The sequence below is a fragment of the Nesoenas mayeri genome, assembly GCF_963082525.1.
Source record: "Nesoenas mayeri genome assembly, chromosome: 16".
Lineage (NCBI taxonomy): Eukaryota > Metazoa > Chordata > Aves > Columbiformes > Columbidae > Nesoenas > Nesoenas mayeri.
In genome coordinates, this window is record NC_137562.1 from 11,321,583 (window position 1) to 11,382,530 (window position 60,948).

The following is a 60,948-nucleotide window of genomic DNA, read 5'->3' on the forward strand; positions in this document are numbered from 1 at the left end:
CTTGTCCCCTTGGCAGCAAACCACTCAGACTCCACTGCTTGGCTACAGCAGCTCCTGCAAGGTGAGCCCACACTCAGCCCTGTCCCTCCCTCCCACCCAGGGACAGGTGAGGGGCTTCCCTGGCTGCCAGGTGCCCTCCCCCGGCTACTTCACACGGGGTGCAGGGAGTTACAACTACCAGCTTCCCAGCAGGGCTGCTGCACTCTGGAAACCTGGACTGGGATTCTGCGACAGAGGCAGCAGTGGCACCGCTCGTCCCGGGCCCTGCGGGGCTCAGGGGGCTCTGCCCGGGTTGCGGGTGCTCCCGGGAGGGCAGCATTCCCACCCCCGGCAGCTGTCCGCAGGGGAACGGCGCCGCAGCGAGCCCACGGGCTCCTCACCACCTCCCAGTGTCCACAGCAGGCCCCGGGGCGAGGGAGCAGGGCCGGGGGCCAGGAGAGCCCCGGGGACCACCGGGGCCACAGCCCCACCGCCCCAGCCCGGCTGCGAGAGCTGCCGCTCGCTCCGCGCCTGTGGCTGGCAGAGCTGCAATTTACAATCAACCTGCTGTTTGAGCTAATTGTGCTCTAATTGCTGAGCTGTGCTCCCTCCTGTTTCACCAGAAAGCAGCAGTTCTTACACTGCTATCGGCAAGCCGGTCGGCCCCATAGCATGTGCTTCTAGCCCGGCCGTTCCCCAGCCAGGGGCAGTTTTCCTCTCACCCCTCTGCCAGCAAACCCCATCTCCTGTGCCAGGAGACCCCACCGCAAGTGGCTGCGGGGGCGCGGAGTGACCAGGCACTGCCCACCACAGGCCGCTCGGATGGGCAGGCACAGGGCACTGCTCCAAAGACACCTCTCCCTCCTCGGAAGGCATCTCGCCAGTGTTTCATTTTGATTAGTTATTAGAGCAGGTTATCAGCTGTAATTAAAGGACAGTGTCAGTGGAGGGGCTGGGCTGGTTCCCAGCAGCTCCCTGTCACTCACCTGTGCTGACGCTGCAGAAATGGTACATCCTCCTGCTATTTAAAAATCCCATCTTCCATAACTGGGAGACATCAGGGACCTGCAGGACACACGCGGGACATCCGGCACCACGGGGACAAGCGGGGGGAGCAGCGAGGACAGCGCCGGGCGGGGGGGGGCTCTCGCCGCTGCGGGGTGGCGCGAGCGCAATCAGCACTAATCAGGTAGCTCGCTAATTGCTGGGCCTCCCGCAGGGCGCTGATGGCTGAGGGCGCCGCCGCAGCGGGGGTGTGGGGCGGCCCCGGCCCCCCCCGCTCCTCCGGGCCGGCTCTCGGTCTGTTGTCTAAAAGCGGATATAAGGAATGCGAGTTAAAAACTCACAAAGCGCCGCGATTCTTGCAAGCGAAAGTGACTCTAAAAGGCAATTTTTCTGAGAAAAGACAATTTTTCTGAGAAAACTCGCGCCTCTTCCACGTCTCCAAGAGCCGCGTTTCCCACCAGGTCTCGCTATGCGGTTCCCACGCTGAGCGTGCAGGGGGTCACGGCCTCGCTGCCCCGTCCCACAGGTGCCCGCTGCTGATGCGCTGGCCGGGGGTCCCGCACTCCCTGAGCCACCTGCCTAGCACTCGGGGCTCGGCAGGACACCCGCAGCTTGTTCCCCACACACATCTCCACCTGACAGACTGGGCCCTATGTAAATTCCCACCATAATCACACTGAGAGCTATCAAACCATCTAATTTAATTTCTTTGTGAAAATAAATAGCTAAAGTGGCCCTAGGTACATGCATAAATACTTCAGCTTTATGTTTGGCCTGTTATTACTTCTCCCAGCTTGTGTAGTTGTAATGCACACTTAATAAGTACATATTTATTGCATGTCTTGTCCTGGTGGAATAGTGAGGAGTTTTTGCTGAATAAGCGGGAAAACAGCTTAGTCTGTAATAAAAAAGGGAGGGAGTAAAAAGAAAATATGCTGGGTAATTAATGATTGGGCTTTGAATAGCCATAATTTTTTATTAAGCAAGTATGCAAATATGGCATGTGGCTGTGTTAGTGTTTAACGGCATTTTTTAAACATTGCTGGCTGATCTCTGCTAAGACTCTTTTTCTGCATGCCTATGTGCACAAAGACATGATGGTGAGAAAACGTGAGCATTTCTGCGTGTCTGTACAGGTACTTGGGAGCATGTACACAGGCAACGTGCACACAGCCCACGTGCGTTGCTCACGTGCAGCCCTGGCCAGCAAGTGCACTTGTGGCTTCGTGCTGCTCCCCAGCTCTGCACAATACACTGCCTTATCTCCTTCCTCGCCTGCTGTCATCCATTGTCTCTGTCTTTCTGCTGCTTGCTGTGCTTTGCCTATACATTTGTTGCATGCTTCATTAATCCTGATAAATATGTGGATCAGTGCTACACAGGGATGGGGAGACTGGGCTGAGAGAAGAAGTTCCAGGCACACTGATCTTCCAGCGCCTGCTGGTAGCACCAGCACCCATCGGGCTGCCCGTCCACCCGCCGTGCCCGACGGGGCTGCCAGGTCCTTGCTGCAGCCCCTGGGACAAGTCTTGCTGCATACCTGGCACCTGTGGCTGTGGAGAGGTGACAGCAGGTAGCCCTGGGGTGCAGGACAGGGATGATGGGCCCCTGGGGCTGTTCCCAGGGCTCCATCCTTCCTGTGATGCCCACAGCAGCCCTGCAGGGCAGTGATGTCCCATGCAGAGCTGCTCCATTCCAGAGCACCAGCACCACAGCCATGGAAGCTGGGACAGGCACACAGGTGACGAAAAGTTACTGAGCCGTGCCCAAACCAGCCAGGGCTGTCACTGCTCTAGTTCCCAGAGCGCTGCGCCTGTGCAGACGCCGTGGCTCGGGGGGCAGCAGCAGAGGCTGACACAGGCTGCATGAGCGTCTGGACGCACATTCCACGTGAGGGGGTCCCAAGGGCGTGGCTGTCCTGGGACCAGGGCCAGGAGGGGACACGACAGCACCGCGGTGCCTCAGCCACAGGGGCTGCCCGCAAACAGCACAAGGAGGTTTAACTCCTCGTCTGAGTCTTGCTGCTCCATGGCCAGAGAAGAGGGCTCAGCAGAGCAGTTTTGACACTCTGAGCTGCAGGTTGGTCCCTGGGGAATAGACCCTGAGTCCCCCTCCCCAGTGGAGCAGCAAGGCAGGGAAAGGCACCAGCTAGAGGGGACAGCCAGGCTGCAAGAGTGACAGAGCCATGGCAAAGCACACAGCGATGCTGGCAAACACCAAGCTGCTCTCCCCATTAGCCCTCATTAGCACGTGGCTGAAAGACAACAGGAGTTTAAATTAAGAAGACATCACAATGGTCCCAGCTGTGTTACTGCTGTGCTCAGAAAGAGCCCGACAGCTGCTATTTAATATACCTTCATGATCTGCCAGGGCATACGCACGCTGCACAGCGCAGTGCCTGTGGCTCAGCACACACATGCTCTGCACGGCTGCGCGCCTCTGTGTGCAAACAGCACCTGCCCCTGCGTGTGCCCATGGCTGTGTGGGTGTCACTGGTGTGCCGAGGACAGGGGGGCAGGACAGCCACACTCAGCCCCACTTCCCAGCGTTGCCAGCCTGCCCAGGACATGGTGGCTCGGTCAGCCGCAGGGAAGAAGCGTGTTCTCCATCACCAGAGCACCTTGCCACGGCTCTGTGCGTGCCTTTGTGCTGGGCGATGGGCCGTGCCCACGCACGCCTGCGTGTGGCCATGGCTGCAGTGACACCCGTGCTCACCTGAGCCCCAGGGAGCAGTGAGGCAGCTGGAGGAGCCTGGTGCAGGCTGGTGGAGCCCGGGGTAACAGGCCGGGGGGGACAGCCTCACGCCGGGATTACTGCTGCCAGCACTGTGAAGTGGCAATATTAACACACAGTAATTATACTGCATGTTCCCAATGAGAGGCTTGCTAATGAGTCCCACTGACACGGGGGAGCTGGTGGCTGTCATGAGAAGGGAGAAAAGAAGCAACTTGTTCAGGGGCATGGAGGGAGCACACCAGACCCCTGAGAGCAAACTGCAGAGCCCAGGGGGTGCCACGGAGAAAACAGTGTGAGGACAAAGCACCAGGCACTCCTGCATTTCAAAGGTGCTAAATGGGAGAGGAAAGGTCATCTTCCCAGGCCTTCTCACTGGAGGAGCAGAAAGCTGCAGCACAGAGCCTAGCACAGACCTGCTGCCTCAATTATTTATAGGTACCATGGGTAGAACATGTTTTAATGACATTTGTGCTGGAGCTCAGCAGTGCAGATCTGCACTGAGGCAAAAGGAATATGTCAGAGGCTTTACGGATGGTAAAAGCAGCACGTCAATCACAGCCGCACACTCACCACAGCCCCTGCCCCACGCGCCCCTGCCCCGCGGAGACCGCGACAGATTGATGGGCAAACCCACAGACACGCTGTCATAAGTCACCAGGCTTTTTTATGGGTAAATCACAAGTAATACGCTTTCCCACCAGAATTAGAATGACATCCTGGAAAACTCTGCTCTGGTTTTACAGCAGATGACAGAAAAGCAACGGACTCCTTGGAAGGGGGTGCCCATCCTCCCGTCAGACCTGCGGCACCTCTGGTGTCTGCTGGAGAGGAACCGGGACACTCCCAGCTCGCCGTGCAGCTGGCAGCAAGCTTTCTTCTGGGAATTACAGCTAATTGGTCCTAGTGTCTCTTTGCATTTCTGCTTGCAGAATGTCATTTTCTTCAGAAAATGCTCTTTTGCAATTACTGTGAATCACACATGAAAAGCAAGAGACCACATATTGATTGGAGCCCAGGAAAAGCACCAGAGCCATTTAGAGTAGATTAACTTTTTCTGGAAAATGGTTTCACAGTTATTTAAAGAGATTAATCAGTTCATTTCAGGTCGTTTACCATTGTTTCTACGGCCTAGCCTCCCCCCAGCGCACGGCCTGGCATAGTCCCCTCTCTATTGCGGGAAGAGCTGAGCCCTCCCGGGAGGAGGACGGTGCTGTGTCCCGTGTGAGCGCGGGTGCTGCTCTCTGGTCTCACCAGCACCATGGTGGCTCCGCCACCGCGAGCAGGAGGGTCTGGAGCGCAGCTCTCGGCCACCAGCAGCCGCCTCAACCCAGGGCCTGTCCCCAGGTCCCTCCTGTTCCCGCCATCGTGCTCCCTCCTGCCGCGGCCATCGGCTCCCGCGGGCAGAGCGCGCTCCCGCCCTCAACGATTTCAAAGCATTTTTTTCTTTGGGAAGAACGTACAGAAGTCAAATGGCTCCTGTGGTGGAATACTTTCCAAATGTCAACACAATCTGTGCTACATTACGGCTAAATGTGATAATCTTAACGCCTGGCTTCTTAATGTCAGTGGCACTGAAGTCTGATGGATTGACAGCCAGCCAGAATGACACGCAGTCATAGCTGATAAGGGCTCTCTCCAGGGAAATCACAGCTTTTTAAAGATGTTGGCAGCTACTAGCAAGTACCTTTTTATTTAAAAGGATTACAAGCATTGATTGCACTTCCTGTTTTCTTTTTATCACATTTCTCCACCAAGTGAAGCTTGTGCTGCGAGCTGAGCCTTTCAGACAATTATTCTGGAATAATGAAGGCGTGTCATGTTGGCTATAATGAGTATTTTCAATGCCTAATTTGCCGGCAATGTGAAGGGATTTCAAGAGCTGCCGGGTTCCTGGCTAAAGGTGAGCGACTCTGACCGCGGAGGCAGCTGCCGCGGGCTGGCTCAGCTGGGGCCGCCTCCGGGCGCATCGCTCCTGCGAGCGGCGCGTGCTTCCCGCAGCGGAACAGGGATTAAAACTTCTCCAGTTACCGTGGTTAAAACAGTAGCTAAGGGGACGCATCCCGGTTGGAAATGGCTGGTGCATGCTCCCCCAGCGAACAGCTGGACTAATTCATGCTCACCTGAGCAGCGATGGAGATGGATGAAAAATGTATGTGCATAAAACTGCAGTGTAGCTGGACGGGGCAGTTAACAACCCCTGAGCCACAGACACGCTGTCGCTGGCAACAGGTAAGGGATGTCTAAGAACAACCTGGCATTCCAACCGTAGTGATGGGCAAGTCACCAGCAGAGGGGACGGGCAGCGTGTCCCACAGCACAACCCAGAAGGGCCGAACACTGAGGCACTCGGCTCCCGCTCCCAGTTTTATTCTTCTTCGCTGCCGAATGTCATGGCATTAAATGTCAGGTGCTGACACCCCGTGCCTGGGTCCCGGCAATGGTGATGGCCAGGGCAGCCTGGAACGAGGCCCTTTGTAGCGCTGGGGCTGTGCAATCATTGTGCAGCGTCCTCTGGTTCTGCTTTGCTGTGTTGGTACAATGGCTGCAAAACCCAATTGTTTCAGACTCTGCCCACCTGTGTCAGATCCAGCTTTGCAAAGCCCAAGGTCTTTCCCTAAGAATTTGAAGGATCTGCACTGATGCGGAAAAGGATGACGAGGCCCGGAGAAGGCGCAGGCTGGGACGTGCAAGGGTCTGACAGCCCGTCCCCGCGGCACCGGCGTCCTGAGAGGGAACTGTCCAGGCAGCAGGAACAGCTGCTCTGCACTGCGCTGCCCGGTGTCCTCAGCGACACCGGCGGAGACTTCAGCCCCACTGCCTGCCCAGGATCAGACTCCAAGGCCCAGTAAAATTCAGTCATTTTCTTTCTCTTGAACTTCTCTGGCTGTGGCAACACAAAGCTGCGATGGCTGCCAGGAAACTCAGCTCCCAGGGAGGAATACCTGCCACACCTGCCCCTGCAGAGTGCCAGCCCTGGTCACCCCGGGATGCTGGAAACACTCCTGAATGGGCTGGGAGGCAGCAGAGCCACAGCAAGGAGAGCACGAACTGGAGCATCACGGCACAGCACGAAACCCCTAACAAGACACAGCTGATGTCTTTGCACTGAGCACAAAGAGCAGAGATGCAGAATTGAGACTATGCTGAGCAGTGAGTCTGATACCAACCCTAAAGGAAGCTCAAGGGCTTGGTAAATGAAAGGACGCGGGGAGCTGTGATGTTAGCTGTGGCACAGGTGGTTAAAGGAGCCCGCTTGCTGGTGACAGAGCAGCTTCCTCAGAAAATACGAGGGGAAAAGCGATCACCTTCCTGAGCAGCACATTACTAACGTGAGTGGGAGGCGGAGGCTTACAAGGCCTTGCTTGCCCTCAGTTACCAGAGATGTATTTTTCTCCTGGGGGTGCAGATATCACTGCCCTTTTTTCATTTCCCCTTAATGATCCCAGCGGAACACATTCATCTTTTTAAATAGCTCTCTGGAGGAGGTTTGGACACCTTGCCTTCTGGAGCTCGCTGTGGTTCAGAGCGAAGGCGTTAGAGGTGACCGCAGCCCTGTGCCGGGAGCGGAGCTGCGGGATGCAGCTGCTGTCGCAACAGAGCAGCAGCCTCGCAGGACTCGTTTGGAGGCTGCGGTGAGGGTTGTGCCTCGGAGGGGCAGTGAGGAGGTGACTCGTGTGCAGGTGCCAGGAGCCCTGTGCAAGGACATGGAGCACCACAGGAGCCAGGGCAAGGGGAGAGGAGTCGCTCTGGCAAAAACACGGGTCATAGCAGCACCACTGGAGCTGCGGCGCCCGCTCCTGCCAAGCGGCTGCCCGCAGCACGTCCTTCCAGCAAGGCCACACCTGTAGCCAGAGGACACGCACGGGACAGCAGGCAGGGGAGAGCACTACCAGGTTCTGACTGCCACCACCAGCTCCCAAGCGTGCAGCAGCTGCGCACCTGCTGCCCCCGGACAGACGTGGCAGAGTTAATGAGCTGGGGGCCTCGTCCCATGGAGCAGCATGCTCCACATCCCATAGCTGCCTCTGGTGTGAGAAAACTGACCTGGAAGCAGCAGCTTCAGTCCACAATCGCCAGCAGAGCAGCCCCTGGGTGTGCCCAGCTGGGCAGCTCAGCCCCGGTCACCAGGCTGCAGAGAAGTGGCTTCCTCTGCTGCCAAAGCGAGGAGGAGCCCAACCTGCCCTCACCCTGCCCTGCCGGGAGCCCGGGGCTGCTGTGCAACTGCTGAAGAGATAGAAGTTGCTATAGAAAACTTTCCTCCAAGGGGCTGTGTTGAGGGGGCAGGCAGCTCTTAGAACATCTTCACAGATGCTTCTGCAATCAGAGCTCTCAATAATCCTCATCTTTTGTAGTTAAGGGTTTGGTTCTGGCTCGCAATTTGTTGCTTTGAGATCTCTCCATATCTGCACAATGTCAAGAAGCAAATCCTTCTGCATGGCCCAAACTTGTCACACTCAGTGCCAGGCACTTGTTACCTCCTTCGTCAGGAGCACACTCACCGCAGGTGCCCCTCTGTGCACGGGGAGTTCCCAGGACAATCCAGCCCACCTGATCCTGAGTGCCAGGGCAGCCGGGCTGCTTGTCTGGGTGCCTGGTGTGGGGCAGCAGGATTCAAAGAGAGCATCTCTCTGTGCTGGATGCAGCTGGAACACGAGAACTCCTGTTGTTTAAGTGCAGGGTTGAACACCTGGGGTGCAAACATGCAGCAGCCACCAGCAGCTCTGCAAACAGCTCCTGTGTCCCAAAGGGCCGGAGCGCAGAGCTGTGAGCGCACTGCTGAGCACTTGCTGTGTGTGGGCTACTGGTGACGCTCGCAAAAAGGTCTTCTCGAGGCTGGCAGCTATAGAGGCACTCGCTGCGACTGTGAAAAGAGAAGCGGTGTGTACGTTGAGGTCTGACAGCACACCTCGCGCGTCCAAAAACCCGCCCGCCTTCCGTGACACCATCCCACTAACTGCTGTCGTCAAAGGTCACCAGATGATTCTTCCATAACTTTTAGTGAATAATCAAGGGAGCAGAATGGGAGTGGAGGGAGAGGGATGGTGAGGGATCCAGAAACACTTAAAGATCTCAGGGATCAATAAGCCTGTTTTGGAGCAAGGACTGCAAGATACTATTTAAATGACTGTTGCCTTATGGAGAGGTTTAAGTTCTACCTGTGCTATCTGCTGATCTATGCTGATGCCACCACGGAGTTTGGCCCACGGCACCTCTCTCTGTGCCCATGTCCCCTCTTTCTGTGCCAGCAGCCACAGCGTGTCACACCAATGGGTGCCAGAGCGTTCACACTGCACGACGCTTCCCGGCCCAGGTGCCCGTTCGCTACTAACACGTTGCTCATTCCCCAGTCCCTTGCTGTCAAGAAAACCACCAGCAATTGATTTACTTTTGGTCAGGCTAGAGTGCCATTTATTTGCATCATTTCAGTATTAAAACTGAGTATGAGGGGGAATTTTTTGCTGCAGCCAATAACTGACACCGCTGTAACACACCATTACCAACACGAGAATGAGTCACGGTAACAAAACCCGCTGACAGCGCCCAACTGCACTGGAGCTGGGACGATGTTCATGAGCTGGATCTATGCTGGTGAGCATTCAGCTGCGAGGCTGCTTGGGACCTCAAAAGAACAACACTAAAGATTCAGTTTTTAAAGAACATTAAGGAAGTCTGTTGGCTGAGATGGGAAGATCATGAGGATGCATCCTCAGACTTTCTTTAGTTTCTTGGTGTGCAGTTTGGCTGCCCGGTCCCTCTGGGCAGGCACCAGTAGGACCACATGGACAGAGCAGCACGAGGAGACGAAACAAGACAGAAGAAGCAATAAGACTCAGGCTAGACGACAAGGAAATAATTTATTTCCAGGTCCTAGAAAGACCTTGAAAAAATAACAAGGGTGAGGAAATCAACCTCCTAATTTCATTTGGGTAGAGAAAGAAAAGCAAAGTGACTCCATCAGACATGGTGGCAGCCGCCAGCTCCTGCCCACGCAGGCGGCCGGCTCGGCACCGCGCTCCTCCCCTATCTACATGTGGGACAGAAATCAAAACGCAAGCGTGCGTGCATGCGTGCTGGGGAGGACTGGCTGGTCAGGGATGGGGAATAACCCGGTGGGAGGGTTGCTAAACACGGACCCTGTCTGACCCCATCTCCTATGGACAGAGCCTGGCTATTGCACAACACTTTTGCTAGAGGAAGGGCCAGCTCCAGAGGGGCTCGGGCACAGCTCTTCAGTCCGGAGGGAAAACACGAACACATTCCTGAGGAAAGAGAGGGATTTCTCCATTCTCCTGCTCCGGGGCGTGGGGCAGTACCTGCCTAAGGTGGCACGGCCAGAGCCGGCACTCAATGGCCAACGCGAAGCAGCTCGTCGGCTCCGCTCCCCCAGCATCATCACAGTGAACCAGCGGCACGCCGGTGCGGGTGCTGGCAGCGGGCGCCTGCCACCTCCCGGGGGACCGGGGAGACCCTGAGAAGCGAGCAGCGCCCGGTCCAGCGCGAGAGCCAAGCGGTGGCTCCTGTGTGGGAGGACGCGGTGGCAGCGGTCGGGACCCACGGCAAAGCCGCGTCCTGCCCCTCTCCGCTGTCAGGCCTCGCGCTGCAGCCGAAGGACCAACACCAGCAGCTGGGAAGCAAAACACAGCAAAAAAAGAACACGCGTGTACGTTTACAGTTAAAACATTCTCCAAGAAGAGAAAACACTGTGGCTCAACTAAAAGGACAAACCCACTGACAAACCCAGGATGTGTCAGGCCTTGGGAGACCTTACCAGTTACCTATCCATGATATGACCGATTTCCTTTCCAACGTGAACAGATAAGGAGCTGCCATTGCAGCACAGCCCGAGAGGCTGCTCAGTGTCCACAGGCTGGAAAGGCGCAGGGCACGGGGCGTTTCCTGGAGGCACCAGCTGCAGCCTGAGGAGCAACGGCACATCCTGCCGGCCTCCCAGAGGTTCCATGCAAAGGTGGCCCCGCTGCGAGAGCTCGTGCAGGTTCCTTGCAGGGCACTGCGCCAGGGTGGGGACACCCGCGTACCCCAGGGTGTCACAGACCCACTGCCCAGCCTGCAGCAACTGGCTTAGCCACACAGCAGCACCAGCAGGATTTGGCCTTATGCACACCCTGGGGATGGCTTTTCTATTGCCAACAGTGATGTTTTGCTGTCAGTGGGTGTAAGCAGGAATTCTGCCTCCAGAGCAGGGGGCTGGAGTCCTCTCGCACCCTGCAGCATGGTCCTTTAGCTGGGACGCGGCTGTCCCCACCCGCAGGCCAGGCCGTGCTGATGTTCCTCTGCCCTGCGCGGCCCACAGCGTCTGGTAGGAATGCAGCGCTCGGTCAGGAGCCCAGCAGAGCCAGCCCAGCCCGGGTGCTGCTCGGTGCCCCGAGAGCTCCCCAGCACCGGGGCTGCCCCACGGCTCAGCCTCATGCAGCAGGTGGGATGTCCCCGTCCGCTGCCGGGGCCATGGAGCACATGGGGACCTCGCAGACAACATCTGCCGTGCAGGGAGGGAGAGAGCCCCTGCAAACCACAAGCATCTTTGATAACCACACGAAAGGACTAAGAACCAAGGGGAAGCAATTGCAGCTTAGGGGCCAAGAGTGTTTTGAGTGATCTCTAGTGCAGCAGTGGCTCCATGCAGGACGCAACCGCGGAGCCCGTGTCCCCAGCCCAGCGTGATCCTTGGATGCTGCGCCAGCTGCCGGGCGCTGCCGAGGAGCCCGCAGAGAGAGACGGACTCCAAAGCGAGCTACTTAAGGGGGAAAAAGCTGAACAGAAGTTAAAAGCTCCTTTCCCTCTGCAAGAAAAGCTCTTAAAGAAATCAAAGCACTTTGAATGCTCTGACTCAAGTGACAAAAACAATTTAGACAACAAAAGGCTCCGGTTTGCTCTTCCTCTCTTGTACTGGGCTCACTGCAAAGATCTATTTAAATGATAATATGTGGGGTAGAAACCCCCTCCAAACTCTCTTGAATTAGATTTTATCTTTCTTAAATTAATGTGTAGTGCTTTAATGGAGACTGGTATTAAAGAGATGATGACGGCCAGCTGTAGCGTCTCCTTTGGGCACCCCAGCCCCATAGAACAGGAGGCAGCACCAAGGTGCACATTGCCCGGTGCTCTCCGGCTCCTCGGCACAGCCGCTCTCCAGCAGCACACCATGTCCCCACGTGTCACCTCGTGTCATGGAGCTCTGGTCCAGGAGATGCCAGGAACCTGATGGGGGTTGGTGGGACAGCTAGGACTCCTCGCCGTCCTCCTCACCCCTGCGCCCGGCATAGAGCGCTGCCAGCTGCCGGAACCGTGGCCCCCAGCCCCCCAGGTAGGAGAAGTCCTGTTCCGAGCCACTGGACCAGGTGTTGATGGAGCTCAGGGAGGGCACGGGGGAGTCCAAGCCCTCAAAGGCATAGGTCTGGAACGAGTCATAGGGTGGCACCGAGAGGTCCTCGTCCGCCTGCTCCACCTTCCGGCAGATATAGTCTCTGAAGACGGAGAAGTCCAGGTCCGGGCTCTGCACCCACTGTGGGAGGGCATGGAGCTCAGAGGCTGGGTTCCTGCACAGGGGCCCCTCTCCCGGTCCCCCACCTCCGTCACCACCTTTGATCTCACTGAAGTCATAGAGGCTGCGTAGGGCTGACATGTCATAGGCCTCTGTGTCCTGCTCGCCGCCCCCTTCGTCATTGTATTTGATGACATTGTCCCTCATGTCCTCGTCATCCTCCGATGTCAGGTGGCTTTTGTGGTGCCGCTTCAGAGTGAGGATCAGAAGGACCAGCACTGGGAAAGGAAGAGACGGTCAGATGGACGCAGGGGCTGTGCGAGCGGTGCTGCTGCAGGCAAGGATGGCCCACGCTGGGCACAGGGTGCTGGGCACAGCACCCTCTGGCACGGCCGGCCCTGTGGCGAGACCGCCGGCGTGTCAGCTGGCTTCTGGCTGCCAGGCCCGTCAAGCAGCAGCTGTGCCACGTCACTGGCTTGGAGAGAGGTTTGCCTGGGCTTCGGTGCAGACCCAGAGCTGCCTTTCCCATGCAGCACAACCGCAGAGACAAGAGGGACAGATGGATGAATGCACGGCTGGACAGACAAACGGATGGACTCTGCAGAAGATGAGTAGGAAAAGGGGGTGTATGAATCACAGCAGCAGCCAAATGTTGGGAGGGTGAATGTGGAGCAGATGGCACAGAGCCTGAGCAACGAGCCGCAGCTGTGTCCTGGATCATCATCCATTCATCCCATCACCTTTAAAGCACCGATGTGCACTTTATTCGTTTGGGCAATTAGGCAGAAATTTGTTTGCGCTGCGTTGGAAAATGAAACCAGTGTAAAGTGCACCCTGTGGGAAAGGGTTTCCTAAACGGAGACACAGCGTGAGATGGGGAGATGTGCCAAGGAGAGGAGACTTCACTGCCACAGATGTCCAGGCAGCCCTCAGGAGCCAGCTGCAAGCCAGCATGGACACTGGGGAGCCTTCAAGCAGCAGCATCCATCAACTGCCCTATGCTAAAGCTAACAGCAGCACAATACCCCTCTCAGAGCCCCAACCCATGTGCACACAAGCCCAAGCTTCCCCTGCACCTTCGCGCTGTGCCAGGACAGCCCAGTACAAGCTTGTGCAGGGTGTCTGCAGCAGCCAGCAGCATTCCCAGGGCGTGGGTGCCAACCGGCCAATGCTCTGGTTTGCATGAGCGCCAGCTCTGTGTCCTGCCCCCGCACCCACACACGCTGCAATGCGGACCCAGCCAGGCTCCCTTGGTCACCACGCTGGACACACACACCCCACCTACTGTGCCAGCCAGCCCTGCACTGGCTGCCGGCTGAGCCCCGCGCACCGGAGCTGTGGCAAACGCCGGACCTTCCTCAATGGTCCCTATTCCAGGGCTGGGCTTCCCAGCCCCACGCCACAGCTACCAGCCAGGACTCGAGTGCCAGAGGAGCCTGTGCCATGCCCATAGCAACCACCTGCGCCTGTTTGTGTGGTGCTGGATGGAGACGGGACATGACGGGAGGAGGCCGGGGGACAGGCGGGGGGGACTCACCGACCAGGATGAGGATGCACACCAGCAGCGCGATGAGGGCGCCGGGGCTCAGCGTGGCTGACACGACGTAGGCTGTGCTGTTGCAGGACTGGATGGCCCCGTTGCTGTCGCAGCTGCAAATGCGGATGGTCAGAGTCCCTGTGCTGCTGAGGGCTGGGGGGCCACTGTCCACCACCAAAATGGGGAGCAGGTACACATCCTGCTCCTGGCGATTGAAGCCCATTCTCTGTGTGTGCACTGCAGCCGTGTTGTCTGCAGGGAACAAGGAAACCCACAAGAGAATCACTCCTGTAGCACGGCCAGCAGGACCTGCCCAAGGAGGGGACAGGCTGTCCCTCCTCTCCATCACAGGAGAGCAGGGACTCAGTTCGTGCTGTCCCCCTCCCGCAGCCCCTCAGCTCAGCTCCAGCACCTGCTCCTTCGCCGGGCACCTTGCGCCAGCCTGGTGTGATCCCCTGCCAGCACGGCTGGGGCACGGCAAACCTGACACAGCAGTAACGGCACGGGGCGTCTGAGCTGTGCTGATAAACAGCACAGGTGGGGCGGGAGAGAGGGAAAAAACCTTCTGGAAGACCCTCTGGGAGTGGCACAGAACAGGAATCAGAATAAAAATGAGTTGCTGACATGGAGAGCTGAGCGAACAGGGGCTGCAGGTGGCACTGAGCCTACAAGAGCAGTTACTGCATTCAATCCCGAGAGCTGTGGGTGCAGAGTCCTGCCTCAGCCAGAGGATTCTTCGTCACTTCTGCGGGAGCGGGCAGAGCTCTCCCAGCCCTCCTCCTCCCCAGCTGCTCCAACCCGGCTGTGCCAGGGGCTCAGCCGGCACAGCACAGCCCATTAGCACAGACACTCCCTGGGACCCTCCAGGGCCCCGGTGCCAGAGATGAGCGGGAGCGGCAGCTGCGCCCAGTCGACGCGGGGCAGGGAGGGCAGGGACAGAGACACAATCACTCACAGTTCCTGCTCCTGCGTGCGCCTCGCTGCCAGCCAGCGGCAGAGCAGGAAGGGGTTGAATAGCAGCTGAACAATTGTGGCCAGATGTCAGAAGTCGCTGCCGACTGTCTGCAGTCTTTATCTAATAAAACCTAGATTGGACCACTCACAGCAAGGTGCTTCTGTCTGCAGACTCTCTTCTCATTGCACCTGATTTATGCTGGACTGGCCCTTTTCTGTATCAATCAGTTCTTCGATCGGAAAAAACATCTATTCTAATTCTGGCTCTTGGGCTGGCTGCCACCACGGAAACTGCAGCATGGATCAGGTGCTGCACGGAGCACGCAGGGCCCGGCGGAGACGGGAGGCAGCCAGGAGCAGCCAGTGGTCCGGCGGGCAGCGCGGCAGAGCCACGGGCTGCACCACAGCCAGGCAGAGTGAAGCACAGAGCCCATCACCCTGGCTCTCAGAGCTGGGGCAATGCGGTTTGGGCAGAGTCTGCCGGGATCCCAGAGCCAAGCTCTCAGCTGGCTCTGCCAGCACCGTCGGCAGAGGCACAGATGAGCTGCCCCGGGACGGCAGCGGCCAACCCAGCAGGGGCCAAGCCAGGGCAAGGCTGGTCCCTGGCTCAGGGCAGGCTAAGATGAGCTGGGAACGCGTGCCCCTGTGCTGAGTCACAGAGGCAAAGCCCAACAGTGTGTGCTAGAGCCGAGCACGGCTGGGGCAGCACAAGCCAGGACGATGGAGCTGCCCATGCCCTGTGGAGAGGCAGCAGGGATGGGCTCATGCCCACAAGAGCTCAGTTGTCACAGGGCTAATTACCAGATTGCTGCTCCTGTTGTCAGGGTTCTGGACTTGGCCCACCAGAGTTTTCTGTGTTGCCGGAACACGGCTGTGCTGCTGGGGAGAGCAGAGCCTTTGGCGTGCTGGCTGAGGGGAACCGAGATTCCACCAAAAGGAGACAGGGAGAAAGCAATCTCTTCCAGTTCACATGAGAGCACAGCTCTACGTTGACAAGCTCAATGCAGGAAAGGGACAGACACCGGAGAGGAGACCACACCAGCCAACTTGTGGAGGCTGCAGTGAATGCCACAAGGGTGATATTCAAAACCAGATCTTATTCATGCACACAGAACTGTGCTGCAGGTCACTAGAAGAGAGACTTCCTTTGGATGCAGCATTTTTTATCCATTAAGAGAATTTTCCAGGTAACCTCATTCGGCCCTGCTCACGGCAGCATCCTACCAAGGATGAGCCAGGAAAAAAGTTATTGTTATGCTAATCATTTACACAAAGGTAACAAGATCTTATTTGGTGCTGTCCCTCAGTGTGCTGCAGCACAGCAGGGAGATATAATATTCATATGCATTAATGGGACCATCTCAGCAAGAGGCCAGGACTAGCTAGCTCAGCTAAACATAAGCCTTGGGCATTTGGATTCAGCAGGGATGAAGCCACAGGACAAACTGGACAGACCAGCTCGCTGTGAGTGAGCAAGGCTCTGGCCCTCAGTGCAGGAACGTCACTGGCACCATCACGCCGGTCACGGAACCAGCTGGGGCTCATAGCCTGGTCCTGGCTGGGGGATCCCCGTGCACACAGCCCAGCACCTCCATGTGCTGCTCAGCCCCTCTCCAGTCCAGGCCAGTGAAACGCTGTGCTCTGTGGCTGCCCCAGCAAACAGCCCCTTGTGCTGGGTAAACACAGCCGTAGCACCAGCTCCTGCAGCAGAAGGACGCGACACCCCTTCTGTTTACAGCCAGCTCCAGCGAGGACCTGCCTCAAGGCACAATGTATTTTTAGAAACAGTCTCTACAAACCAAGGGGAAATACATGTGCAAGTTGCAGAGAAGCAGCCCCTGACCTCAGCTCGGCTGAGACTGCTCAGCGTGTTGCACTGCTGAGCCCCTGTCACCTCTGAGTACGGGAAGGAGAAATATTTCCATTGCTGAACCCACAAAGTTAAAATAAAGCAGCCAGTACATCAATATATCAGCAGCGTAACAGACAGCTGCCCTGAGAAACCTCAGCTCAGGAAGACGCTGAGGTCTTGCTGTGTAACCCGAAACTCCGCTAGTGAGAGACAAGAGTCACAACTACAAAACACTGTTTCAAGCACCATGACACTATATTTTCTCTCTTAAACAGGGTGACATAAGCACTTCCTACAGGAGGGTGCAGGGACCTGTCAATAGTGCTGTAAGAGGAAAGTTTAGGAACACAATAAACTCTGGTGGTAGCATACTGTCAGTAGGAATAATAAAATAATTAAGTCTCTCAGACTCCCTCTCCAAAGAGGCTCTTGGCAGCTTTAAATACAGAACTCATAAATCGTTCTCATAACTCAATCTCGAGCAGTGCTAGGAGAGCAGAAGGGAGCAGGCTACCTCTGGTCTGGACTGTGATATCATTTCGATACCCTCGCACAGCTCTGCCCCCCAGTTCCCCAGCAGCGGTTCTGCAGCCCCGATGCCCGGGGAGGTGCACGTGCCCAAAAGGAGCAGAACCCCCTGCAGCCCCAGGCGGGTGCAGCTGGTAGGAGAAGAATCCAACTTTTCCCTCTTGCCTCTCCCTTCTGCCCAGCTCTCTGGGTGCCAGGCCGCAGCACCACCGCTGCTTGTTTGCCTTTTGCTCAGCCCCCGTGGAGATGTGATGCTCTTTCTCAGCCCCTGTCAGATCAGCATTTGCGCTGCTCATGCTGAGAACGGCATCCCTGCAGTGCTGGAGGAGGCTTCCTCTATCCTGAGGCAATCCTCGAATCCTAACATTCTGTTTTTGATTGTTACAATTTTCAGATCTTCTATCACCCATTACATGCTCTTAATGAGACCTGCAGAGAGTTCAGACATCTGCTTGCCTTGCCCTTGAGCTCTGGAGTCAGGAGCTCCATGTGTTGCTCCATATTATCTAGCTCCCCTTCCAGGTTGCTGGGCTTGCATGCTTTCTACCATCCTTTCCAAGATAATTAACTTTTCTTGGAGAACATGATTTCAGGCTTTAATTGCCTTTGATCCTTCTTTAATCAATTTTCTCAGGCCAGAAAGACCAAGCAAAAGGCAAGTTCGGAGGCAGAGGATGGTGAATGCCTTTGGAATATCACCAACTGGACCTGGGTGAGGTCAGCTTTTCCAATTCTATCTGTTCCCTTAGGCTCTTCATTTGCCGGGCATCTTCCTTCTGGATTAGGGCCACTGTTACCATACATGACATTTACTCCTCACTTGATGAACTAGGAAGTGCTTGAGCACTCCCTTTGACAAAGCAAAAGGAAGGAAAGAGCGAGAAATGGCACCATTTTGAAAAGCCTGACTCCAAACCAGCTCTAACTCAGCTCACATAGTCTCCTGCAGGGTCACCTTCTGCTCTTGTACCGGCGACCTGCAGTGTCAGAGCCCGGGCACCTCCACGTGCTGCCGGGAGTGCAGCTGCAGGTGACACTTGTGGCACTTCCCAGCCCCTCAGTTCTGGCTGCCCTGGGGTCTGACCCAGGTTTGGGCAAGCAGCGGCGTGGCCGTACCACGGCAGCACCATGACCGCACCACGGCAGCACTGGCTGCGGACCTGCCCAGTGCCCACCGCCATATGCCTGCATACCGGCAGGTGCTCTGCAAGCTCCTCACCTGATGGATTGGCTGCCCATTGCTATTCACCCTGGGCTTTCCCTAAAGCCCTCGCAGGTTTCCCCCGCACTACTCTCGAGGAGTGTCCAGCATCCCCCTGTCCTCCTGCGCCGCCTCGCCTGGCTCTGGCCCACCTGGGCAACGGGGCTCCACACTTCAGCGTTTCACTGACTCCTTCTGCTTCCCCCACCCCTGTGGGGGCCGTTTTGCCAGCGCGGTGCTTGATGGAGCCCCCCGTGTTGCAGCAGCTCCGACTGTCCAGCAGCACAGCCGCTGCCCCCAGCCCGTTTGTGCCCGGTGGCTCCAGCCCTGCCCAGGGAAATGCAGCAGGAATGTTCCCCAGAGGTGCTGGTTCCAGAGCAGTGCTGGTCCCTGCACTGCTGGGGACAAGTCACCCTCCCGAGGTGGCTTTCTGCTGCCTTGCAGGAACCAAGGGAAGTAGGAGCAAAGCAAAAAAGAGAAGAAGGATTTAAGCAAGAGCTTAGTGAATCCATCTGTGCTGACATCCATCAGTGTCGCTCCTTGGCTGCAAAAGCAATATTTATAAATCACGTTTCAAAACTGGCTACAAATTTGTACAAAGAAACAGATGGGCCGGTGGTAGCAGTTTGTCACCACTGATATTTATACGGAGGAGTAGTGACAAGTGCAAGAGGGGTGAAAGCACGAGAGGGAGTCAAGATGGGGACAGAGGAGGATGCAGCAAGAGAAGCCGAAAGAGCAGAGGGCAAAGGTAAGAGCAGCCAGGGGCTCAACGGACTGCAGAAAGTGGGGGAAGAGAAATCAAAGGAAGGGAGACGACGCTAAAACACACACACATTAGAAATCAGAGGAGTTTCCCTCTGTGCAGGCAGCCGCCCCCTCTTGCTGTGGAAGACAGCACCGCCTGGCAATGGGGAGGGCCTCAAACACCCTGGGAATAACTCTGCAGCAACAGCGTTTGTTTTCCGAGAGCAGAAGGCGGGGGCGATGCCAGCTTTTACTCATTTCATGCAGTGTTGCACCACATGCAAAGTTTGTGGGATCGTTTATCACGAAGGATTACCCTGTGCAATTAGAGTGCCTGGTCCCACCCGGGAGAGCAGGAGACGCTGGAGCACCAGCCCATGTCCTGCACCACGGCTGCCCCAACGGGGTTGATCCGCAGCCCCTCGGCCCGGTCCCCCCTCCGCAGCGATGGCTCTGGGGTCGCAGCCCCATGGCAGACGTCCCGGCGTGGGGAGGGATGTCCCAGGGCAGGGAACGCGGCCCTGGGCAGGGACAGACACCGGGATGTAACTCGGCACTCAAGCTCATTTTCATCAGCTCCTTTGGAGACTGTGAAGGAAATTAATCACTGGGCGTGGGGCAAAATCTGGCAGAGGATTAAAGCTTGCTTACATGATAAGAAGCAAAGGTCTTGTGAACAGCTGCCCCATGAGTGCAGGGGGAGGACTCGGGTCGGGGACAGCTGCACTTTTGAGGACACAAAGCAATATCAGTCCTTCTGTGATTATGTCTGAAGCTTTTTGCTGCAGGCTCCATTTTTACTGTCCCTAATAATGCTGAACCAAACTGAGCAAGCAGGATCTTACATCAACAGAGGGTTCCTCTGATAAGCTCAGAACAAACTAAATCAGACTTTTGACAGATGAAAGCTACAAAAACAGAGGGGAAAAAAAAAAAGAGGTTAAAAAAACCCAAAACCAAACAACAAAACAAAGAAGCACTTAAATGTGGTCTGCTAGCTTCCATCAGGGCTGGCCCCTTTGACAAGTAAGCACACCTCTAGCTGGAGAAGATCCCAATATCTGCAAGGGTCTCTTGCTGCAATCAGCACCTAAACTCACCCAAAACAGCAGTCAAAACAAGGAAGCAGATCAATAACTATCTTTCTGGATTGTTATTGTCCACACAAACACAGCCTGACTTTGCAAAGCTGAACAGCAGATGTGGCTCAGCAGCAAACTCAGCTCACACCCCTCTGGACACGAACTGAGTCACCCTGAGCTGCTCAGCCCAGAGGCGCAAAGAGTCCCGGAGCTCCCACGGGGACAGACGGGCCCTGCCCAGCCAAGCTTCCCGAGGGACAGGATGAGCCTCAGGAGACACAGAGGAACCGGACACACAACTTAACAGGAACGCGGCTCTGCTGGCCGTGGCCCAGGCAGCCCACAGCAGCCCAGGGCTGGCTGCTGCACTCCCGCTGCCCCGGGGCTCCTGAGCTGCTCTGTTTGTCGGGGGCACTGGGGCTGCCCACCTGCACTAGCGCTGGGATGACCCATGCTCCAGGATTTACCTTGGAGAGGGATAAAGCATAATGCTCAAAACGAGAGTGTGTTCATCTGTAAATCCACATCACCTCCTTGCCTGCAGGCAGCTTAGAGATTTCCCAGCAAGAAAGGGACTGAGAGCCCTGCAAACATCAAAGGCTAACCAGGCAGCACAAGAGGAGCTTTGGACCTGTCTGCAGCAGCAAGAAAGCTGGCAAAGCCTCCCTGAGGAAATCCAAACTGCCAGCTGACCAGCCCCACCAGCTGAGGTTGGCCAGGAGCCTTGTGGGGTGCCCAGAGCACCCTGAGCTCCGATGGACCATGAACCCACAGCCCCATCTCCCACCCATGGCGGTTGTGTTGCTCAGCCCAGAGGCTGCAGGATGGGAGGAGCGTGGCAGGGCTTACCCTGAACATCCAGCAGAGAAAAATGGTTGTTGGCTTCAGGTGCCAGCGTGAAGTAGAAGCGATGGCCACTCTGAGGTTCGTCACGGTCCACAACGCTTATTGTCTGGATCAGCTGAGGGGAGAGAGCAGAGGTGAGAATCGGTGCTGCCCCCAAGGGGCCCACTCGCAGGGTCCATCCCTGCAGAGCATCCCCAGCTTCTGCCACAGCCAGGGACGAGCCTTTGCCCCTGGAGACAGCTGCAGACACCAGCAAAGTGGCTTCCAGGGTGACAGCAGCTGCAGGGGACGAGGTTCAGGCAGAAGGGAAGCACAGGCTGGCTGGCACTGCCGCAGCACGACCCGGGGGACAGCCAGTACCTGGCCTGGCTTGGCGTCTTCGCACACAGCAGCTTCATAGGGGGTGGCGAGCTCGGGAGGATTGTCATTCACATCCAGGATACGAATACGCAGAGAGGCTCTCGACACCTGTGAGTGATTATCTGAAACAAAAGAAGCAGCAGAGCTGCAGCAGAAGCACCATGTGCCACTAGCAGGGAGCAAACCCTCCCCGTGTCTGTCTGTCCATCCATCCAGAGGCCATTGTGGCCACGCAGCTGCTGCCAGAGCAGAGGGTCCTGGCCCCGCTCCTCTCCCACCAGCGGCACAGACCCTCTCCGCAGACTAGCAGTGCCCGCCGAGCATCACTCAGCATCACCATGTTCTTTTCCAGTACAGAAACCCAAGGGCTGGGCTGCACACCAAGGACTCCCGAAATGCTGCTGCTGGCCTGACCGCCCCTGGAAAAGCTGAGCAGCCCCAAGCCCGCATGTGGGACAGGGACTGCATTGTGGGACAGGAATTACATCTACAGCTCATGGGACAGGGATTGAATGTACAGCCCCACTCGCTGCAGTGCCACCCTTACAGCACGTGCTGCAAAGGTACATTGAGCCCTCACTCTAAGATTATAAATCACTCTGGATAGCCTAATGTTTTCTGAAGCACCTCATGTGCTTCCAGAAACGAGAATTCCCTCATACTCCATCTCCTTTGTTTTACACACAGGTTGCAACTGTGACAGCCCTGATACCTCCCTCCTCACTCAGGCAGGAGTTCTGCCTGTTTGTCTATAAAATTAATGCTGGCCCCCACAGATCAGGTGGGGAGAACCCAGGGGAGAGGAGATTTAGCGCTGCTCCATAATTAGCCAGGAATCTAAGCCCCCTCCCCAGAGCTGCCTTCACCCTGTTCTTGCGTTATCACTCCCTCTCACCCAGACCAGCTGCTCTGCTGATTAGATGGTTGTTTTCGGGGGAGGGAGGCAGAAGTCGTGACTAAAAGCCTAGAACGATGTGTTATTTTAAAACGCATGTTGGTGCAGTGAAATAAACTGCAGTTGCCTTCAGTGAGAGAGGAGGGGGAGGCAGCAGGAGGGGAGGCAGAGGGTGCGCCTGATGCCCATCAGGGCCACGAACAAGCAGGAGGAAAAAGGGTTCAATTCCTGCAAGAAGGAGGATGACAGCATCCCATCACCTCCTCCTTGGCTGCAGGGAGCTGGACACCTGTCCCTGCTCTCAGCTCCAAGGAAAGCTGGCATCACCCTGCAGGCACTGCCTGGAGAGATGAGGAGAGGCAGAACAAGGGGGGGAAGAGCCCAGGACCCATCTCTTCCCCTTCCTAACCATGACCCAGACAAGCGGGTCCTCCCCTGATGCTGCTGAACGCTGCCAGGACCATGCATGCACCGCAGGGTTGGGTTGGGACACACGGGTGAGCCTGAGCTCAGCAGCTCCCCTTTGAGATCACCCATGGGGAGGGATAGGATCAGGGTGTTCAGGGCTGGGCACACCCACAGCTCTGTCCTGTTCCGCAGCACCGCTGAGCAGCCGCTGGGGGTTTTGTTCTGCGCACGCGAGTGGGGTCACCCTGTGCCACAGCACGGTGCTGGGGACCCGCGCCGATCCTGCTGCCGCAGCCGTCACCGCCATCCCGCACGGCTCAGAGAACGGCTGCTCTCTCTAAACATAGCCTGTCATAAAAAAGCTCCCTTTGCCCCTTTGAAGCTGCTGAAGTCTGAGGCTCAAGCTCACTCCTGCTTCAGTGCCAGGGTTGAAATTTGACGTCTCCAGGAACATGAAGGTTAGAAATGCAACCCCTGCATTGTTGTCTGCTCTCCCACCGAGGCACACATCAGTATTTTTTTAAATTTTGGCTGTACCATGATCTAGTTGAAGGTTCCTCAAATGCTTTATCAGCCTCCCTCTTCCTTTGAGACAGTACCTGGATTTATGGGTGGAAAATATGAAAAATGGTTGGATGTATTTGAAAAAAAAAAAAACCACCTTCAAAATATCTCTGAAATACATTTTCTGTAACTCACGTGGCATAAACTGAATTTATGATGGTCAGAACTGTGAATAAGATTGTTGGAGTACATCTGTGATGAAAGGCATGATGTGCCTCACTAATGCGGACTCCACAGCTGCAAGGCCAAGAGCTCTGACCTGCACTTGCTCTGCACCCCGGCAGCGACACACGTGCCCCAACATGCTCCAGCGAGGGTTGCAGGGCAGGGACTGCTGCGGGCAGAGCAGCAGATGGGGTGGCTGGGGCTGCAGGATGGCGCAGGAACGTGCCCTTGGAGGGCTCTGCCAGCAGCACCCGTCTGGGGACAAGGCTGCGGGTGACATGTGCCAGCCGGGTGCCACTGGAGAGGAAAAGAGTCACCCTCCATTGCAGCATCTCTCCTCAGTATTCCAGCTCAGCTGACTGACATGCAAATTAGTTTAATTATTTCTTCTTCTAAAATAAATTATATTTTGCAGTGGCTGCAATATGTTGTGTCAGGCAAAATTACATTCAATATTTTTAAACTAATTGATGTCAGCCTGGAGAAAACCTGATTGACAGCAGCAAGGAAACTAGGCTGCTACCTAAATGCTTTCCCAAATTAAAATTAAACATGCTGTTTTTCCACATTTCCTCCAGGAGTTGGAATGCTATTAATCTGAAAAGACTGAGGAAAGAGACATAGAAAATACACAGAACGAGGGGGAGATGCTGGAAACACAGCAGCGCGGTCCGGGAGCTCCGGGCTGATGACTGGCAGCTGTCTTTGCCAACACGGGCTGAATGTGGGAGACGCTGGAGCCTGGCGGGGTTGGGGAGCAGAGCTCTGCCCTTCCCTCAGTGCTGTGAGCAGGACAGCGCAGGACAAGCAGCCAGCACAGCCCTGACCCCCGTGCTGAGCTCGGCTGGGATGGGCAGTGCAGGGACGGGACAGGCAGTGTGGGGACAGGGGACAGGCAGCACAAGGATGGGATGGGCAGCACCCTGGCTCTGAAGCAGGAGAAAGCCGCAGCCCTGCTGCATGGCGATGCTGAGGCCGAGCCTCAAATGCCTCAGCTGAACCTTGGGCCACATCCCAAAGTATTTTTTCTTAAATTAAATTAACCGTACAGGTGATCTGAACAGGACTATATCCTTTTCCTGAACATTCAGATGCAAAATGCCAACAACTTGCCCTCTCCCGGTTCCGTACAGCCAGCTGCCCGCTGGATGGACGCCGAGCAGCTCCAGGCAGCTTTGCAGCAGAACACACGGTAACAGCTGCACAGTGACCTCCTGCAGCAGGACCAGGGGGATCCGTGGTTACTGCTGCGCTGGGATCCAACCCGTACCCCACCAGAACCTCACACAGATGCACAATAAAGCACTTCGCACGTTTACACCCAAACCTCTGCTGTGAAGCTCTAAATGTAACCACCACTGAAGCACACACAGCACTTGCACTCCTGCCTGCACACGTAGGTGTGCAGTAACACCACATGCAGAAAGGTGCTCTGCAGCTTTCTGGGGCCTGGAGCAGAGTCTGGTGACAGCCCGGAGGATCGTGGCTGCAGCACCTGAGGAAACAGCTCTCAGGTGTCCTTGGGCACAGTGCACGACCCGCTCCCTTCTGCGTCAAGACCAAAGTGGTACAATACTGAATTCAAAATTTCCACATTTATAGAGAAGCCATAAGAATCAGGGGTGGAATTTATTCCTTGCTATCTCAGCAAATTCGGAGATCAAAATGCAGATTAGAAGACAAGGATGGGCCACTCTGCTTTCCAGCACTTGCACCAGGGCTGTGAAGCACAGCGGGGGTTGTGGATGTCAGTGCAGCCGCCTGACTGCAAAGCGGAGCTGATGGCAAGGACGGAGCAGGGGCATGCCAGGGGCACGGCTCGTCGGACACAGGCAGCTACAGCAGAGGCTGGAGCTGCAAATGCGGCTCCCAGCTGAGGGGAAGCAAAGCGGAAGCAGCAGTTAAGCCAAGTAACATATAAATGGCTCTCACCTCTCCTGAGTCCTGCCCGAACTCAGCAGCATGAGAGTCATTAAATCGCATCCAAACACAATGCTCTGATTAAAGCCAGTCTCCAGCAGGAAGATTTATCATCTCAATTACCAGCAGTGGACACAGCAGTCAAGGCCTCATCATTTTACATGAGCAAAGAGGAAAACAGGAAGAGAATCACTAATATTAGCCCAAGGAAGGTAAACAGCTTGTGAGCGAGATGAAGATTTATCTTTGGAAACACTTGGCCTGGTCCCAGGCCAGATTTGCTGAAGTCTCACTGCTCCCGCTGGCTGCCACGCTGCAAAGCCAAATACTCCGCTGGTCGCCAGCAGGGAGTGACCCACGCTGGCAGTGCCTGTTCTGGGGGGCTGGCCTGACCCCCCGCCAGCAGCAGGAGCGCCCAGGCGCAGCCAGGATCCTTCTGCCTTCCCAACTGCTCCCCAGCTGTAAACACACTCCCTGGGTTACCTGCAGGTGAGGGATGCACCTGGACACAGCCCCTGCTGCCGCAGATCCGGGGCAGCCAGCTGCAACCCGCAGTGAACACCACAGGGTCCCACCAGCTTCCCCAGCCCCAGACACCCCCATGTTGTGAACTGCCACGCCAGACACACCGACACCGGTGCGGAGGCTCCTGGTCGCCCCGCGCCCTCCCGCGCTGAAACCCCTCTGTCATGTGGAAGGCTGTACCTTTACAACTGCCCTTTCCGCCAGAGGATTCAGACATAAATTGTATTTTAAATTCAATATCAGTCATTAATATTTCATGATTACAAAACGTTAAGGATAATGTCACGGGGAGGAACGTCTGGGCAGTTAAAACGGATGAGTCAGAGCTCACCGATGGGAGCAGTCAAAGCACTGAAGAGTCTCCCCGGTTTGAAGCGATCCAGCCTGACAGGCTGTGCTGCCTGAGGGGAGCTGCAGCATTTACTGACTTGTTCTGAAATCCTAACTGCTGCCTGTAAATATTGTCCTTCTGATTCTTGTCACCTCACGTTTCCTCTGGATGCTGAGTTGTGCTGCAACACCACAACCCCCCATCTCCGGCCAGTGCCAGCAGAGCCTCCCCGTGGAGCCCCCGCTGCCGCCCTCCCTGTGGGGATGCTGGCAATGCCAGCACAGCTGCTCATCGCTGCCGGGCAGGGCTCATGCAGCGCGGGGGCACCCCAGCCACAGGCACCAAGCATCAGAGCACAGTGTCTGGCCAGGACCACTGTCCCCTCCTCTCCCGGGCACCGCGGACCCCCAGCCCTGCCAGATCAGGCAGCTGCCACTGCGGGGGGGTGGCCCCACAGCAGGAACCGATCTCTAGGCCCCACATCAGCACCCAACCTGGCTCTTTGAATGCAAACAGCATCTTCCTGCTCAAGAATGAGCAAAGAAATGCAGAACTGCTGAGGGGTCTCAGGGTGGAGCCGTGGGAGGCTCCCCCCTGCAGCCAGCCAGGTCTCTGCGACACCAGCAGGTGGCCAAGGCGCTGGGCAGTCACAGCAGCTCCCTGACACCGGTCCCAGGCTGCCCTGCTGACTTGCGCATCCAAAATACGGAAAACTTCAAAGAATACGGCAATGCCTTTCTTCCTCCCAGTGTAGTACCTGGGATTGAAGCCTCTTCTCCATCTTCAGGCTTCTAAAAACAAGGAACACAGAGCACTCCCTGGGGACCACAGGGCACACGGGACCTGCAGAGCCCACAAGCCAAGGCACCGTGCAAACACAATGCAGGCAGCAGGATGCTCAGGGCAGCTTCCTATGTGCAGTGGAACACTTACAGGGAAGCAAAGCCTGCCCTTTGCTGTCATTATTTTATTTTCATTCCTCAAGAGGAGTTTATTCAGAGCTCCTTTGAGCAGCAGGACCCAAGTTTGTTCTTTTCTTTCTTAACTGTAGAAGAAAAGACAAATAGAACTTCTGCTGGAAGCATCCACGCCAGGCTCCACCGCCCACATCACATGGAGGAAAGATAAACTACCAAAACCTGCAGAGCCACTAAGCTGTTCCCTCCTGCTCTCCCAGCTGGGTGCGAGCAGATTTGGCAGCTCCTGTAAACACAGGCTAAAGGATAGCACAGCCGTAAGGGAAGAGACCTCTAGGGCTCTGGTGGGAGCGTCAGAACAGAGACCATTCCAAAAAAGGACAGAAGAGCTTCACCTCACCCTCCACCTGAGACATCTCCCAGTGGGCTGCAGCCCCTTCCCACTGCTGCCATGCCACCACCTCCCATCCACTCCTTGCCAAGCCTACAGCACACCTGGGGTGGGGACACCAAGGGCATGGGGACACCCAGAGCCACACACCCCGTGTGCTGGCACAGCCGTGCATCCCCCGTGAGCCTCAGCGGGAGCGAGTGCTGGCAGCCATCTGTGCCCCAGGGCTGCAGGCGGTGGGACACCCACCGCAGCACGTGGCTGAACGGGGGGGACGCAGGTGACGTGAACACAGACCCCTGGGAGCCCCCAGAGCCGCTCAGCAGATGTGAACGCAGGGAGGGATCTGCATAGGGATGACTGGCAGAGCTGGCGCACAGATAACACAAATTTGATTAGCGTTCATCAAATATACTATTCGACCATGCTCCCTTATTTATGCTCGAGTCAGGAAGAGTATTTTTAGGTTGTCTAGGGAGATGTCAGCCTCAGTGCTGCTGTGTCTTTTTTTTACTTCAGTGTTAATCAACACTTGTATCTTGGTCACCTCTGCAGTGAAGGCACCCGCACTGCCCCAGCACCCTGTCTGCTCCCCAGCACTCCTGCTCACCTGCTTCCATCGCCAGGACAGTGATGTTGTGCCATCCCGCTGTCTCCCGGTCCAGGACTTTTCCTGTCACAATGGCACCTGTGTTGGCATCGATATCAAAGATCCTCTCTGTGTCGGTGCTGCGGTCGATGGCGTACCTGAGACCAGGGAAAAGGGAAACCGTGAACAGCTGGATGTGCCAAACCCGACCACTGCCAACCCCAGGGGCACAGGGTTCTAACACCGCAGGCCCTGTATCACATTCTTGCTTTTCCTCTGCTGCAGTACGGTACATGTCTGTACCAGGCTACAAGCCCACAGACCTCAAGGAAAATATTGAAGTGTGGCTTTTGGTGCATAAAGTGGAACTAAGTACAGACTGTGGACAAGCGGGGAAAAAAACCTGCTCTAATGTGAACCTTATAGACAGAGTGATATAGAAATAACAGGCTGTAACTCCACTCATGACTCTGGGAAGCTTCTGAGCTGTAGGTTCAGGAACAACACCAACCCAAGCAGCACACGGGCGGGCTGTGAACCCAACCTGCAGATAACCTGAAATGCTGCAGCTACCAATGGCCAGAACTCCTCTGAATCCAGACTGAACCCATGCAGCTGCCCCAAGAACCCCATCAGCAGAGGTGGCAATGGCCAGCATCCCCACAGCACATCGCCCCTGGCACCACCAGAGTTTGCCATGGTTTGGGCTTCCCAGTGTCACAGGAACAGGCTGAAAAGCTCCTCCAGCTCCACCCGGCCCCAGCTGCTCAGAGACCCTTCCCATTCAGCTCACACTCTTCAGCTGCCCCAGTGCTGCCCCAGACAGCCCCTTCCCCATGCCCACCATCAGCCCACCCCTCCCTCTGCCACCCTGGAGAACAAACCCCCTCCTCTGCCCACAGGCATCTCCACAGCTCATGAGAAGAGGCAGACACCTGGGTTAGCCCTGAACCCTCGCTGTGACACCACGAGCCCATGAGCCAGCCCCAGTGTCACGTCCTGCATTTCCAACCACCACACACAGAACAAAGCAAGCTAACGCTAAATCAGGACACAGTCAGGTGTGTGCTCCTTGGCGGCAGGGACTGAAGGGAAGCCCGATCCAGCTGAGGCCCTCGAGTGCAGCCGTAACACAAACACCCCCACTGCAATCAGAATTAGAAATCCAGAAGCCCTACAAATCACAAACAATACAGCATAATGTTATTGCGTACAGCATCTTTCATACACACTGCATCCCAGAGTGCTTTACAGAATTAAATAATACAAGACAGCAAAGAGTACAAAGGATAAATTACCGAAAGGAGGGCTGTGAATAAATTAAAGCCTTCAGTCACATGTCCAACACCAGAAGGAAGACAAATGCGGGCACAAAGTGAGCTGGAAAGCTGATGAGACAGGACAGGATGGAGACACATCAGTCAAGAGGAGCAGAGCAGGGCAAGCTCCAGGCCAGGAGCTTGCTGGAGATGCTGGAGGTGCTCCACACACCGCAGAGCAGCTTTCCAAGCGCTTGCACCTCGCCTGGCACAGTCCAGCTGTGGCTTGTGGGTCCATGGGCCATGTGGCTCACAGCTGAGGACACCAGCTCACCTTCTGCACGCAAGGATGGCCACTGCAACAGAGGATTCGGTGGCCAACAGCCCCACTGTCCCAGTGACAGTGCCTCCCGTCAGCACAGCTGGGCAGCTCCCTCCAATGGAGGTACATCCAAGGGCGTTTATACACTGTTTAAAGTGTTATACTGTACCATGTTACGTTCCCTAGCACTCTCCCTTTCAGACAGGGAAATGAGTGAGAAAATACAACAGTGCTTGCTTGCAGTTAAGGAAAAATGTTAAAAAAAAAAATCACTATCTAAATTGCATCTGCACGCATGTACAACAGCAGGTTCTGCACCCTGCGTGGCCAGCCTCTTCCCCTCCTTGCACCCAGGGGTGATGGGGACCTGCTACACAGAGCGAGGGACGAGCCCAGGCACCCCAAACCACCTGCCAGACACTTCCCAGCCACACTGCATTTTCTGCCCCAGCTCCCAGCTGGAAACAGCATCTGCAGGCACATAGCCAGCTCCAGGAGGGACAGTGACACTTCTTGGCACGTACTGCAGCCTCTCAGACACTCTGTGCTCGCTCACTGCAAAGGGGAAGGAGAGGTCTGGCTGCTCTGACTTGTACTCATCAGTCACACGTCCTGCTGGAAGGAGGAAGAGAAACCAGGATGACAACACCCAATATTTTTGCAGTACTATAATCAATGCATTTGCATAACAGCTTCCACTGCTCTCCCACTTCACCTGACCTCGAATATATCCTGTTCCTCCATTCTTTTAATCCTGTTAGAGTTCAAGGTGGGGCTTTGCTCTTCATACGCCTTCCCTGCTTCTCGGGTAAGCACATGACATGTTCACACTCATGTCAGTGCTGCACAACCAACCATGTCTGCAAAAAACAGCTACACAGAAAAACCCAGTTAGGGACAGAAGACATCCTTGAGCCCGGAAACCTCTGACACAGCCAGAGGGCAGGGGGCTGGTAGGGCGCGCTCTGCCTTATGCCATCCGTAACCTTGTCTTACGCTTCTAATTGTTCTTCTGCCAAGGTTGTGTTCTGTCACCTCCAAATTGTCTGCTGAGGACTGACTGCCCATATCCTATGGCAGGGCATAAACCAAACCAGAAATCTGGTCCCTGTGTCACCAGCACTACACAGAGACAACACCTTCTCAGCACCGCGCCAGGGGAAGGAGACAGAGCTGAGTGTTACCTGCACTTGCCAGAGAAGCAGGGCTGACCCTGCTTCAGTGCTGAGGGTTTGGTGGGGGGAGACCAGGCAGGGCTGCAGCTCCATCTGTGCCAAGCACCGTGGAGCCCTGGGCTGGCATGGAGCTGGGGACCAAGGGCACAGGGATGTCCATCTGTCCCTCAGAGCAATAGCCTGCCCAGAGCTGCAGAACAAGCCACTCCACACTGCTGTACACGACAGACCTCCCTTTCCCAGAGCTTATGGCTGACCCTATGCTTGAGCAGCTGGATCAAGAAGCTACCCACTGTGCTCAGTTTACATCAGTTTGTGCAATACGATCTTTACCAAAGTCTGTGCCAACCATCCATGAGCCTCTCCAGCTCCAGCAGTCCAACTTCATAATTCATCCATCTCACTGAAGTCAAATGGAGCTTTTATCCTGTGATGGGGCAGCAATCGATCCCTGGGGCTTCCAGGTACCCAGAGACAGGACACGTTCCTTCCTCCTGCGTGGAACAGCAGTCTGATTGGGATGCGGACTTTGTCATCCATCTTCCCCTCTTTCCTGCTGGCACTGCCTGTTGGTTTGGATGTTACAAGTGACTGCTTAATTTAGACAGCTTTCTTGGTGCTCATCTTTCTCTTGAATGCATTTCTCAAGCAGTTTGTTTCACTTCTCTCCCTGAGAACAAGGAGCACATTTTATGCCATGTGTTTTCTTAATAGGGAGCTTTTCAAACACTGTGTGAAAAGCTTTTTGTTGTGTTTGTTTTTTCCTCCTCTCTCTTTTGTGTTGAAGCAGGTTGTAGTTCTTGCTGTGCTGTTGGAGTCTATAAAATGCCCATGTCCAACACATGTCTCTGGATTTGGTGAATGCCAAACAAGAGTATCTCTGAGAACCTTAAATCCCAAGCAACATCTTCCCAGTGCTGATAAAGCCTGGAATGTACACAATCAGAGCACAGGCTCCCACTGCAGAGAGAAAAACAAAAGGCTCCCATACAAACAGCCTCACGTACACAGTCTATCACTGTATTACCTCATACAATGGCTCAGCTGAGAAAAATTGCACTATGCCCAGGAAATGCACAGCTAAAGCCAAAAGCCAACTGGAAACTAAATTCTGTCTGAAAAAGAGCAGTTCCAGCTTTTGTTAGGTAACAAACAAAGATGGAATAAAATAAAAAGCATCAGTCCTTTAGAAAGGTGTTACTGCCTGTACCATGGTGGGTTTTCACGTTCCACCCAGAATGTGCTGAACTCTAGGGTGAGTCCCCACGTCACAGCATCAGCACCAGAGGGTGTCCCTGTGCCATCCCCACACTGGGGCTGCTCATTTCCATGCCCCAGCTCTCCTCCCAGCCGGGGCTCCACATCCATGGCAGCAAGTAGAGCCTCCGGGATGCCTCCAAGAACTGGGGAGCTGGATATCCCTTCAGCCCCCATGTCTTGGTAACAGTCACTTTGCAATGCAGCCCAGCTCATCTGGAGGGGATTTGTTCTCACTCCAAGTGGCCACATCACTGTGGGACAAGTGGACGGATCAGCAGGAGCGCAGGGCAGCCCCAAGCTGAACCGTGTCCCCAGCAGCTGCTCCAGGCTGGATGGGGCAGAACCCACACAGCCCTGTTTGTGCTGACCTGTGGATGGAAACAAAGAGCCAAGGGCACCTCCTTTCCCATTTGGCTTCCCAAACCTTGTTATTGGCAGCCTGGTGTCAGCAGGACCTGGAAACACTGCCAGGGCTGATTTTTGCTCTGCTGGCTCCGGCAATCCTTGTTCTTTTCTGCCTCAAGGGGGGAGCGCATCTCATCCTGACAGACGGTTGCGGCTCTCCCCTACTTACAGGGCTGAGCCAACACACAGACCAGAGCCCAGGACACAGCAGTCACCGCAGAAACAGAGCTGTGTCTTTGCTCCCACCTCTGGCAGATGAGTTTCAGGAAGTTAAAGAAATCCACTGCACTGCAGCAACTTGAAAGAGTTCATACCAACTTCAAGGAGCCGAGGATCAAACGCTGGTCATGCCGTCAGGGCCAGCTGCTCTCTAATGTATCAGAGGTGAAGTACAAGTGATGGCTTCTTGTGACTGTACTTTGGAGCAGCACACTTGAAATGTGAGGTGACTTACTGCCGTCTCCTGCTGACGGGTTAGTGTCATATCCCGGCAGGGTGCCGCAGGACGCTTGCATTAATGTTTGTGCACCGCCTTGAAGCTGTGAACAGCTGCCTACGTGGCAAAGTATTTTATCAAATTACCTAGCAGGCCAGAGGACAGGAAAGCAGGAGAGATCCAACAGCACCTTCCTCCTGCATTGGTGGGACATCAGCACAACCAGTATAAACCTGCATCTGCACCTGAAGTGCTTGGGAAGGCTCGACTGCTCACACTCCCCGGGCAAGCTCCTGACAGCAGGGACAGCAAGGACAGAGGGGAGTGGAGAGCCAGAGACCAAATGCCGCAGGGGGGATGCAGGATGAGCTGCCTGCCTGGGGATAGCTGGCAGGAGGACACAGATTTGAACGCATCAGGTCTCATAAGGGCAAACACGCTGCAATTCCCAAGCTGCAGCAGATGCCTGGGAGTCCTGTTGGCTGGGGGCTCATACCTGAGCACAAGGTGTTGTCCTGTCTGACACTGAGCTCACTACAAGAGACACTCACATAGCAAAGTTTGGGCTCTAACCCTCTTGTTCCTGCTGAACACGTGAATCTGCTTCTCTCTGCTCCAAGTCCCCGTCACCATCTGCACAGCAGCAGAAAGACTCCCTCCTCTGCTTTCTTTTGTTCTGTCTGCAAACAATGCAACAAGCTCCACAGGGAAGCAGCACAAAGAACAAGAAAAAATGAGAATAAGAATAGTTCTGTCCCCAAGGTCCAGTTCCTACAATTACAGATCAGAAAATAAAATCTATGTTTTGTAGCACTGCTAGAAAGTCAAGTGAAAAAGCACATGCACAGATACACGCACACACAGATGCGTAAGAAGGACTGCACAGACCTGAAGAGGGCAAGCGAACAGCCGCGTGCTCAGGACAGGCCACGGAGAAAGAAATCAGACACGTGGCCTGAATGGAGAGGGCAGATGCACGACGAGGTGAGCAGAGATACTTTGAGAACACGTCCAACAGGCAGCACAGACTAGTGCAGGTGGTGCAGCCTCACATACACAGTTCTAGTTCCTGCCATGCCAAGGCTGGTTTCATTCACATTCATCTCTGTCTCCTTTTCCATGAAGAGCTGGAGAAACCTCTCACCCCACCTTGAACCAGTTTGCTCCCCATGGCTGCTCAGCAGCCCGAGCACTTGTGTGGGGACACCATTGAATGGGGAGTCAGTATTGCAACTGAGCCCCCCAGCCACATCCTCCAGCCCACATCCCTGTCCTGCTGCAGCCCAGTTTATCTCTGCTTGGGACGGGCTCCCTGCAGAGCTCTCAGATGCGAAGCCACCGCTGCTCATTTGAAGCGAGCGGCTGTGCACGAGGTGCCTGCAGCCCTGTCATCACCTGGCACGAGAACACACATTTCAAGGAAATTTTCCACACTGGGGATGTTTTCTGAGCACCAGCTTTCCAACTCAACTGCTTGCGACTCAGGCCAGTTGGCAGAGCCAGAAGGCTGCTTTGTGCCTTAGGTAATAACAATTTAACAAGGTAACAATCTCTTTAGCCACAGATTAAATGGAAATGGGAAATGTCCTGTGCAGATAAGCTCTGCCTGGATTATGTCCCCTGCCCAAATATAAACTCCTCTGATCTTTGATCCCTACGCACACATGCACACACACTCAGACAAGCTGTGGCTCTGCACCTCCCAAGCCTCACCTCATGTCATCTTCATCTCCGCCCTCCCGTCAGCTCTGGTTGCTCATCTGGCCTGTCCCATGCACCACTGTCAATGCCTCGCTGTCAGCAGCAAGGACACATGCACGTCACCCAGCCACTGTCCCCGACACTCCCTTGCCGCTCAAACCCATCACTTGCCAGTGATGTATCTGTTACCTGCCAGAGGGCTGCTCTGCTTGTGCACAGGCTGCCACTCACCTGCAGCTGCCTGTCCCATAGGACATGCTCACCCCCTTGGCCAAGTGTGCGGCACTTGTCATCTTCACCTGCACTGCCTGTACTCTGTCACCACCTTCCCTCTGCCCTGGCCAAGGCCACAAGGCCCTCAGGCCACGTGTGCCCCTTGCAGGTGACCCCATGCACACTGCTGAAAGGAAGACACAAGGTTCAAGCAGCGGCTTTACCGGACAGGATGGTTCGCCATGTCCGGGTCGAGCGCGGTGACCACCCCCACGACAGAGCCAACGTGTGCATCCTCCTGGACCTCCATCAGGTGGGACGTGGGACGGAACTCAGGGGGCTCGTCGACATCCAGCACCGAGACTCGCACAATGGTCTGGTCCCGGAAGGTGCCCAGGTCCACGAACCGCGGGTCCACGAACTTGTTGAGGGCCTCCACCACGACAGTGTGTACTCTCTTTGACTCGTAGTCAAGAGGCTGGAATGACAGGAGAGCGTTAGCTATGCCCAGCCCGAAGAGACCCCGCTGCCTCTTCCTTCATCAGAGACACCAGGGGCAGCATCTCCGCCAAGGCCAGGAGCTCCTGTGCCCACGCAGCCGACAGCGCGAGGCCGAGGGGGCAGGAGGAAGACAAGGCTCCAGCCGCTGCCCCAGCGCTCCCAGGCAGCCAGGATTCACAGGGATGGCAGCACCCTGCGTGCTGCAAGGGAGTGAGTTTTGGTCATTAATCACCCTATGATTTCTACAGGGGAGGCAAGCTGACTGCAGCAGCCCTGGTGAACAATCATTCTTTCACGCCTGCATCAAGTGTTTGCTTGGTTGTTTTTGCCACCAAAAGTAGACACAGTCAAAGTGCTGTTGGTCAGCTATAGGAATTAGGTGGGCGTATTTCTCCCCTAACAGGTGCTATCAATAACATCTGTGAGCGCTGGTTTGTAGCCCAGTGCGAAGCTCCAGCTCCGCTCAGCTCACTGCTGGGCAGGCTCCAGCAGGCACGGCGCTCCCGCTGCTCTCCTGCCTTCCCCAGACACAGCTCTGTGTGTGCACCCAGGCAGAACAGAGGCAGGTCTCTCCCTGCACCTGCAGGCACAGAAATGCAATTGCTACAGCTAGAGCAGTGCTCTGAGAAGCGCTCATGTCAGCTCAAATGCAGCAGCAGGGCTCCTCAAAGGAAAGGGCCCTCCCAGAGATCTGTGCCCTTCCTACTCTACTGTCTTTCCTCATCTCTCACCTTCTGTACTGTGATGATAGCCTCTTGGGTATTGCTGTCCGTGGTGACTCTGAACATCTCCACCCCCTCCTCATCCTTCACCTGGTACGTCATGTCCGTGTTCTCCCCGACGTCAGAGTCCTCTGCCTTCACCCTCCCGATGGCAGTGCCCACCGGGGCAGTTTCAACAATGCTGAACTGATACATCTCTGGAGGAGAAGAAGGTACTGGGGTCACTACTTCTGCCTTTGAAACCCCTCCAGCCTGATATGGCCCTTTACATATGTCCTTGGGGAGACACCTGGACTACAAGCTCTGCTCAAACTCTACCAGTGTCTATAGTCCAGAATGCCCTTTGAGGAGAAACATACATGCCAGCCAAAAAATGGGCCAAGGGAAGATAATTGGGGATGTTTCAAAGTGCCGGGTGAAGTAAGGGCTGATTTCTCTGTATGGACACTGCCCTGCAATCAGTGTTTTCTGATTCATTACAATATTTACCAGTTCTAATTTCTGGAAGATGAAGCTAAAGAGCTGAGCATCCTCCAGCTGCAGCTGCTCTGCCAGCCCGGCGCTGCTGGTCCCCACAGCTGCTGTGCCCCACAGAGGTCGCACAGCTCCCTCCTCATAGCACAATCTGCATTTGGAGAGGGCCCGGAGAAGACACGAGTCCGAACCACAGGCTGCTCACGGTGGCTTGGAAAGCAGAGCTGTCCTGTGACGGGCTGCTGAGCTGGGCTGTGTCGCGGTGCCGCACGCTGAGCTCTGATGTGGCAGCCAGGAGAGGCCAGGCCAGCAGCACAGCCCTGCCCGAGCCCCAGGAGACAAGACCAACAGGCTGCCCTCTCCTGGCACAGTGCAGAGTGGTCAGGACAGGGCCGGCTCTGCTCTCCCCACCACAGCCCTGCTCAGCACCAGCACCAAGGCCTTGGACAGGCTTGGCCGGGGTAGCTGCCCCTCCATCACAGCGCAGGGATGTGCTCAGAGCCAGGCAAGGGGCTGTGTGTGCCACTGTCCCAGTGCTGCCACGCTGCAGCCCCGTGCCAGGCTGTGCCAAGAGCTGAGCTCCTGTCCCACCCTGTGCCCACCCCCACCCGCTGCCAGGACTCACTCTGAGGGAAGCGCGGTGGGTTGTCATTGACATCGGTGATGACGATGGTGACTGTGGTGGATCCAGACAGGCCACCCAGCTGTCCCGCCATGTCCGTGGCGCGGATCACCACCTCATACCGGTCCTGCGTCTCCCTGTCCAGGTCAGCCACGGCTGTGCGGATCACACCTGCAAACCACGGCACAGTGTGAGCGCAGGCAGGTCACAGAGCACCCACAGAATCATGGACAAGGCTGGAAGGGGCTGGAAATCACCTTGTCCAAGCCCCAGCTCTAAACAGGATCAGCTCAATCTCCCCCAGCCTCTCTGTATATGGCAGATGCTCCACCACACCACCAATCTCCATGGACCCTTCCTGGACTCACTGGGGTATGCCCATGTCTCTCTTATATTTGGCAGCCCAGAACCAGACATAGCACTCATGCCATGTCACCACAGCTGAGCAGAAGGGACAGGTCACCCCCTTGCCTGCTGGTGATGCTCCTTCTAACACAGCCCTAGGTGATGTTTGCCTCCTTTGGCAACCACCACCATCTGCTGGGCCCCGGCACAAAGGGGAGCAAACCCTCCTGCAGCCCTCATAGAGACCACGTAAGTGAAAGCTGACTGATGGGAGAAACGGGGTCTGGAGAGAAGAACAACCCCAGTGGGTTGTTGGCCACGCAGAAACATCCCGAAAATCCCCCCAGAGCCCAGGAACAGCCACAGGCCCAACCTGAACCCTGCAAGTCTCTGTGGCCGATCCCGGGCACACCGTGCGAGAGGTTTCTGGCAGACGCTTGTGTCGCAGGCAGCCAGCAGCTCCAGCACCAGACCCCAGCTCAGAGGAGGTTTGTGCTCCTCTCAGCGACCGGGAGCGGGTAGAGGATCAGTGGGGCCAGAGGCACAGCACCGAGGACTCGCCAGATGCTGGGGCTGCACTGGGACCAGCCTGGAGGTTTGCACAGAAAGGCTGAGTCACAAACCCCTCTGGACAAACCCACAACAGCCCACCTACCCTCACCTGCTCAGGTGGGAGCCAGGCAGCACTCCTGTCCCAGCCCACAGCGCCGAGCTGCTTCACTCCTGCCTCCTGGCCCAAGGGTGCCTGGAGACCCACGTTTGATCCGGGGAATGAGTGGGACAATCTATTTCCAAATGTCTATCTGCACAAACCCCTCATTTTCAAGTGCCCCTCTAAGTTAAGGAGACCAGAGATGATACACACGCTCTGTGCTAGGGGCCGAGTGTGCACCAGAGACTGTAAAGCTTAACAAAATGTATGGTATGTTAGTACTTTTTATGAAATGAAGTCTCTTAAAAATATGTGTTTATAGGTCTTCAGTAGTCATCTGGGCTTGAGGGAAATGACCAGAACTAAAATATAAAGGAATGTAAAACAAGAAGCAAAGAGTAGTAAAACCCAGAAAACACTGTGAATGACACAAGTTACAATTTCCTATGTCACCCAGGAGAATTTCATTTACATGGAAACAAAGCAGAGAAGAAATATTTTGAGAATGAAACAAAGAAATGACTCTGCCCTGAGGTGGCACCAGGGGCACACATGAGCAGTACACAGATGCAAGGTCATTAGCTGCACATTCCCAGTCCCGCTATCCCAACAACACCCCAGAACAGCTAGAAATCAGCTTAAAATCCCCTCCAGCTCAGTTTCTTAACATTCCCACAGATTTTAGACATTTTTTTCTGGTTTTGTAATTGCTTTCTCTCTCCCAGGCTTTTCTGTTTAAATATTAACTTCACCTCCTCCTACTGTGAATCTTGGTTGCTGTCAGAGAAGGTGCTGAGGGGGTTGCCGGGCTGCGCAGGTGCGACTTGGAGGGGACAAGGAGCTGCTCCCTTGCCAAGCAAACAGCAGAGAATCATCCAGTTGCTCTCAGCAACTTGCAAAACATCTCCTGACAAGCAAAGCATCAACGGCAGAGTGTCAGAATGGCAGAGCACCACAGCCGCCCAAGCAGCCGCTCCTGGGCAGCCTCGGAGCAGCCCCAGCACAGCGAGGAGCGCTGGCTGCCAGCGGGCGGCACGGAGACGAGATGTGGCCTTGGGCCGTGCCCTGAGGCTCCCAGGCATCTGCCCTCCACAGCTGGGCGCTCATCGGGATGACCTTGTGCCCCTCTGACACGGCTCTGGTGGACGGCTCGCAGGCAGGAGCCGCGGCTTCCACGGCCCAAGGGCACACAGAAATGACACTGAGATGGGAGAGTGAAATTCCGCCTGTGCATGACATTAAAGGTGTGTCAGGAGCTGGCAACACTGTTCCGGAGACATTTATCTCTCCTTGCTTTCTGAAACTAGCAATTATTCCAGTGATTATCATTGTTAGGATTTATTATAAAGACATAACCACCATTTCAGATCCTTGCAGCTCTCACAGATAGGCACAATTTCACCCAGCTTCCCTCGTCCCTCTGTCATTTTGGTCCTGTAATTACCTGGACTCCCACCGCCTTCAGCCTCGTGAATCAAGAGGAGGTTTGTCTCACCCACTATCTCTCAAGCACTTCCAGCATCTTCCTGTTCACACGCTCAGGTAACTCTCAGCCCTCATATCACTCGATCACCAAGGTCCACGCTCCAGCACGCAGGATTCCTGCCAGGGAGCATCCCAAGCGCTCCACTGGCAGACAGCGAGGGTTCACCCCGTAATGGGTCTGTTCAGAGGAAGCCATTTGAGCAGGAGTCCCACCCACCTCATGCAAAGGGGCTGAGGGAGCACGAACAGGGGAGAATGAACATGCCCAAACCACATATCTGAGCACAGGCAGGACCAGCCTTGCACAAACTGTCCCTCAGCTGCCTCTGCTTGTAGGACTCTCCTGCTACTCCACCGTGAATACAAAACCGTTATTTCTGGGCAAGCGCTATCTCATTGAAATTTAAGCAATTCTGTTAATTAACGGGGTCTGAAGCATTTTATAATGAAAATGATTCATGTCAGCACAATAGTGATGAATTGGGATGAGAGGGAAAAAGCTCATGCATTCACCAAAGCTGTAATGACTTAACCGAGCTGCTCGTAATGATATAGCTCATAATATACCATGCAAGATAGGAGGAAAGTGCTCGGGCACTTCCCAGAACACCCCCAAGGTCACCTGTCCCAGCAGGGAGCAAGCCCAGGCCACCTACACCTGCAGCGCTGGGCACACAAACAGCCCCAGCCAGCTCCGGTTTTTCTAGTGGCACAAGGCAGACAAAACCCCTCTCTTCGACAAGGGTGCAGACTGTGAGCAGAAACCACCTCCTGCCAAGGTGCACACTGTCCAGCCTACCCTGGAAAAGTGAGGGTCTGATGCAGATGAATGGCCCCAGGCCCCCAAAGCCCCAGCAGGATTGCCACGAGAAACATGCTCCCCCTAAAGCTGCATGGATCGCCCCAGGCTACTACCCCTACTGTCAGGCTGGTTTTGTCTTTTAAGCTGACATACCACTTATTATTTGCCAATGGCCTTGACAAATCAGGGTCTCCAAACATAGTCCACACCAATTCCTTGAATGCGGCACCGCGTGCTGCCATAAACACCCACCAGCAGCAAACCTGCACAGTCCCACCTCCTAGAGCCAGAAGTGCATCTGGTCCTAAAACCTGAGCCCCAGGGACTCTGCAAGAGCAGCAGAAAGTGTTGCTGGCAGACATGTTCTCAGGGTGCAGAGAGAGAAGAGGCAGGACCTCCACCACCGTGCATAGAACATGGATCCATGCTATCATCTCCCAAGATTCACCTTCTTTCCAGACAGAAAAACTGCCAAACTTTGTCTTTCCCAGACACTGCTAACAAAGCAAGAACAACTTCCAGCTCAGACTCATCTCCCCAGTTCTTGTCAGCATCTGTTACAGTTGAATAACACAGATGCATGGTGGCAGACCCTCTGGTACAAGGCATATGTGGCTTTCCAGCATGATCTAGGTTAATGAGTATAATTACCAGGCAAGGGGACACTTACAGCATCACATAAATACCATCAAATCTGCTCAAACAGCAGAGACTCTTTGGGTGATAAAACCAAAGCAGGACACTGAGTGGACTCAGCAGATAACTGCCTTCTAGGGATGCCACCATTATGGGTTTGCTTTGCCCTCGGATACTTCTAGCCCTGCAGACCCCCTGGATAAAGCACCTTCCAGCTGAGGGTAGCCTGAGCAACATGCTCCCTGCCACAGGCTGCAGAGCCAGAAGGTCACGAAGCGTGCACGGAGTGTCCTCAGGTCCCTGGTCCTACTGCTGCTCAGAGCCATCAACTTAATCCCAGCAGGTCAGTATTTCTTGCCCTGCTCTCCCTGGTGCAGGCACCTGTAAGCCCTCAATTGCTAAGTCTCCAAATCAGGAAACAGGCTCTAGAACTCAGGAGCTGTTTTCAGTCATCACGAATGCTAGACTGCATTTCAACTGTCCTTCTGAGTCCTTCTGCCTTTTTCCTGCATACAGCAGATTGACGCATTTTGAGAACAACCTCTTCTAGTAGAAAGCAACTGAACTGACAAGCTTGGCTTTTAGGAAAGCACCAAATATCATGAGGCCATGGATGTTACCTGCTGTGACTGTTCTGTAGCAGTCAGTATCCCTGCAAAGGGATGAACAAGGCTGCTGGAGCCAAGGGCACCATGTTCTGCCCCTCTCTGGGTGTCGAGTATTTTCAGGTTTCACCCGAGGCTGCAGGCAAGGATTGCAGGCAGTGTGTCCCCAGCCATGCTGGGCAGAGATGAGAAAGGGCATCGCAAAGAATATGGGAACAGACACAAGCAGGCAGGCACAGCCACAGCCACCTGCTGAAGAAAACCTTTGCCCCTACGGAGATGAATAATCTGCAGAAATACAGAGAGTGCTGGGTGATGTAAAGCAATACGAACATTTGGCCTGCAAATTTAAATGCACTCCAATTTCTGTCATGTAAATGCACTGGGAGTCTCAGCATCTGAAAAGTGTAAGTTAGAAGGATCTTGGCGATGACAGGCTCCCCGGAGCTAGAAGAGGAACCAGCACTAAACCTCCTGACCTGCCAAAGCCAGAGCTGACGGCCCCGCGGTGGCGAGTGACCCCGCAGTCGCTCCATCGCTCCACGCCAGGCTGCAGCCCCGCAGAACCGGATGGTTCCCAACAGGAGCAGCAAAGCACACAGACGTGCCAACTGCTGCAAGGGCTCAGGCTCCTCCAGCGCGGTCAGCACACACGGTGGTGCAGCTCTCCTGCTACAACAAGCGGACAAAGATCAGCTGCACCCTGTTTGCAGACAGAGCGAACGAGGATGGCAGCACAAAGCCTAAACATGAGAAATGCCTGCAGGCTCTTGCAGGCAGCCTAGGGGATATTCTTGTAGCTGGCACAGCAAATCACGCCTCCAAAGTTTGTGCATACAAAATTCTCCACTCATACACCAAAGAAGCCAGCCTAGACCTTCAAGACACACAGGGTACATTCTGGAAGCTGATTTGGGGTACACAACACAAACCCACAGATGGTTTCAGTGTCTGAAACTTAGTTCCCAAAGCATGAGAGGTGGTGGCTGGTGTATACGAAAGAAGAGCTCATATGAACCAGTTGTGCTTCTTCTTCACCATCATTCAACATTGTGGCAACTGGAATCATCCTCCACAGCTTTGTGGATACCACAGCTTTGTGGGGCCATTTAGTTGCTCATCCTCCTCCAAAAAGACACCTGGGAATTTAGGGCTTATCAAGTGGTAGGACTTGGCAGAGCATGGCATCCAGATGGTTTGGATGTGCCTCGAAAGGGCCATAAAATTCAAAATCCCAGCTGAACACTGCAGCCAGTAACATCCAAGAACAGGAGAGCAGCGAAGCAGCCTAGACATGGTCCAGGTCCTGTACCCAAGTGTGCAAACCACACTTGTACATGCAACACCTGCACCAGAAAGGAGGAAGAACAGTGTAAACAGTGCTAGTTGTGCAGGCAAGGAAGGGAGAACGGCGCTGGAAGGAGTCATGGCTCAGGCAGCATGCAAGGGAGCAGGTGCACATGGGGGCCTGCAAGAAAAGGTGGAGGAGGAGGTCAAAACCAAAGGGGGAAAACAAATTGTTCTTCATTACCATATATTACAAGAAACGTAACATGCCAGGTTTTTATGGTTCTTTTTATGGCCATTAATAACAGTGGTGGCTCTGAGAGTTATGCTGCTGCTACGGATAATTAAATCTCATGCTCAGGGCAGAAGCTGGGCCACCAGGGCCGTCAGGCCAGAGCTCCCAAGCGAAGCACTAGAACTCTGTTCAGCTGCAGCGTGGGAGCAGGATGGGGTTTGCTTGGGTGGATGTGCTGGCTCCTGGCCAGAACCAAAGGGACACGATGAAGCAACGTCACACCTCAGCACCATCCATCCTGTCCCTGCTGTCCCAGCAGCGTGTCCGCGCAGGCCGGAGCTGCCAGCAGGGCGCACAGCACGTGGCACCACCGACTGCTGCACACCGCGTCCCTGCGGCTCCGAGGGGCCCTTTGCAGCTCAGACATCAGCAGAGTCAGGCCCAGCACCTGCTGCAGCGGTCAGATATTCTGGAAACAGACATGCTCAAGAGGGGCCGAGGACTCTTCTGCAGACTGTCAGCAGTTTTGCTTTTATGAATCACAAGCAAGTAGAACAGTAGTAAATCAACCCCCACAGTGTATGAAACAACCAGCTTGAGAATTAAGACACAAAAAGTCAAGGAATCAAGAAGCTTGGATTCCCAGAGTGACATTAATTCTCACCGCAGTCCCACAGGGCACATTTTAGTTTATGCCTTAATACAGAGCATTAATGTTGTTGTAGGAAGCTGAGCCTGTGCACGCCCTGGATTGTGCATTTTGCTCCCAGTGGTCCCTCTTCATTCTAGCAGCCGGGCTCACACACGCACACAAAGCTGTCTCAGATTAACCGGATCTCACATGCACCTGAACTTTCTGTGTTTAGGCCATTGTTCGTCTATCTCCCCCCCACCCCACAATAAAATAAAGCAAATAAAGCAAAGCAAGCCCGGCTGCAGCAGCCTCTGGGCCAGGAGTGGGTGAAGCTGCTCTTGTGCACTGTCCCCCCTGCACCAGCCTCTATCCAGACAAAGGCATTTCCACCCGTGCCCCAGCTCTGCTGTCAGGTGTACTTAGGAGCTATGCACATTTGAGCTTTCCACAGCAGCAGCCAGGGCTGGTGGCACGGACAGGGCTGGTGGCACGGACAGGGCTGGCCCATGTGCCGCACTGGTTTTCGGGAAGCACACGGCTTCACACAGGTGCAGAGGTCAGGCACACTCACCTTCTTTCCACCCTCCTTATTCCAGAGCCTCCAAACAAATTTCACTCTGACTTACATAAGAACAGCCTTAGAAAATAACTCTTAGCACAGGGACAGGTCAGCCCGACAGACACTCGGCACTTCAGTCCAGGGGTTGATCTTGGCGCCTGTCACTGCGGTTCAGCAAGAGGATGGGAGGGGACTTTGATGTCCAGCTTGCCCAGGAGCTGCAGCTATCCAGCCTGCTTGTCCTTCGACAATTTTTCATTAAACTGTGGGTACTTTACTGCATGCTTTGTGCCTTAAATACCTCTTATTAGCATTTGAGTGTCTTCCCTCCTTAGAAAGCTTGCAAGGCTCCCATTACGGGTAATGAGAGTCACACTCCTGGGAGTCAAGGAGAATATATACCCAAACATCTCCTGGTTATGGTCTACTCTAGCCAGTATGTCACAGCATCATCTGCTAGGGATTTATTACAAAGGCATTTTACAACAGGCTCTATTATAAGTTATTAAGGAATGGATGAGCTTCTACTGTTCTTTCATTAAATATTAATAGAACATTTATAAACCGATCCTTAGTTTAAAGCCTTACCTTTAATCAAAGCTCTGGTGATAACAATGCAGCCTTTGGTAAGGCCCCTCTGATAGTACTTAAACCTTTCACACCCAGATCTGATGTGTCTGTGGGTGAACGCCGGCACTGGGCAGGGCGCGCAGGGCCGGCAGCTGCGGCTCTCGCTGCAGGCACTGCCGTGAGCTGGGCAGCAGCCTGCAGAGCTGCCAAGCTTCCTCCCAGCCCCTGGCACTGCCCGCAGCACTGCGGTTCCTGCACCGGTGCCAGCACAGAGGTGCAGGCCTGCTGCACACAACCATGCACTGGGGAGATGCCAAACGCACAGCCATGGTCTGGTCCCCGACACCCCAGCCCAGCCGGGTGCTGCTCACCTGTTTTACTGTCCACAGTGAAATGCTGCTCGCCCTCTAGCACGCTGTAGACTACCCGGGCACTGCTCCCGTACGTGGGGTCATCAGCATCGGATGCCATCACCTGCATCACAGAGGTGCCTGCAGCAGCGACAAGGAGGAAAACAAAACGTCAGGGAGGAGGTGAGAAGAGCAAAGCAAAGCTCAGGGCCTGGGGCTGGCAGAACAGGAGAGCAGGGGCCAGCACTGATCACCCACACGTGCTGATGGAAATGGGAACGGCTGGGTGCAAATGCAACATCATCGCAGAGCAGCAGGAGGCACCGGACCTTGGGCCACCATGGGGCTGCTGTCCAGGCAGGACCTGGTCTCCAGGAAGCCACTGCTATGAATAGCTGGGAGCTTTTCCCCCAGCATGTTTCTGCAGAACCATCTGAGAAGGAGCTGAGGACAAGATGTTATCACCACAGCTGCCCCTTCCTGTCACTGAGCACCACAGTGACCTCCCAGGCAGGGCCTGACCCACCCTGCAGGACCAGAGCTCTGCCACAGACATACCTGCAAAGGGACAACAGCCATGGGAGAGGAAAGGCTTTTGCTTGCCCAGAGCCAGACACAGCACCATGTCCTCATGCTCTACACGTAGCAGGGCAAGAGGACTATAAATTGGATAAAAGTCCATCAAATGTCTGCAATTAAGTTATTGATTTTCAGCGCTGCCTCATTAAACTGGGTGCTTGACTCCAGCTGTCCCTGTGATGGCTATAATTTGACATCATGTTCAATTTGACAAAAGCAGGACCCAGGACATGAGAACGGGGCCAGGAGCAAAGGGGCTGAGATCCACAGAATCAACAGAAGAGAGGAAGGAGGGGAAGCCTAATCCTACCTACAAACATCTCTGAGAAAGGAGATGCTGCGACTGCAGACCTGTGCGGACAGGCCACCCAGTTCTGTCTGTAGCACCAGGCTCGAGCATCCCTGCCCTGGAGGTCAAGCACTGCACCAGTCTGCTCTCTGGTGGGATGAGATGCAGGATGGGTAGAAGAGCCCTGAGCTGCTCATAGGAAAAATCAAACCAAATGGGGAACTCCCTGCTGCAAGCTACTGCCAAGGCTGGCAGAGAGGCCAGTAATTTATAACAGATTCCCCAACAATGATTGCACTTAGAAGGTGGATTTCAGTTCAGAGGCGACTCCGGGGCACAAGACCAGCCTGAACTGCAGGGGCCAGGAAGGAGCATTTCACAGCTGACCCTGCTGCACCCAGCAGCTCTGCTCTGCCTCACGCAGCCCTCAGGGCGGCTGTGCCACCAGCTGAGGACCAGAGGTACCACACTCCGGTCCAGAAACCCTTCTGTTCCACAGTCCATCCATCCATCTGCTGCAAAGACAATCTCGCAGGCTGGTCTTGGATAGAATAACAGAACCAGGCTTACTAATAGCTATCAGCATCTGAGTCTAGATCCATTACATTCCCAAACACCAGAAGTACACACAACCCCCAAATCAGAAGCAGCCTCTGTTCTCACATCACAGTGGGCAGAAATGGAGTTGGAACCATCCAGGTGGAGGATGAGAAGCTCCAGTCCCTCATGCCTTCCTCCTCCCCTGTCAGGAGATCACAAGCTCACAGCTTGCAGACAAGACGGAGGAGACAGCAATGCTGCTGCAAGCAGCTGGGATGGACTAGCTTACCCTAGTCCAGTTCACTTCTGACATCCTGCAAAGGGTGCTCACTGGAGAAAATGAGCAGTTACCATAGTCGCTTTTCATTCTCTCTGGCATCTTCTCAGAGCTGTTGCTCTGCTGATAACATGAGAATTCCCCTCATCAGTCTTCAGCAACAAGCTAGCTCAAGTCGACTATTTATGCTTTGCTGTCTCCAGTGAAGCTATGGTGCATCCCTGGCAGGTATGTCCAGATTACACCACAGCAACACTAGCTCTGTGCCTTGCAAACAACTGTGTAAGAAATACTGTTGCTGCCTTTCCTTGAAAGGCTCTGTCCTGCCGCCTCCCCCGCTGCCATCACACGACTTTCACCAGGTGGGACCAAGGCAGACCACCCCACACCAGCACCTGCATGCCCCCCAGGCAGCCTGGCCTGTTCCCTTGGGAAGCTCTGACCAGAAAGCTGAGAAGGGATCAGAGAAGGGAAGGTCCATGGCCCTGGGGTCCCTCAGCACCCCTCTCCCAGCTGCAGCAGAGACGCCCTGCTAGGGACACTGGAGGTGCCCAAGCCTGAGAACACAAAAAGCAGCACCTGCCTCTGGCAACAGGTCGGGCTCTCCTGCGCCCAGCCTGGCAGCAACCAGCCGAGTCCATGGCCGGTGTCACAGCAGCATCTGCACCTTCAGCACCATCGCCACCACAGGCACAACCTGTGCATGGGGAGCACAGCAGCAAGGCACCTTTGCTTGGAGGCAGCAGGATCAGGTGTTCTGCCCCTCAGCTGAAGCCAGCAGCCCTGGAGGTGATGAGGGCTCTGCCCCTCTGCAGCTGCCCGCAGAGCATCTCACTGGCAGCTGAGCAACAACAGGCAGGCAGGGAACATTAGCCTCACTTTGTGCCTGGACTCCCAGTCTGTGAAGATGCAATGCAGCCTGCTCAAGGTCACCTATAAGATATCAGGAATCTAGGAGTCCAACTTTCCAGTATCCTTTCTTAACCCCCTCTTATCCCTTTTTCATCCTTCCCTCCTGCTCTCTTTCAATCTCAAGAACAAAGGTCCCCTCCTTCCTGCAGAGACAAGCCCAGGAACACTGGCTCCTACCCTACGCTGCTCTGGGTATTACTCCCTGTTCTACAAGCACAGCACTCCTCCCAGCACGTACAGCACGCATGACTTTTATTTTGTTTTCTGACATGTGCCTTAGCAGTAAAAAATACAATAAATAAAATCTAAACATCCATCATGTACTGTATAACCCACCTCCCATAACCAGGAAGCCTGAACTCATATACAGAGAGATAATTAGACACGAAAAAGAGATAAAGACCTCAGTTCATCCCTGGACAGCTCACCCTACAGAACTAGAGGAAACCAAACATTTTACATAAAAATTAATGAGTCAGAGTCAATCTCTTGCTTGCTGCAAAGGTGCAATCTGGCACAGCAGATCAAACCCTGACTCCCAGATAAACCCTCCCCACAGCTGCTCTGGGGCCGCAGAGTGCCCAGCGGACCCTGCGCCGTGGGGAACAGAGCCCTGGCCCCCAGCCGCCCTGCGGCTGCACCAGCCCTGCCGGGGCTGCTCCTCCCAAAGCCGTCCTGGACACCTGCCAGGGACCAGCCAGCCCTGGACTCTGCACATCCGGGAGATTAATCCCAGCAGGGATCCAGGATCAGCAGCAGAGCGGGGCTGCCAGCGTCAGGCGATGCCCCGGGGTCATTGGGATGCTGGGGCCCTTTGCCCGCAGCCCCATCCTGCTGAGGACCAGCCTGCACAGCAGAGCCGTGCTTGGGCTGGCCTGGCCGCCGCGGCACAGCCCCAGCTCGGACAGACAGGGCTCTGCTGAGCACCTTTGAAACACTAATGCAGACCTGTCCCAGAATTGTCACCACGGCACCCAGGGCCTCTGGGGCCAGTTACAGCGATTCAGGAGGTGCCACTCGCCTGCACACAGAGGGTCAATGGCTCCAGAGCACTTACTATGCCACTCACTTCAGACACATTTAGCTAAAACAGATGTCGACAGGCAAACTCCAAACACATCCAAGAGCAAAGAGGGTCCACGCTGAATCCACAAGCAAGCCAACAGGACCCGTCACTTCCCCAGGGACAGATGACGGCCAGGCTCCAGGCCTGCAGAGAGATAAACAGCAGGGAAAGCCAACATTTGCTAAATCCAACTGCCCCTCCGCATGGCAGCCTTGGCCCTGGTGCAGGCTCCAGAGCAGCTCTGGGGCTCAGCCCCCACCTTCGGCTCACACTGTGCCCAGGGACAGCTCTGCTGACCTTCAGAGCACCTTTCTGTGCAGCTCTGAGCAGCTCCAGGGCAGCACACGGTCCCTTCAGCCCTGCAGAACACAAAGGACCCTGAGAGCAGCGCTTTGTCATGCAAAGCCACAGGCCCTGGGCTGATGCCAGCGCACAGCACTTCATCTCAGCAACCTGGTTGCTGAGGGGATGCGGTGGAGCTGAGATTTTATAAACAATGCAGTTTACAGCTTTCATCTTCCCACAATACATGTAATGGCTGATGCACCCCAGGAACAAGCAGGCAGGACATCAGGGAAGAAAATAAACCTGAGAAGCTTAAAAATCACTGGAGCAAAAGTGAATTTCTTGCAATCTCAGGAACATCCTGACTTGGTAGGAAGGCAAATCTGACCCAGAGGAGATTCACTGCAGAGCCCTCCCACCCCACAGGCCAAGCCCAAGGGACCTAACATGGCTATGGTGGAATTGCTCAAATATACAACTGTGGAAACATCCTTTGGGGTGTCTGGCCAGAGAAACCCATTGTGCAAGGCACCCCAACCCCTGGCACGAAGCAGCAAGATCTTGGGGAACAAACTAAAGCATTAGATTAAGGGGACCCAGGTTCCCTGCAGACCTCAGCACATGCACACAGGACAAGAGGGTGCAGTGGATGCTCAGATGTCTGGGGCAGTGGCATCAGAGCTTGTACCACGAGCAAGAGTGCAGCGAGGAAGGGGAAGGGGCAGCCTCGCTGCAGACCAGCAGGCAGGGCAGCCCCAGCAGCTCCCAGCTGCACACAAGTGTCTTGAGCACTTTCTATCAAGGAAAAAAAAAAGATCAGACTGCCTTCAAGTGTTCTGGCTGCATGTTAAATGAAGTATTTTTCTGTGCTTCCAGTGTGGAGATTAAATAATTTCTCCTCACAATAATCACTTCTGCATTCAGCCAGCTTTGTGCTAGACTCAGAGCTTGACCCCAAGTTTCAGTCTGTACAGCCATATCATCTCTAATCTGGACTTTGTGCTACACAGAGAAATAAGGAGACTAAAATGCACCAAGGGAAGAGCGATGTTCTGAGGAAAGAATGCGCTTTTCCTTGCATGTCCCTCACTCCAGGCTCTGCATGCTCCTCAAACAGTCCAGAAATGAGCTCTGGGCTGCAACACCTGCTCTGCACAACCAACGAGTCGCCTTGCAGGAGGCAGCGCACACTGTGTTCATGCCTGTGTGCGGCAGACAGCTGGTAAGCAGACCCCAGGGAGCTCAGGAAGGGAGCCCAAAACACAGCTAATTTTAGCATCTCCTGTTACAAGGTGAAGCTCCTGCAGTTCCCTGGCAGTTGGCTGGGTCCCATCCAACCTTCTCCTGCAGCTGCAGGTCTCTTCCTTTGGTACCGGGCTCTGCTCAGCTCAGGATTTTGGAGCAGTTGGCACTGGGGTTCCCAGGCGCGGCACAGAGCAGCCTGCAAGCTCTTCATCCGCAGTTCCTTCCCGAGGTGACAGGGCAGCGGTGGGGCTGCGGCAGGGTGCAGCTCAGCCGGTCCTGCAGACAGCCAGCTCCTGGGCCAGCCCGCGGGCGCTGGGCAGTCAGCAAAACGCTCCCAGGGAGCAGCACCAGCCCCTGCTGCTCTCAGCCCAGGGGACGTGGGGCACTGCCTGCAGCGACTGCTGCCAGTCCTGGGGCAGCACCAGCCCTGCTCGCTCTGCCAGGCTGAGCCCTCTGCCCCCTCCTGCCAGCACCCACTCAGACCTGCCTCCCCTGCACCCCAACAGCAGCATTCATTCCATGGCTCCACACGCTGCTGTCTGCAAAACGCTCCCCAGCAGCTGCACTATCTCCTCCTGATGGCCCAGCAGCCCCAGGCCAGATGAAGTTTATAGAGATACATTATTTGAAACCTGCTCTTGCAGCTGGTCCTGCCATGCCAAGGGAGCCCAGGTAACTGCTGGGTCAGCTCCCACCTGGATGTGCTTTCTCCAGTGCAGGAGCTCAGTGCCAGCCCATGCTCTGTGTGTAGAAAACACTGACTTATCCAAAGGCAGGGCACATCGTGCTCAGCCCATGCTCTGTGTGTAGAAAACACTGACTTATCCAAAGGCAGGGCACATCACACTCAGCCCAGATCCACGGGCTGGGGGCAGCTCCAGGCACCACCTCTGCCCCTTGCAAATCCGCGACTCCAGCCTTACCTTCCTGACCATCTTGAATCTGCCATTTTTGATCTGTCAGACAGCAGCAGCAACCCCTTTTCCTTTCCCTTTGCAGAGGTTTACAGTGAGCCTGGATGAGTTAATGGAAGACAGACAGTGAAGCTGACTAAACCCACGGAAATCACCCACAGTTGAAGAAATCCCCAAGCAAAACCAGTTGCTGACAGGGAGAATATTAAGAGGAGCATCACACATGCTGTGTGTGCTGTTCCTCCTTCTCCGCAAGCATCAGCTTTGGCCACTGCCAAGACAAGATCCTGGAACAAAGAGGCCTTTAGTCCACCCTGACTTGGTCTCACAGCCTCCAGCAGCGTGTGTGCCGAACGCAGCGCAGCGTGGTGCCCTGGCCCAGCGCAGAGCCAGGGGCAGGTGTGCTGAGAGCACTGCCAGCCACTCGGTGAGTTTGTGCAGTTCTCTCATTTGTTATTCCCTCTTAGACAATAGGAAATCAAATGACTTTCCCTCCCAATTAGTACTCCTTCATTATGCAAATAATGTCCTTTGATCCACTCCTGCTGTCACAGAGCAGATCTGACTGTATTTGTTTTATTCCTCTCTACGCCGCAGGAAGGTACCCACCTCTGGGAGCTGGGATGATGCTCTTGGCAGGGAATGGGGAGCTGCGGCTGCAATGAGCGACAAGAAAAACCACCCAGTTGGGCAGCCCCCAGCACAAACCCCGGGGAGGTCTGGGAAGGCAGGAACAAGAGAGGATGAAGGGATCATCTGCACTTTTCAGGCTGGGCCACAAAGCAAAAGCTATTGGAGCAACAGAGCCGGGGAATGAAAAGCTCCCTGCAAACGAGCTCCAAGCCGCAGAGTGGCCCTGGGGCAGCCCCATCCCACCCCTTCCCCAGGAGAGCACAGCTGAACCAGGAACCATGGGAATCCAGGAAAACACCTGCACTCAAACGGAGCAGAGAGCAGGCATGTTCACCAACAGGTCCCAGGCTCTGACCTTGATCTCAATGTATTACTGGGCAACCCAAGCTCTCCCCAAACTGCCCAGCCTCCCAGCTCCTCCCTGGCCAGCATGGGGGTCACCTCCACCCACACTCAGGAAAGCCAGGTGTGCTCCCCATTCACCCTCAGGTCTAGGGGAGATGATCCGTCCCACTCAGAGACAGCAAACATCGCTACCAATACCAACCACAAAAAAGAAAAGCGATGATCACAGCAGCACCAGGCCTGGATGCCACAGAAGGAGCACTCCCACACAAACATGCCTGGCAGGGTATTTTCCATAAGAAAGTCCTGAACTTTACCTTCCTGGCCCACACAGCATCCCGTGTCCTGCTTCCTCAGCCCTTCCTACAGCAGCTGGAGCTGAACTTCACACCCATGACCGACCCCATCTCCCTCTGTGTCCACACCAGGTCCGCAGTGGAGGAGCAGAGCAGCTGCTGAAGCCCAGAGGGCTGGGCAGAAAGCTGCTTCTCAGGCTTGTTTATGCTTTCACGGGATGTGCCCATCCTGTCCTTTGTGCCACCTGTTTCTGGGCAAAGCACCAGGACACCGAGGCAGAACTGTGAGGGAGCTGGCAACCCAGCAGCACGTGGGCACCCCCAGCCCTGCACCCTGTGCAGCACTGACGGAAGATGCCATGTGAAGCTCTCCCGGCCCCTCAGCTGGGCCATCTCCAGGGCCAGGCTGGTGCAGAGCAGCTCCGACACTCTGGTGAGCACAACAGGCTCCTGGCTCCAGCTCCCATCTCTGAGCATGCAGCTTGGAAGCACAGCCTACACTGTTCACAACACTCCTCTTCACTTTTAACTTCTGAGTATTTTAATTTGCAGGAATCGCCTCCTTTCATGTTGTGAAATCGTGTTTCTTTCTCCCTCTGATCTCCAATTTCGCATAGAAACTGTCTCCTTTGATATGCCTTGTTCGCATCAGTCTGATCAGGCAGCTCCATAATTGTTAGTGATTTTCAAAGAACTAGGATCCTTGTCTAATACTCAGAGTTGAGAATTCCTTCCTTTTTAAATGTTGTTCAAGCAAAACAGATTAATTTAATTTCTTTCTTCCCTTTGGGAAGAGGATGCCTCCTGCTTTGCTGCCCACATGCTGTCTTTCATTTCGCCAGGAGCACATGGCTGTCGTTCAAGGGGTCAACTCTCCGACTCAGGAAAGGATTTGTGCAGGTAAATGGCAGAGGGAGGAGAGCTTGGGATGCCTCAGGAGACCTTGTTCTCCATACATCAACAGAAATCCAGGCAGCAGCATCTCCTCTGCTGTGGGCAATTCCTGCACACCTGTACCTGCAGAAGGCCATGCGCCAGTCTCGCTGCACATTGACCATGGAGAGCCAGGGCTCTGTCCTAGGGCAGCGCAGACCCCAGCACCATCCCCTGCACTCTGCTGCCACGACATCTCTTCAGCCAAACCCTCCTGCACAAGCACAGCAGGACCCGGCGTTTCGCCCGACTTGCCGAGCCCCTTGTGCGGCTCAGCCCCACTCCCCAGGGCTGCTCCCCCTCGCAGCGCTGGCACTGGCGCTCTCCCCCGTGCTGACAGCGTTGGGGACCTGCCCTGTCTTTGATACCAGCTGGTCTCTCCTACCTTAATGCAGCCTTTGGAGAACAGTGATGTATAGCTCCCTGCCCGCAGTGCATGCCGGCACGCACAGCCTGCTACGCACTCTGGCTGGTCAATGGGGAGAAGAGTCCGACATACACAGGGAGGTTGTGACATTCCGGGACCTGGTCACTCTCCCAGGACTGGAGCTGCTGCTCCCAGCTGGGGAGCACAGGCAGCAACACTGCAGCTCACGCATCAACACCCTGTGTCCCTCCTGACGCTCAGGTGAGTGCAAAGTTCTGCCTCCCTCTGCCATCTCAGGGGACAGACTCACGAAGCCTGGTGGCACTCACTCACCCCAGCCCGGCCCTCAGCACTTCAGCAAGGCTGACCACCAAAGGACTTCAGAGATGGCTGGTGGCAAGGAACTGGCATGCTAACAGTAACATGGGGAAGCCACACTTCTGTCACAAGCTACACGAATTCCCCAATCTCAGTCAACAACGGCTGGCACCTCGGAGGAAATCCAGCAGCCCGGTGAGAGGGGCTCGGTGGGGCTGCACGGGGACGTGCAAGGTGGCTGCTCCAGAGAGCAGCACAGCAGCAGACAGAGGATGGCCTGGGGCACAGGCAGCCAGGGAGAGACCCCACCCAGGCTAACCCGAACCACGCGCAGCCATGAGCCCCTCAGCATGCAAGGGCTCAGCCCGTCCCCCCACCTGCCCCAGCATTTGGGAGCTGGGGGAGCTGAGCAAAACCAGGGTAAGTGCACAGCGGGCAGCTGGCACCACCACAACTCGTCTCCGGGGCACGGCTTAGGGCTGAGACTGAGCGCTCAGCCGCAGACTGGCAATCAGCTCAGAGGATTTATTCACTTGTTTTCTTTAAGCCACCTTATTTATTTTTCCGTTTTGGCTCCCTGGCTCTGGTCTCAGCTGGAATCCCTGGGATTTGCAGGGTACAGCAGGCGCAAGGTTCAACAGGAGAGGCGCGCAGGTTTCCCAGCTCACCTCCTCCCACCCAGGAGACCTACCGACGGGGGACAGCTCAGCCACGCTGCCGATGTAGGGCCCCTCCAGGAAGCGCGGCTCGCTGTCATTGATGTCCTGCACCTTGATGATGAACTCCGACTCGGGCTCCAGCAGCTGGTCCGTCTGCCGGTCACGGGCCTGAGCTCGCAGTGTGTAGAAGGTTTTCTGCTCCCGGTCCAGGCGCTCAGTTGCATGGATGTCACCTGTGATCTCATCGATGAGGAAGATAGTCCCTGCGCCCTCCCCGGAGATAGTGTACTTGATGGAGCCGTCCCCCTCATCCGAGTCCGAGTGGATCTGCCAGGGAAAGAGGGAGAAGGTGGGAGCAGACTGTGGCACCCACGGCAGAGACCACACAGGTGTGGAGCCCCCAGCCCTGCACGGTGCCCGTCTGCCCCCTCTGCTACCACTGGACTGGAGAGCAGCACAGAGCACCAAACCACACCTGTGCATGGAGGAAGGCCCAAAAACTGGAGCTTCAGTCCTGCTTGTGCCACCATACGCTTGGCAGATCACAAATCCCGCCGGTACTGCCCCACACTGCAAACCAAGGGACAAACCCCACCACTGCGGGATCAGGAGATGCTGGAAAAGGGAAGGACAAGGTAACAGCGCTCCAGAAAAAGAGGCTTCTCCATGCACAAGGACCCAGGACCCCACCAGTGCGGATCGCCGCGGCCAGGCAGGGCGGATGTGGAGGTACCTGCAGCATCTGTCCCCCCAAACCTGCTCACTCGCACCCACCGTCTCTACTCCAGCCATCACCCTCCACAGCAAAACCTGCCAGAGAACGTGGCAAATTGGGCCTGTGTTCAGGATGAAAAACAGACCCTGGGGAAGATGCTTCTGTAGCCAATCCCTGCTTCATTTTCTAATTAAGACAGTGTTTGAAATAAGGAAAAGAAAGGGTAAACAGCAGCTCCCCACAGACCATGAGCTGACTGGAATCCAGGCCAGACGTCCAGAGATAATTTTATTGGTAGCATTAAACTGAGTTATGAGGTTTTTAGAATTCAGCCACTTATGAGAAATCTATTAACAGTAACTGGACAGGCAGAATGCATCTTGACAGAGAGCAGCACGGGCATTAATTGGGACAATCCATAATGGGACAGGCCCCCGGAAAGATTTCATCATCTGCTTTCATTTGCTTCCTACAATTTCTGCTTAGAATCAGCAAAGTCGCACCCCCCTCCAAAAAAAAGAGAAAAAAGCCGTCCATTAATCGGCTAATGAAATATGAAAATGTTTATGGGCCATTCAATCTTCCAAACTGCAGTTCTATAATCCACCTTTCAGACATACAGCTCCACCAGCAAGAATTTATACCAGAGCTGCCTCTTTTTTATGATGCCTTCATTATATTTGTCTTGTTAGATACAGTTTATATATTTATTTCATGAGTGTGGGACCCACGCATTAGACAATTCACTGCATTTTACGCAATGCTCACATATCACTGCCCATGTTGTTGGCTTGCCCGAGAAGGCAGATCGGGCATAGAGCCCTTGGGGAGCGCCCGTGGGGATGCTGGGCCCTGGTCTGCACAGCATCCCACCCTGTCCCTGTCCCCCCCAGCCCTCCCCTGGCTGCTGGAGAGCTTGCTGCCCCTCCAGCTGTAATCCTCTCCCAAACGTTCACTACTACCCTGCCACAGATGAAGCTTTTCAGAAAGAAAAAGGTGCACCAGGTCTGTACAGCGCAGGTAACAGAAACCTGCGTTTTTCTGCTGAACACCAGGCTCATGATTAATAATTAGGCCAGATATAAACCCCCCAGCACCTCTTCCCAGAACCACACTGAGCTCTCAGCACATCTTCTTTACATATTTGCTCATCACTGACTGCTGGGAGCAGACACCAGCATCCCCGCAAACTGGAACGCTAGGAAGAAAAACGGAGCCTGGGCTCAAGGGGCTGTAGAGATTGATTTACAAGGGAAGATTAAAAGAGCTAAATCTGTGCTGCTTGACTAAACAACAACTAATGCGGGAGGGCTGGATCACAGACCACAGCCCCCCAGGGGGGCTGCCCCAGGCCCAGGGATGCTCCCCCTGCTCGTCACAGCCCACGGAGCAGCACAGTCCCGCGGGACCCCCAGCAGCTCCCCCTGAGCTGCCCCCCAAGCAGATGGACCCCCCGGCCACACTCTGCTCCCACAGCCATGGACCAGTATTCACAGCAGCCAGGCCCGGCTGGAAGGGGGACAAACGGCTCATCTGTTCAGCTTGTTAAACAGGAAAATAGTTTCCTTGTCCTAAAAGGCTACAAACCAGGAATTTTAGGAAGGCATTAATTACTTACTAATAATTAAATCAAAATTAAATGTGAACAGAGGTGCACATTCCTTATTAAAAGCAATTAAACAGAAAGCACAGATACACAAATAAAAAATGACTCTGGGGCTAGAAAAGAAAGAAAATCAAATAAAAACTAGCCCGTAATAAAGGCACACTCTGTTTGCTTCAACTCATAAAGCCCAAGTTCATCAATTTTCTTTAAATATTAGCAACTTAATTAAATCTGCTTTTTTCCCTTTAATCCTCTCCTCTATCTAAAATAGATCTGTCCACATGCAGAAGTTTGTAACTAGTGCTGACCCCATAATTCTATTTAAAAAACCCAAAGAAATCCACATCAAACTGACAGCTGCCTCAGGGGAAATTACAGTTCAGAAGAAGGATTAGCTAGAGAACCCAGATTTTATGGAAGTGGTACTGGCCCTTCGAAAGCACACGGAGGTGTGCAAGAGGCTTCCAGGGAGGGCAAGACCCGGCCACAGCACAGGTGGCCATGAGCTCCATGTGGAAAGGGGCTCCCAAACCCAGGGGCCAGCACGTGGCCACCCCAGGGTCACCCCAACCTCTCCCAGTCCTGGGGTGCAATATTGACACGGAACGGTTTCCAGCACAGGCGGTTTAAGTGAGTGGGGTGGGTGATGCAGTGAAGGATGTGGGAGGGGGCTGTGAAATGAGTTAGTTGTAGGTTCCTGGGCTTGTTTTGGAGAGGAGGTGGTTGCAAGGCTGCCTCCGGGGTCTGACACAGCCCGATGCCTCCAGCCGCTCCCCGGGGAGCCGTGAATTACCTGTAACTGCACGGAGCGGAGGAGAGCGGCTCAGAGCGTCTGCTGGAACGGACACAAATCACCACTGAAATCCCAGCTGGACCCTGGCCAAGAAGCCCATTTCGCAGCCTCCTCCAGACTCCTGACCAGACAGCTGAGGCCCTCAGACAGCCCTGCAAGGGCAGTTTCCCCGGGGAGAGCCCAGGCTCCCTGGGGCAGCTCGGGCTGGCCCCAGCAGCCAGCATGCCTTCATCAGCATGCAAACCACATCCTCCCGACACCTGGGAGCCACAGGGCAACTTCTCCATAGCTCCCAGAGAATGACAAAGCCCAGCAGCCTCAAGACAAAATGCTCCTTCAGCCTCAGGACACCAGGAGGGGAGGGAGCAGAGGTCCATGTCCAGCCTGTCCACAGCCCAGGAGGCCACAAACCAGAGAAGGAGCAGGTTCCCAAGGACAGACCCAGTCCTGCCCAGCAAGGCACTGTGATCTTTTGCCAGCATTTCTCTCCATGGGGTGCGCAAGCAATGGTAAGAGCCAGAACAAAATGAATAACCATCTCCTTGCAGAGCATGGAGGTTGCTGGAGGGAGATGAGGGCTTTTCCAGCATGAGAAGCACTAACATGCTCCCCTGACGGCTATCACACCTTCCCGCAGCAGAACATGACGCTCTAGTTACAACAAACCCAAAACCTCCCAGAGCTTCTCCCTGGAAGTTCGTGGGTGCTGCTGCCTATGCAAAGCTCAGCAAAGATCTGGCCCTGGGAGCAGCAGGTGACACAGCGCAGATCCTCACCAGCACCCAGGGTTGCCCACAGCACCGGCCTGATGGACACAGCGCCTGGCCAGCTCTAAGAAAGCCATCACCAGTGTTGGCCTCCAGGGTCCCTCCATGCCCTGCACACCCACACCAAGCACCTTCCACACCATACTGTGCAAGCCAGCCTGAGATATATATATCCTGCAAAGTCCTTGCTCTGGCCACAAACCAGCAGGATTTCCATGCCACAGCTAGAGCAGGACATCTCCTCTGGCAGTCCCAGTCTGCAGAGACAATCAGCTGAGAAACAGCTGTGCAGGTCCAACAGAGCAGAGTCCTTCCAGGACTAGGAGGGAGCCACAGGGAGGGGCAACAAAACAAACCCCAGCACATTACCCCCATGCAGAAAGGGCGACAGGACCAGGGATGGACCTTCTTCAGGGCTGCACCTATGGCAGCACCTGTGGGGCAGGAAGGCCCTTGGTGCTACAGCAGCACTTCAGAGACACGGCAGGGACCAGCACGAGCACATGGCCGCCCTGTTGACCCAGCCCAGTCTGCATATCTGCTCCAGCCCAGCAGGTCCTCCCCCAGAACTGGGGCTGAATCTTCCCACGGCCCCTGCAACACTGCACGCACCCCAAACACCACGGGAACCAAGCATACAACTGCAGGAACATCCATGTGAATTTTGGTGTGCTCCTGCCCCAGAGTCTCTGGGAGCACATTAACCTCAGCACCCCCCGAGCAGGGACCAGCTCCTGCCACCCCAGTCCGCAGAGCATTCTCAAACCAGGCGCCCAGGAGCAGCCTTCCTGCAGGCCCTTCCCCTGCCAGGCTCCACCGTACTCTGTGCTTCCACTGGCCTGCTCTGCCCCATGGAGACATCGGGTTTCCTTACCTTCCCCACATACAGCGGCTCCGTGCCCGTGTACTCCTCCACCACAAAGAACTGATTCCAAACCCAGCCACGCTTCACTCGCCCACCAGCCAGCAGCGCAGGGTCCGCCGGCTGCCCCAGGCCAGGTTCCTCCACAGCAGTGTGCATGGCCCAGGTCCCCAGCTCCTGGATGGCACAGAGCAGCAGCAGCATGGTCCATGAGAAGCCCTGCAGACCCTTCGCCATTGCACTCTAGGAGGCTGCATGGGCAGGAGCTTTCGGACAGGCGACTAGCATCCTTTAAGGAAGAGGAGAAGGGAAGTCCACACAAGCACCTTGGGGCTCATCGGTCCACGCAGAGCATCCCCATCCCTGCTGCATGCCGTGTTCTGCGGCTGAAGCGCTCCTGTTCCAGCAGGCTGGAGTCACATCTGTGACAACAGGCGTCCTGGACTGGCCGCTGCTAGCACAAGAGCAGTCAGTGCTGGTGTCTCGCAGGCTGCTCCTGGGTCTCCAGAGTAGAGTCTGGTAGCTGGCATTTGTCCCCAAGGACAGAGCTGCGCGGCTCCGTGCTCAGCTGCGGGGTCACGCACAGCCTGCTGCCCACCCCGCACAGGGAGCTCCGCAGTGGCGTGCGGGGCACAGGCAGCCGCAACCGGCATCCACTGGCAGTGAAGGTAAGTTTTCCACGTAAGGTTTCACAGAGGAGTTAACAGGAAGAGCTGCTGTGGCCAACGTCTCCCTGTCCCGCGGTGGCCCTGGAGTACTGAGCGAGGGGTCCAGCAGCACAGGCCCCTGTGCCGCACACGCTGTTCACAAGCCCATTTGTAACTCCCACCTTCAGGCACGTGACATCCCAGCACCCGGCGAAGGGTCCTCTGCCCAGCTGATGCCGGTCACTTCCATCCTCTGCTGGGTCACGCAGGGAGGTGCAGGGCAGCTGGCAGCATCCCCAGGAGCCTGGAAAAGGCCAAGGTGTCAGTGCCGGTGTGAGCGCAGGGCTCCATGCCCCCCGTGCTGTCCCCGCAGCCTTGGTCAGCATCTCCCACCCTGCCCCAGTTTCCCCACAGCACAGCCTCACAGACCCTGCCAGCACAGGGACCCCAGAAGGGAGGACAGGAGCTGCAGAGCTCTCATCACTATGTACGTCTGTGCCAGCTGAGACTCCGAGACCGAGAAGCCCCTCTGTCGAGGGCACCTCACCACACTGCCCAGCTTACCAAGCGGAGTGAGGTCTGCTGCTGGCAGGGGGCCATTTGCTCGTGTTCTCAAGG

At 55.3% G+C, this 60,948-nt stretch overlaps 1 protein-coding gene across 1 annotated transcript; it reads right to left on the reverse strand.

The window, feature by feature from the left end:
• Positions 1 to 11,959: 11,959 nt before the first annotated feature.
• CDH22 (cadherin 22) lies at positions 11,960 to 59,920 on the reverse strand (the record flags this gene model as incomplete). The annotated part of the gene is made up of 11 exons (XM_080354610.1): positions 11,960 to 12,498; positions 13,758 to 14,009; positions 20,971 to 21,082; positions 21,328 to 21,449; positions 28,054 to 28,190; positions 35,028 to 35,281; positions 36,036 to 36,223; positions 37,126 to 37,293; positions 45,304 to 45,423; positions 54,973 to 55,267; positions 59,696 to 59,920. 11 exons carry the CDS (start codon positions 59,918 to 59,920, stop codon positions 11,960 to 11,962), a joined length of 2,412 nt encoding a protein of 803 aa, XP_080210736.1.
• Positions 59,921 to 60,948: the final 1,028 nt, after the last annotated feature.